General features: G+C 37.6%; 1 protein-coding gene across 3 annotated transcripts; it reads right to left on the bottom strand.

Annotated features, from left to right (window-relative positions):
- Nucleotides 1-14941: 14941 nt before the first annotated feature.
- LOC145593502 (phospholipid-transporting ATPase 2-like) lies at nucleotides 14942-45106 on the bottom strand. 3 transcript variants are annotated; one of them, XM_081649755.1, is made up of 26 exons: nucleotides 44955-45106; nucleotides 44452-44582; nucleotides 40514-40727; nucleotides 37737-37853; nucleotides 36830-36922; nucleotides 36563-36737; nucleotides 30999-31165; nucleotides 30773-30877; nucleotides 29519-29616; nucleotides 29298-29440; nucleotides 28358-28454; nucleotides 28115-28224; nucleotides 27863-28027; nucleotides 26735-26889; nucleotides 26567-26647; nucleotides 24631-24751; nucleotides 21852-21958; nucleotides 20670-20801; nucleotides 20148-20301; nucleotides 18284-18401; nucleotides 18021-18194; nucleotides 16741-16792; nucleotides 16282-16409; nucleotides 15775-15925; nucleotides 15368-15656; nucleotides 14942-15135 (listed from the first exon to the last, which is right to left on the bottom strand). In XM_081649755.1, exons 2-26 carry the CDS (start codon nucleotides 44577-44579, stop codon nucleotides 15131-15133), a joined length of 3279 nt encoding a protein of 1092 aa, XP_081505881.1. In that variant the 5' UTR covers nucleotides 44580-44582; nucleotides 44955-45106; the 3' UTR covers nucleotides 14942-15130. The 3 variants fall into 3 exon arrangements, 2 of the variants coding, with proteins under 2 accessions (XP_081505881.1, XP_081505880.1); XM_081649754.1 differs by lacking the exon at nucleotides 14942-15135 and having other exon boundaries at nucleotides 15146-15656; XR_014102750.1 differs by lacking the exons at nucleotides 14942-15135; nucleotides 15368-15656 and having other exon boundaries at nucleotides 15786-15925; nucleotides 16282-16425.
- Nucleotides 45107-72089: the final 26983 nt, after the last annotated feature.

Genomic DNA, 72089 nt, shown 5'->3' on the forward strand with positions numbered 1-72089 from the left:
CTAAAGACCGTGTTAACAAGCCTCTGAAATGTAGCAGGGGCGTTCTTGAGGCCGAATGGCATGACTTTGTAACAGTACAACACCTGCTCGGTCACAAACGCTGTCTTTTCTTGATCTTCTTCCCACAAAGGAATTTGATGGAATCCGGAGTATGCGTCCATAAAACTCATTAGGGCGTGTCCGGCCGTAGAGTCAACCAAACGGTCAATCTTAGGCAAGGGGAAGCTATCCTTAGGACACGCCTTGTTCAAGTCCGTGTAGTCCCGCACATTCTCCAAGTCCCATTCGGCTTTTTCACAAGAACTACATTGGCCACCCAATCTGGGTAGAAGCATTGCCGAATGAAACCGGCGTCCAGCAGCTTTTTCACCTTTACTGCGGCCGCCTGATTCCTCTCTTCTCCGGGATTCCTCTTTTTCTGGCGGACAGGCTTTATCAAAGGATTCACGGCCAACCTGTGCACGGCCAGGTCAGGACTTATCCCTGGCATTTCACCAACTTCAAATGCAAACACATCTTTGAATTCTCTTAACAGCTGAACTAACTCATCCCCAAGCAATCCAAAAGCTATAGTGCCAACACTAACTGTCCGTTCTGGGTGGTTGGAGTCAAGCACTATATCCTGGTGGCTGCCGGCCGGCTGGGGCCTCAACTCATCTGGCCGGCCGACAGTCATTAATTGCTAGGCTTCCTCTGCCCTGGCCGCCTTACGCTTCTGGCCGACCTGGTATGCTGGGAGTGAGGTTCCTTCTTCCTTTGGCTCGGACAGTTTTGGGCCGCGCGCTGTTGGCTTCACGGCCAGCTAATTACATTCCTTAGCCATTTTCTGACTTCCTTGAATTGTTCCAATTTTTCCGTTCGACCTTTCAAACTTCAACAACATTAAGTGGGGCACTATGACCGCCTTGGCTGCATTCATAGTGGGGCGGCCAAGGATGACGTTGTACCCGGTCATCTCTTTAACAACAAGGAAGCGGACGACCATGTCTCTCCCCTCTCCCTTCTGCCCGAAACGGATTGGAAGATCAATCCGTCCGACAGGATGAATGATATTCCCCCCAAATCCTACCAAGGGGTGAGTGATGTCCTGAAGAGCATCTTCTGGGAAGCTTAAATTCCTTAGGGCAGACAGGCTGATGATGTCGGCCGAACTGCCCGTATCAATCAATATTGGTCCCACCTTCAAATTTGCTATCTTCATGACAAAGACCATGGGATCATTGTGCAAAGCCTTGACCTCTCCACCGTCAGCCTCACTTATGATCACTCCAGGAAATGGCTCGGCCTTAACGGCGTCCGTTTGCATCACATTTGACAAATTTCGAGCGTCTTGCTTGATTCCTTTCATGGTAGGGCCGCCTGAAGCAAAGCCTCCTGATATCACGGCCACAAAACCTGAATCAGTGCTATTCCCATCATCCTCCTTGTCATTTTTCTTATCACTATGTTGCTTTTTCTCGGACGTGTTATCTGTCCGTTTGTAGGTGAACTTGGACTTGGTCACATAGGGTTTCAGCAGACCCTTGTCAGCCAACTTATCCAACAGCCTATTCAGATTGATACAATCGTTCGTGTCATGACCTACATCCTTGTGGTAATGACAATACTTGTTCTTGAAACTGTACTAGGCCGAGCCTCTCAAAGGCTGAGGCTTCTCAAATTCAAACTTGTCTTTTATCTCCATCAAAATGAAGTAGCCATCCTTGTTGAACTCATACTGAGGCTCGTACGTCTTGCTTTTCTTTGACTTGGGTTGCTTGTCATCAGCTACCCAGATTTCTTTTCTTTTGCTTCCTTCTCTCTTTCGACCGGCCGAGTCTTGCTGAGAAGATTGCTTCTTCTCAGCCCCCTTGGCCGGCTGTTCTGATTTGGTGAGCGAACAAAAGTCCGCGGCCTCAATATAGGCTTCGGCTTCCCGCAATACACCTGCGTATGACCGAACCTTTTTCCTTACCAAATCAAACTTAAAACCATTATGCCTTAATCCCCAGAGAAATTCTTAGTATGCCATTTCATCCGGAAGATTATGAATTTGGGCTTTTTCTTGGTTAAATCTTTGGACGTACGAGCGTAGTCCTTCATTCTTTCCTTGGACAATTGTTGCCAAGTTGAGACTTGTCTTTCTTGGTGGGATGTTGTATGAGAAATTTCCCACAAACAACAAACTGAGGGTAGTAAAACATCTTATGCATCCGGCTGGAAGGCTGTTAAACCAATCTGGGCCACCCCCTTAAGAGTGGCCGGGAAGCATCTGCACCATGTAGCATCATCTACACTTTGCAAGTACATCAAATTCCTGTACGAGGTAATATGCTCCTCTGGGTTGCCCGTACCATCATAGGCACCCACTAGTACACTCTTCACTTTTGCTGGTTGAGGGGACGTTAGTATGTCTTGCGAAAACGGAGGCGGCTTATCTCCCAAATTCAACAAACGCATCTGCCAATCGATGGGCTGAGGCTGCGCGGACGTTCCAGCAGGTAGGGAGCCTGGCCGAACACCTGGCCATACGGCCCATATTGCCCAAAGACTTGGGGAGTTGGCTGTATCAGCCCATTGAGCACTTGAGGGGGCTTCTATTGTGGTGGCTCAACTGGTCTGGGAGTAATGGTATGGGCGGCTTGACTTCTGCTGGAGACAGCCGTGTTGGTGTATTGAGAGAAAGATTGGTTGGAGACTTCATCCGGCATGGTTGGGGTAGAGGCCGTGTCAGAGTATGCAGCCCTCTCCCTTTGCTTGTGCCGAATGTAATCCCTTGCGTCCTTGAAACGCTGTGACGGCTCAGTCTCAACTCTTTTCGGCTCTCTGCCCCTCCCCCCAGCCGACTGTGTTTTCGTCAACAGACTAGAGAGCTTGGTCCGTGGGACTCGGGGAGACCTTCCATGCGGACGACGGAATGGGGTGTTACCAGCATCAGTTGCATTGGTCTTGTTGTTTGTTTTCTTGGAAGTACCTCCTCCCCCCTTTTGCTGGTTAGAGGCCAACTCTTTGCGAAGCTTAGTCAGCTCGGCCATTAGGGTAGCTGGGGTAACAGGAGGTTGTTCGGCCTCTTGAAATGAGGCAGTCAAAGGATTGCTTGAATGTATGGTTGTACGTAAGTCTTCTACATATCCGTCCTCGCCTGGACGAGGACCAGTATTAGGTGTCTAATCATCTATTGCCTTAACGGACGAGTATCCCCACAGACGGCGCCAAATGTTTCGAGATTTTTTGTGAACTCCTCGGATACTGGTCGCGTTCTCCTGACAATGAGACTTGGACACCTGCAAAACAACGAATATTTTGTTTATCGGAATATTCGCCTCCGACGATCAAGTTAGTGATCGGAAATAGGAAAAGCTAGAGAGAGAAAGTAGAGAGAAGTTGGAGCTCTTTAATGCTTTATTCTTATGTTATGTCACAATCCACCCCTCCCATCATAAATGATTGGGGTATTTATAGGGGTGGGAACATGTGCCCCTCTAGGGTTTATACTCTAGAATTTCGTGACGTGATTGGCTGCGCAATCAGGGGTCGCCACGTGTCATGGGGGACGCCGTTTTACGGCATTCAAGGTTTTCTCGGGATTTGGGCCTGATGTAATCAAGGCCTTTTTCTCTTTCTGATGTTGTATTGTGTATTAAAGGCAGCTGACACGTGTCACCCTGTCGGGAGGACACGTGTCACCCTCTCATAGGGCCACGTGTCGCCTTCTTATTGGGCCACGTGTCACTATGAGATTTGGCCACGCACTTGGGGTATTTTTACCCTAAACATTTATCATATCTTTTGATCCAGAAGTTGAAATAAGTCATATACTATAATCAATCCTAATAGCTTTAGGAATGATAAGTAATAATAGGCCCTCCTCTAGATCATTGGGCCGCATGTAAGAACCAAATTGGGCCCAGTTTAGTATTTTGGCCATAACTTCCTCATTATTCATCAGAATTGGGCTTATAATATATGGTTGGAAAGGTCTTTTCGTGCCCAATCCAACTACACTATTATTGGACCCCTGTAATGGACCAAACCAAACTGAATTGACAATTTTCATAAAATAGAGTTGGTTTCGAAAACAGAAAGAAAGATGTTAATTAAAAATAACTGCAACACTAGACTTTTCACACTATCACTTTATTCGATTATCATTTGACGAGAAAGGTATTCATCACTGGGTTTGGTTTCGGGGAGACAGAATTGGGTGTCTACACAAATCGTATCTCAAATTGGGAAGAAACATATAGAGAAAATTAGGTGATAACAGTAGATTAATTACAAACTAAACAAAACCCTAAAAGCCAAACTAAAAAATTAAGAGCGTACCTGAGGATAGAGAGCTAAGAAGGCGCTTCAATGGAAGATTCAGAGTGCCCACTCCAATCAAGAGGAGAGATGGAGCATACCATAGAGGAGGAAAAAAGCAACTCAATGGTGGAAGAAAATGAATGGAAGAGAGTAAAATCAAGGAAAGAAAGAAAAAGGAAAAAAAAAAAGGGGGGGGCAAAAGAGACTTCTAGCAAAAGACAAAACTAAACTAGGTGAATTGGCAATTCAACAAAGGGGGCAGAGGGAAAATGTAGTATTTCGCTATTCATAAGGAATAGTAAATTTGCTACAGTCCGAGTGCTTAGGAGTTTTATATAGGTTATAGATTCTTTTTTTTTATTGGGTTGGATTAATACTTTAGTGTATGCCCTTATTTATTAAAATCATGCTTTCAATATTTCACCTTGGAGTCCGCAATCCTCTAGTTTGATGCGATTAATTTGGAACAGATGAAGTATAACTTTGAATTAGTGATTGCAATTTTTTATTTTTGGGTTGAGTACTCTAACTGCAACTTTTGAAACTTGAGTATTTTTTTGAATAGCAAAGAAACTGGAGTACCTTAACTGCAACTTTTGCCAAACTTCAGTACATTATTTTTGTTTTTACTCTTATTATAAGTAAAAAGCTAAGAGAGAAAATAGTGTTGGGATCACACTTTGACTATACCTTTAAAAGCATATAAAATACCATTAGAATTTTTATTAAAGTGCTACTGAAAGCATGTATAGTACTATTGAATATACAATAAATTATTTGACCACTTAATAATGAACACACTATAATTGTACCACTGGAAGCTTTTAAATATCACTGAGAGTGTATTTAGTACCACTAAAAGAGTGTATTTTATCACTCAATGATACCACGTAAAATTTTGCGCAATTTAAAGTTAAATGATTGCATAACCCCTGGTTATGTATATTTAAATGCCTTAGAAACCTCCCTTTGAAATACCTCTAAGAGACATCCAGCTGCTAAGCAATAGTCTCGGGTTTAATATACTCCTACCAACCATTTGTGTTAGATTTTATTTAGCAAGAAAATTTAGTCCCACTTATTGGAATTTATTTTTATTTCCTAGTCTAAAGAGTTACTATATATGTAAGTAGTAATAGATTTATTTGTCAATGAAATGTTTGGGGGCTTCAAAAGACAATTTTAGAGGTTTATAGCATGTCAATCCTCTCTTCGTTTTAGAAGGGATCAATTGTATCCACAATTAAGGGTATCCAATCACTTGAATCAGTGATTCAATTTGTGTTGTTAAGCATTGATGGTGGTGGGGCAAGTGATCATGGGTGGGGCTATATTAATATTTTTTAAAAAAAATTTTATGAAATAAAAAAATCTCTTCGATTAATTTTATTTTTATATTTTTTCAACCAATTACATGGTGACACATGCCACATTAACTTGTTATAAATCTTATAACAGGTAGAGTGACTAGTTGGAACTATTTTTAGCAAATTACTCCAAAGTCCGATTTATTTAAAAATAATACAAAATTAGGATTATTTTGAACGAACGGGCAAAAGTTGAGTAATACCAATTTTTCCTAAAGAATAAAAAACTTCCTTCCCCTTCCACTCCCCTTCACCTTCCCCTTCCTCTTCCTTGGTAGTGTAGACACCAAATTTTGATCCTACCTTTTTAATTATCACTAATAATTATTTTTTATTACTATAATTATTGTTTTTTGCAAATAATAATTATTGTTAGAATCCAACCTCTTAGTTATGTATTCTCCTTTATTTTCTTTGTATTTTCCCTTATGTATTGTTTCTTAAGTCTTTCTTTTTATTTTCTAGGCTCTAGGGAGAATTATTGTGTTACTGTCATTTCAACGTTCACTTGTATTTCTCTAGTAATACTATATAAAGCTCTTTAGGGAGCGAATGGTTATTGAATCTAAGCTCCCTACCCTGTTGCTATTGCTTTAAGACTTGTGTGTTGTTTAAGCCTTTATAGATATTGTGCTTGCCTTGTATTAAAGCATCCCCACCAAACCAAGAGACCCAAGATACACTTTCATCTCGTCGGTTCCGCTTGTGCCCGCTTCGAAGTATCGGCCGTCACAAGCCCCGACTCCGCACTCGTTGTCATCGTGTGCCCTTTTAAGACACCTTTGGTTCGTGTTGATGTGTGCTCACGAACCTCCCTTAAGATAGGCTTGCGTCCTTGTCGTCAATAGACAAGCGCGCGCCGCACGATCCAGTGTCAAAACACTCGGACCGTGACACCCTTCCACTCCCCTTCACCTTCCCCTTCCTCTTCCTTGGTAGTGTAGACACCAAATTTTGATCCTACCTTTTTAATTATCACTAATAATTATTTTTTATTACTATAATTATTGTTTTTTGCAAATCATAATTATTATTTTGCTAATTATTTTTATAAACTTAATGACGTTTGTTTTATTACATAAAACGAAGGAAACGAGTAATAATAATGATTTTTTTATTAATAATTTCCAAAATACATGTTACAATTTGTACTTCTAAATTACTAAATTACAAAATATTGAAGTACAGCTCACACCACATGCATTATTACCCTGCTCCACCGAAGTGATTTTCGGGTTTTTACTTGTGGATTAACAAGTAAATTAATATGGCCATTAAATTAGGAGGACCACTAGCCCCACAATGTACATGAAATACACCCTTATCATCCTCATGTCTTCCTCAAATGTAATGACAGGCTGATCTTCTTGGTTTTCTTGAAACATGGTGGTTGAGTTTAATGGTGGTTTTTGTTTGATTTTTTCGGGTAAGGAGGAAGATGGAAGAAGATAAGAATTAAGTGGTGAGTGGAGATTTTGGATAAGGGTAATTTCTTTTTATAGTAAAAAGTAAGTATTTTAGACCGTATTTTTGTACGTATATGTATAATAATCGTATAGTATAAAGTACAATATTTTTGTCTCGCTATGGGAATATGTCATTTTCCTTATAAACAAGTATCGTTTAACCCTTTAGAGTATGGTAAGTATATTAATATGTTCACTTAGACCGTTAGAGTACTTTTTATTTTATCTAGTATTTTTTTTTGTGATTTGCGCGCTACCCTATTATATGACCAATTTACCTAAGCTATAAAGTTCATTACTCTAAAGACTCATGTCCAACCAATATAGGGAAATGACAAACATTCCCACATCTAAATGAGTACTACATGTTGTAGTCCCAAAGGGACCTCCTTAAATGAACACTTTTTACCATTATGAGGTATGAGCTAAGATAATACTACCTTTTTATTTTTTATTTTCCCTCAATTTATATTGGATCCGATTAATTTCAATTCGGGCCAATTGTACCAACATTTATCTAGCATGATAGATATATAGACGTGAGCGATTTGCGAGACAGTGGGAATTTGATGGTTAGAATGTTACGCGTATAGAAATAATACGGTTTGTATTTCGGTGAGTACATACAGTGGAGCATTTATCTTGATTTCAGTTAGGATTTACTGTATTGGCAGCGCATTTTGCGGATCACCATACCAATGCATGGTTTTAATCACTACGTGATATATATGAGTGGAGACATGCATTTTGGAACTTATTTATTTTGTCTTTTTCTTCCTTTTCAATCACTCATCATTCATCATTTGTACGTTAATTGCTCAGTGTCGTTTTTTTTTTTATCTTTTATATTTCTGTATAACTTGCTTATTTCAGTCTAGTTTGTGTGTTCCTTTGTCAATTTTTGATGTACAATCGTCAATAGTGAATTAACGTTACCTTTTTTTTTTATCCCCCGCGGTTAATGTGGTATCCAATAAATTTCAATTTGGATCAATTGTATCAATATTTATCCGACGCTAATTGGGACAACAAGATTTCATACGCGTCATGTATTGTATTTTACTATTCGAAACACTATTTGACACTATGCAAACACTATTTGGCACTATTCCAAATAGTAATTTCTGTTATGAAATTTACTTTGCCGACATATATTTGGCTTCCGTTTTATTTGTTTTCCTGTTGTTTTGATCTAGTTTCGTATCTTTTGTCTTTGTTTTTTACGACCATGATAAATATAAATTTGTGGTTTAGTAGAGTAAAGTAAGATAGGAGTTCACTTTTTTTTAAAGGTCATTCGGTTGAGGGAATATATTTTACTCTTGACCACCTTAAATTTATGTTGTATTACTTAGTATTGTATGATGTATTTTCACGTTGACCATGTCAATCTTATGGTTTTATATGATCCACTTTTTTTAGTAAGGGTTATTATTTGAAATGCTCGTATGTATAAGGTTTTGTCGTATGTTCATATGTTCTTGGGTAAATTTATATGTACTATCTAATAAGGGTAGGGGTTATTTCTCTTTTACTTTTTTACTAACTCTGAGATATTTTGTCCAACCCTTTTAGTATTGTAACCTAATTTCTTTGTGTATCTTTTAGAGCTGACATCTCAGAGCTAACTTTTTATAAGTGTTGTTTTAACACCTTGGTGAGTATAATAGTGACTAGTTAAATTTAGGCACTCTTTTATTATATACCATGTGAGTATTATTTTTTTTTTTTTTATTATGTGAATATTAGAGTTGATTTTAGGAAAATTTCACATTTGCTACCCCTTTAATTTTTTATTTTATATTACTACCACCTAAATCAGAGTTTTTTAAAAATCACTACCACTTGACATATACCGTTATTATTTCCGTTGCCACCACCCAACCACCGTCCAGCCACCACTCAACCACCGTCCAGCCACCACTCCTTCCCACCCACCACTTCTTCTCACCCACCAGCTGTCAATCCACCGCCGTTGTTCAACATCAAACCACCGCAACCACCACTCACCGTCCAGCCAACCATCCGTAACTCCCTTCCCGTGACTCCGACCAAACCAGCCACCAGCGAACCCCTTTCTTGCTGCCGACCAGCCACCACAACGAACCCCCCTTCCCTTTCCCCGTTCTCGCAGCAGCCCCGACCCCGCGACTCCAACCACCCACCCACCCTGTCAGCGCCGGCGTCGCGTTCCCAGCCCCCTCAAAAACCCCATCTCAGCCCCCTCTCTCCCCTCGATCCCAGCCCCTCTCCCCTCCCCTCGAAAACCCAATCCGAGCCCTGGCCTCGTCCCCCGTTCCCTTTTCCGGCCTCGTCGACGTTGCTTTATCAGCCACAAATCGCAATTCCCTGCCACCTAAAACCACCCTAAGCGAAACCCTAAAACTCGTTTAGGGTGGTTTCGGGCAGGGAAATAAGGTTTAGGGTTGTCGGTTTTGGGTGGGGAAGGGGAGGGGTTCGATTCCGATGCCGGCCGCTGGCAGGGGGAGGGGGGAGGGGGGAGGGTGGCTGACGGGGAGGGCAAGGGTTTTTTGGGTGGCTGGTTTTTATTTTTTGTTTTTTTATTATTTTTTTAAATTTTTTAATTTATTTTATTTTTTTTAATAAACTTAACGAAAATCCTAACGGATTCCGTTAAGTGGTAGTGATTGTAACAGTTAGTGTGTTTGTGTGGTAGTAGTATAAAATAAAAAATTAAAGGGGTAGCAAATGTGAAAACAGGTGCTTTCCCTGGTAGCAAATGTGAAATTTTCCTTGATTTTATTACGGTTTTCTTTATTTTATTAGTTTAAGCGTTGCAAAACAGATTAGCAAGTTTGTTACATGTAAAACAAGAGAATTTAATATCAAGATTCTCATTATTACCAAGATCTTGATATTTACCAAAGTAATCCTTGAATTTTAACTTATTTACTTTTTTTATTTACAAATTAACCCCTTTATTTTCCTATAAATACCCCCCTAATTCTCAAGTTTTAACCACACCAAAAATTCTTACAACTCTTCTCTCTAAAAACTCTCCTCTAATCTTTGTTTTAGTTAAAATCTCTCTAAATTAGCTTTATTATTAAGTTATTAGCTTATTAAAAAGCATCTTATAATTAAGTTGCTATTTTTATTTAAGTATTGTTATTATCTTTAATTCCTATAAAAAAAAAACACAAAAATATTTCAAGTTCAAGTATTGTTATTATTATCCTTGTTAAAAATATTAGTTTAATTGCTTAAGTATTCCTATTCTATCTTAAAACCCCAAAAAAAAAGTTTATTTCTTAAGTTTAGCTTTAATTTTCAAGTTTATTTTCTCTAATCAAAAATTAAAAAAAAAAAGAGTTCATTAGCTTCATTTTGCCTTAGTTTCTTTAATATATCAAAACTCCAAAAAAATTACTTAGACTCTTTAATTTCATTTTAACTAAGGAGTGATCATATTTTCATCCTTGTTAAACCAAAGAGGTTATCCAAAAATTGCTACATCTAACTCAAGGTATTATCTTCAATCTTCTCTTAATTTCCTTAATTATTATTATTATGCCAACTAATATGTTTGTTTCATGTGATGTTACCAATAGGGGTAATGATGATATTAGGTGCTAAATTAGCCCTAAATCTTTCATTACTCTACATTAGAAAGCCAAGCCTATTGGTGAGGTGATAGGTTATAAAAAGGGGGGTAATTGCATCTTGCATTGCATCTCTTTCTAATGCATTTTTTTAAATATGGAAGGTTAATACATTCATGTGTCTGCCTAAAGCATATTTTTAGAATGATTTATTTCTTAAAGTGAGCTTAAATACCTAATGAATTAAGAGTTTATGTAAAGGATGTTCAAGAGTAGTGAGTTACTTACCATGTCCCAAAGATGGCCTATTAAAGAACCTTTACGACCAGAATCAGTTCCAGTTCTTTAGCTCAAGTGATAGAACTTTTCAAGAGCTTTCCAACCATATCTCACAATAATTTTTCGATTTTTCTATGATTTTTAATGATTTTTTTAGTTTAAACTATCAAAAAGATGAAATATGCACGTTTTTCTCTTAATTGCTTTTTAAAATTTTTATTAATGGTGGTATGAAACCTATATTACACTATATTATATATATACTTCTTAACTTATGAAGTTTTAATGAAAATGTATTTAATCTTATTTTAAAAATGATTTTAGTTTTAACAAGCCTTAATTTTAAGTGTTATTTTAAGAAACTTTAATCTTATTTTAAAGATGTCTTCAGAAATAAGAGTCTTTAATTCTAAATGTTGTTGTTTTAAAATCTTTAATCTTACTATAAGATGACTTTTGAAATAAATGATGTCTTAAGGATTTTAATTTTCTTTTAAGACTTTAGAAATAAAAGTTTTAACAAATTTTATTTTTCTTTTATAATTTTGTGAACCTTCTTATTTCAAACCCTTTTGTGAACAAGAATGAATCATAGCTTTGATTGTTTGTTTTTAATAAGTATTAATAGTTAATATGGGGTTATGGCCTCATTTCCAAACATGAGGTTAAGATTAATTATTTAGCCATATAAGGTTGTAACAATTATCCATCTCCATGAAAATAAGCTTACATCCCATTATAATTACCCGATGGATTAATTGACAATCGGATATGATTAAATAGTTTATTGTTCCCTTTTATTTGGAAGTAAGGCATTGACAGGTGTCGTGTTTTACTTGGTCAATTCCATTAAGCCTAAACACATAACCCTTAAAACCTTACAAAAATTAACCTTGAGTGAATTTAAACCCAAAGTGAGATTATGTAGTGAACTATTACAGTTTCGCTCCAAAAAATACCTTGACCCACTAAAAAGTCGTCAATCGGGACGCATTTGTTGAATTGTCTTGTTCAAAAGACATTTTTGGTGATCACTAATCGGAGTGATTTTCCTCAACCAAGGTGGTTCATTTTACTTTTATGAGTGAATCCGTTAGAGATCACTAAAATCCCACTTACAAAAATGACGTTTATGTCAACTACCTATATTAAAAACCCAATGGAATTGGTTATTTAAAACATGGCATCTGTCCGAACTATGAAGGTTTTGATCTGTGAGTGAATTCAAAACCTCACTATGATCGGTACGTAGTTCAACTTTGGTGCTCAAACCTACCTTGTATTAATTATTATTTTTTTGTGGTTGATATGTCTTAAAACTCGATTTTTTTTAACAACGTAATAGTAAGAGCCCGTTCCTTTGAACGGAAGAGAAGACGAGTTCCAGACATTCGATTCTCTTAACCTAAACCCCGAACCCTGTGCCTTTTTTTTATGGAGTTAGCAGTTGATTTTATTTATTTATTTAATTTTATTTCTTAAAATTGACTGTTTTAAAATCCGTCCTTATTCGGATAAAAATAAGGTGGCGACTCTAATTTTTGTTTATAAGTCTTATCAGACACCTAAGTGGAACCTTTATAGACTACTCTTTGTCCACTAAAAACCAGGTACCACAGGTAGCCTGCCTTCTCCAACACCCTTTGTTTATTTGTCCAATCAACACACCACCAATAACAATGCTCAAGCAACTACCCTTGCTCCCACGTCTGACCACAATAGTTCACAAGCACCAAGCACCATCTCATTGCCCCAACAACTCTCATGACCACCATTCAAATAAACCATCAACACCAGCACTGCCTTGGTTTCCTTCTACTCGGTCCATCTCCCATTTTAAGCTACAACCTACTTCGTATAACTAGTTTGTGATGATCTCCATCTACACAAGCGACACCACATCACTATACTATACAAAAAATGAGATTATAAAATATTGATCTTTACTAATTATTTGCAAATTAAATTCTTAATTGCAAATTCTACACTCATAAATTTTAACCCAAAATCATGCAAACTTACAAATCATTATTAAATATAAAAATAATCCTAATTACTATCAATATTGAGAATTAATTTTGTACAAAGAAAATACTAATCAATATTTTACCAAGTGTGATATTACCCAAGTCCCAAAATAAACGTTGATTTCACCTTGCTATCCCCCAAAATTGCTAAACAAAGTAAGCATTAGCAATGGCAGTCATCTCCCTCTGTTTTTTAGTTTTTGACCGGGTACCCGCCGTTTGTGCTCACCCCTAGTTATTACTAATAAGATAAGTTTTTTACGGGTACTAATATAATAAGTTAATAATAACAATAGTAGATGGGTTATTTCTAAAATAATCCTTATATTAATGATATTATCTAAAAACAACTTTTTTTTTTAATTTTTTTTTGCAGTGAGAAGTTGAGAACAAAGAAAAGAGAAAACAAACAACTTAGGGTCCGTTTGGCATCGCTGTGGTTTTCTGTTTTTTGGTTTTTTTTTTTTTTTTTTTTAAAAGTATATTACAAATGTTACACAATGGATCAAAAAATATTTAGACTTATTAAAATCATAATAATTTTGAAAACTGACAGCAAAAAATTGAAAACACCTTTTTCTTGTTTCCTGTTTTTGGTTTTTAGTTTTAAAAAAAAACAGGAAACTGAAAACCAAAAATGATGCCAAACAAGCCCTTAAAAAGCAAGACCAAAAAAGAAACTCCCGAACACAAGCCTTCCCAGCCAACCAATGCGCTGGAGATACCCATTGCCTGGGAACTTTTTGAATCCTGTAGGCCTCAATAATAGCCAAAAGAGCCTGAAAATCCCGAATTAACCAGCAAAGAGAAATGTCGTCACGTTGTTTCCGGACCAACGTCATACAAAGAAGTTCGCAATCAGAGAAAATAAGGATCCTACAAAAACCCCTTGTGTTATGTCGTAACCCCCAGTAACAAGCCTGTACCTCGGAATGGAGAGCTGAGGAGGAGAAAGAAGCACAGGCACCCCCTCCTCGCACTACAGGCGAATCACAATCTCGAAAAATCCAACCTGCACCAGCCGACTTGTCCAAGGACGACCAGGCCCCATCATAAATTAAACAGATATCAAAACCTGAAGCAATCTCTCCACAAAGAGTGGCCACCACACCTGAACTAGGCATCCTAGGCCGAAGATCCCTCGAGAAAGGATGGTTATGGAAATTCTGAGCTTGTTAACCCCGCATAAACCACTAAGAAGCAAGAAGTAGAACATCATCCGGCGAGACTGCCTGATGCCGAAACCTGATATTATTACGCAAAAGCCAAATAGCCCATAAAATAGCAGAAAAATGCACCAAGTTTTCCCAATCCTTAGCCACCCTTAACAGTGAAAAGATCGAGGAAAACCATTGAGGATAAAGGCAGGCGAAGAAGACCCTGGCTATTAAACCGAAAAGAACTACTAACCCATAAAGAGACAACAAAGTCGCAATCTCTGAACAAATGGTCCACCGTCTCCAGCTCCCTATGGCAAAAGAAGCAAACAGGATCAACAGATAGGCCACGAACAATCAGAGCTGCCACCACCGGAAGACCAGACTGAATAATTTTCCAGCCAAAGATCTTCCATTTAGAAAGGAGAGGGAGCTCTCAGAATTTCGCTCACCAGGAAGAGGGAATAGACCCCCCCATAAGACGCCTAGAAGTCAGGATGAGCAAGACGGCATAAGCAGACTTTGTAGAAAAGGAGCCGTCTTTAGTAGGGTCACGAAGAGAACAAGAAATTTGAAGGTTAAATTAGTTTTAATGAATTGTACTCTTTTCTTGGCTTTTGCTTGTAGAATTTAGGGTAGGTTGATGACGATGGAGGATGGTTGGAGAAGAGGCTCTATTTTTCCTAGAGAGATAAGCTCTCTATTAAGAGAGAGAAAGTTCAAGTCGATTTTGGGAGAAGTTGATAAGCTCTCTTCTGATTGAATTTATGCAATGAGAAGCATGACAAAGTTACATGTCCACAAGAATAACAGAGCACGTATTACACATTATGAATTTTTTATTCAAATTTTTATTGTAATTACATTTTGATTTTGTTTTATCCCAATTAATGCAAAGTTTGATCAATAACCACCACAGCGTAGAATCCATGCGATGAGTGAAAACCACCCCGCAAGTAGTAGAGATAAGCATCCTTGCGAATGTCACTCTGAAAATAGAATGTCATTACAAGGTTAAACTCAAAATTGTCACCCCATCCCCAAAAAATGTGCATAAACCCCTTTTTTTCCCCTCTGTACACATATACTAACATTCTATATTTAGCCTAAATGATGATATTACAAACAATACAAGGGCTATGTATGATAAGCTATACACTCTCATCATGTTGCAGAATCAATTTGTCTTACAATTTCTCGAGTAGTTAGAAGATAACCTGCCTTGTGTCTGGAAAAACTCAAATGGTGTCCCCGGGCCAAATGACCTTCTGGTGGAATTTGGCGAGCCAGGCAACAGAGGCTCAAACACTGGAGTCCTCTTCGGGTGAGCTACAGACATGGGTATAGCTTCGTTCTCAATTAGCCTAGGCTGTGGTTCAATATTACCTAGAGATAAGATGGGGCCACCCAAGCGCTCAGCTTGCTGTAATAGGTTGATCTTACTTGGTCTATATGTGAAGCGGAAGTATTTTAGAGCTAGTATGGGACCCATTCCTGCAACAACAATAAGCTGAAACAAACACACAGCTTTCTGTCAGTCAAACAAAAAACCAGAAGAAGAAGAAAGCAGCAGGCAAGGAAAGGTATCTATAGGGAGTCTAACAGATATCCATCGAGTAGAGACTTACAAACATAGTAATCCAGTACGATGGTTGCTTACACAACCGGAACATGATTGTGTGCATTCCTGAAGATGGAATAGTGCTGACAATGAGATTGATGATGTAGAAGGCAATCAAATTTCCCCATATTGCAAGGTGCTGTAATATCGTAAAAGAACTAAACCACGGAAACAAGAAGATAAGTTTGACAGGATAAACTAACATGAAATAATAATACTGTAGATCAAACATCAAACCAATCAAGGTACATAACTGGGCCAAAGTGTGAACCACCCCAACCTCTCTTTTTGAAATATTTAGCTCCCGAGTTGCAATTTAATAACCGCATTTAATGATGAAAGGTTTTTAGAGACCCACATTGGGTCCCAAGAGAGTTGTCTTTAACTGGAGGGAGGGGGTTGGGGAGAAAGAAAAATCTACATCTTTCATTGAAATTCCTCGCCAGCATATTACTTTCTTCAACCAGCATATTCTAAATCTAGCAATCGAAAACAAGTATTGTTTAGGGCTTACTTTGTTTCCAGTGCTACAACAAAAGCTTGCAGCCAAATGCATCCAGACAGCGCAACCATAGCTACCTGCTCCGTTTCACTTTTTTCACCAGCATATGCATTTAAACTGATAATAAATACAACAATAGCCTGCATATTGCATCAACTTGGCCAGTTAAAGACAAGCAACAAGATGAATATATAGGAAATCAGCACAATGGATTAATGCAACTTAAATACATTGGTCCCTGATGGATAACCAGTACCAAATGCAATCAGGAATTTACAATGTGTGATGAGACTTTCCTAAGGTGGCAGATAGAGATGATCAAACTAGTGAAAATTGTCTCAAGGGGGTAGAAATGCCTGAAGAAATTAATTGTTATGCTCAAAATTTGTGCACTAACCAAGGACTTTCATTTTGTCACTGTTCTCAATAAATTACAATACTACAGACGCAAATGAGGATTAATATACGTACATGGAAAAGAGACCGTCCAAACCACCCAGCAAAGGTACTTGGATTCAGAACCCTGTTACAAAGGAGCAACTATGAGACACACAGTACACTCAGCTGATTATATATTAAATGCTAAATCAGAAATATTTTTGTTTTCATCCAATTTATCCCAATAAGAGTTATAATCAAAAGAATCATCTTAAAGTTATATATATATATATATATATATATATATATATATATATATATATATATATATATATATATATATATATATATAGGGGTGGGATCCAGTGAGAATAGACCCATATGTGAGAATTTGTATTTATATGAGAACTGATCTTAAATTTAGAACATGTGAGTACAAATTTAGAACATAAGAGAAAAAATTTAGAACATGTGACTCAAATTAAAATTTAGAACATATGAGTAATAATTTAGAACATCAATGTGAGTAATATGTTTAGAACATCTTATTTAAGAATTAGAACAAGTGACTAAATATTTAGTAAATTTGCTTTATGAAATTTTAAACATGAATAAAATTTAGATCATCTGATTTAAGATTAGGAACATGTGAATAAAAATTTAGAATAAATTGATATAGAATATAGAACATGTGAGTAAAAAATTTAGAATATACGAGTAAAAAATAGAACATACGCTTTAAATCTGGAACATATAACTAAAAATCTTAGAACACACGTTTTAAAATTTAGAACATACAAGTTAAAATTTTGGAACAAGTTTTTAAAATTTATAATATCAAACTTAACTAATTTATGGTTTAGAACATGTGAGTACTAAATTAGAACATTTGATTTAATTTAGAACACCTGAGGAAAAGTTTAGAACATCATATTTAAAATTTAGATCATAAGAGTTAAAATTTAGAACATAAAGAGTGTTCTCACATAAGAAAAATTCTCACATAAGATAAATTCTCACAAGAGCCTCCCCCTATATATATATATATATATATATATATATCAATGCTGAGCAAATTCATGGAATTATTGAGAAATATAGATTTAATCTGTCTCACCCAGTCTGAAATAAAAAATTCTAAATTCTACGAGAATGTATCACAAGTTTTTTACCAAACATATCTTGATCAGTCTTCTACCCATTATTCTGCAAAATTACATGATTTCACTAGGTTTTTAAACTACTCTTTCCATCATCTCTGAAGACATCAAACTAAACATGCATTTAACAAGGCAGCAAACCAACAAATTAATTGAATTTTTTTTTCCCTTTAGTGAATCATATATATCAAGCTCCAAGAGAAAAGTACAGACCTTCCAGCTTGACAGTAATATAAGATCTGGGGATGCTGCATAACTGTCCTCTCATTTAGATCTTTGTCAAGGACACTAACTAGAACAGGAACACTTGTGTAGAAAACGTTATAAGCCATTAAACTGACAGAATTGAAAAGGCTAGTTCCAGATATGCCTGAAACAAAAGAGTAACTGAATGTCCCAGAAGAGTTAGGTATATTGTATTAATGAAGCCAAATAAAAGAAAAGTACGAAGATTAAGAGCTTTAAAAGTGCCGTACAATATTTGTATGAAGCAGATAATTAGGGACTTGTAAAAGGAGTATTGGGAAAGAAATGCAGTGCGGTTATATGAATAGCGTCCATGCACAAGAATCAATCTCTTCAAGAATTGGAATCCTGCAATTGAGAAATTCTTGTGAGACACATTAACATAATAATTTAGACCAAAGACAAGCCTCAAAAACACTTCTAACGTATTGAATAGGCTTCCAAGATCCACGTCAAAATATTTCTCTAAGGAACATTTAATAAACAGTTTTATATTCTTAATAAGAAATATTTTATGCAATATTCAATAAGGAAATGAAAAAGGAAAACTACAGAGTACAAAAGGTTGCTCCTCTTCCATATATTAGCTTGAAAATGAATTATCATATGTAATATTTATAAATTCTATAAAGTCAAAAGATGTTCAATCATCTTCAGCTAGAGAAATGATCCTGCAACTTACAATCAACAATCAGGATTTTTGAACGTGTGGCAATATGGTAGTTGCCTAAAATCAAGACCCAAATATGGTCAACCGACTGAGTTGATAAAATATAAAAACAAAAAGATATACGAGGTGCCTTTCGGATAAATCTGAGTCTGAAAACTTTTTTATGGACAAAATCCGGACACAACTCTAAAACTTCCACCAAAAAAAAGAAAATTATACCATTCATATATTTATAGGAAACTACCGATAGATCAAGACCATGTCTATATACCTTGTTTTTTCTCATTCTGTCTAATCCATTTTCTTTACGTACTACTCCCTCCATTCTGGAATAACTGACTATTCACGTGAAATTATGAAACTTTAAATTAATACTCATTTAGCAACAATTTATGGTAATTTTTTTTTTTTTGTTTTATTTTAATTATATACTAAGTATAATTTAATAAAAAGCTATAGTCAAAGTTAGTATATGAATGGTGTAAAAAGTCAAACTGTGTCATGAGGAACCGAGGTAGTATCGAGAATTCTAAACAATATTTGATTTAATGCCAAGAATCACTTGATACTTCTCGCACAGCAGTTCATAAATACCTCGAGCACACTTAAAGATGCATGTCTATCCATTATGTGTAACAAAAGGCTAAATTGGGCACCTGATGCAACTAAGCTGCCATAGATCGGGATCTAAGAGTCCTAGGAAAGTTTGCTTTGAAAATTGCTAACGATTGAGGGAAAGGAAATAAGAAGATAAGCTTACTAACTTCTATCCGATCACATTAACAGATAATTTCTAAAAGGAAAAGATAGGCTTCCCTACTTCAACAAGAGAAATAATTTAAGATATCTCAACTAAATTTATATTGGCGGTATCTTAATTCCATTTCATGCAAACAAATACTTCCTTTGTATTTTAATACTTGTTATGCTTCCCTTAAATGGAAATATCACAATATTTGCAACACAATATAATTGGAAAGTTTTTTATGCTGAAAGTTGTACCATCACCCTTATTTAAAGCTCATGGCCCAACCTTATTTTAAGTGTATTAAATCATGTGAGACCCACTTTTCTTAAATACCGTGAAAAGTGTGTTGCAAATGTTAAAAAGAGAGGAAGCATTTTTTTCAGACTAAACAAGCAGAAGCAGTTGCTTTAACTGATAATTTTGATTTCCTTCATAAGATTTACAAAATAAACACATGGGGGGAAAAAAAAAAAAAAAAAAAAAAGAAGTCTGAGAAGATTTTAGTTTCTCTAATCAATGTTAACTTTTCTTACTTAGAATTCAATGATTGGTAATAAGATAATTAAATTGACACAGCAACAAGAAAGCAACGAAAGTGCTTGACTGAAAACCGGACCACAATTAACTATATGAGATGAGGAGTAAATTTAACAAAAAAAATCTAAAAAATACGTACTCCCAATGCTATAATCAGCTGCCCTTGCAGCCTGTAATCCTTCCCTTCCACTGATTCCAACACCAATATCAGCTTGCTGTATCATCCTTACATCATTGCCACCATCACCAATAGCCAATGTTTTATAGTCACATGACTTTAAGAGCTGTACAAGCTGCAATCCAGGGTCGAAAAAAATAGTCACGATGCATTCACGAACACTCATACGTCCATGTAACAACATTTTTTAGATAACAATTAATCTTCCAGCACAAGTATGTTAGCATAAATAGGTAAAATTCTGTGGGCTTCAGGGATACAGAATTCTATCAGTTTTGGGGTACCCATCCACCATTTGCAAAAAGCGCCTAGCCATGTTTTCAATTGTTTATGGGCAATAAAACATAGACTAGTCCATCCAACTTCTTTTGTAACTATACTTAGGTTAGATTAAAAAAAAAACAATGGATGAAAGTGCATTGGGTAAGAGAATATGATGTTATCATGTAGAGACCATTAATAGAAAGTCACAACAAACTGCACCTGTGCTTTCTGTGATGGAGTCACACGGCAACATATGGCAGTTCTTGACAGTATTGCTAATTCAGAGAACTCTTTTTTGCTATGCTTCAGTGCAATTTCAAGTGCCCAGCCATCTATTACAAAGGCCACATCCTGCATTTAAAGGAAAAAAAAAATGAAAAGAAAAATATTGATAGAAGAACATAAAATGATATGAAACAACCATGAGAAGACATCTATTGCTCTCCGTCTCCCCTTCTCGCCATATTTTCTACGAATAAATCATAAACAGATGACAAATGGTGGAAAAGCTAGATATATGCAACTATGACTGTATGCAAAGCATTTTCAGCCTTTCAGCTGCATTGCATATATAGTTTATAAACTAAAAGCTCTCCCCGTCACAAATAAAGCATGCTTCTAATTTCACTTTCAAATACAAGTGAGTCTATGTTTAGCCACATAGAATAAAAACTAGTGCTTCAATATCAAAGTGAAAGTACAAGCATATGCATTTTCAATTAGCACCTATAGTTTTTTTCCCTTTAAGATGAAACACTTATAATTTTACATCGCACACAATATCAATCACATTCTTGGTGATTTCTTTGTTAGATTTGTCTTCATTCATACTTTCCAAATATATTTTTTCTAGTTGTTTTTTTTTTTTTTTTTTTTTTTTTTTTTTTTTACAATTTCACTTCTTGGTATTTAAAAATATAAACGTTTGAATATGCATTTGACAAGCATGAAACAAGAGATGTTTCATCTAAAAATTTGGAGGAAGTAAAGCATGTCATTAACAACGAAATTCCCATTATCCTAAAAAATTGCAATAGATAATTTTATATTCGACAAATCCATGTCATAATTGTCGAGTGTCACAAAGTCAGCGAACCCATCCATATATCAACTTATTTCACTGTCACCTATTTTTTTTTACATGAACTTCAAAGTAGGTTAAGAAACAAGTGAAAGATTGTAGATGAATTTATTCAAATAACCAATTCATAATAAGTATATTCGTTTAAACCAGCTACTATACACACTTTGAAGATCATATACTTGAGTTATTGATCAGAGGAGCCAGCTTCTAAAAAATGAATGGATTATTAACAGTTCACACAAACAGAATATAGAGCAACAAACACAGTGGAGAGTCCTATCATCAGACCAAAACCACAATAATTGATATAACAGTACCTTTGGCTCAGCAGTTGTTATTCTCATTGTACGCAGGACCCTTTCCAAGTTTCTGCGAACTTCATCTGCAGTTTTCCCATCAATCAACAGGAGCTGACCTTTTGGTTCTGTCCAATGTTCAGAAAAAGTTATAACCCTTATTATTGAGATGATAGACATAAACGCATAATACAATTACCTCAGTATCTTTAGATAGGAAAAGAAAGCAAAGCAAGTGAATTCCACATATATTACATGGAAATTAGGTCATGTATTCAACAAATGCTGAGCTAAGTATCCAAAACTTCAGATGAATAAAATCAGAACAGAGCACTCGGATAATGTGGAAGAGTGGGAGTTAGTTATCACCTTGCTTACTTTTTTTCTCTTTTGTCTTTTTTGAGGTACTAGGGTAGTCTACGCGCGCGAAGCGCAAAGGGCTAGCTCTTGCAGAGAAGTTATATTTGGCGTGTATTTACACCTTTAGTTTGGGTAGTAGACCTAGTAGTTTTGATACGTACTATTTGGTATATGTGCCTATGTGGTGGCTTTGTAGAAGTAAAAGAAAGCTACCAAAATCTTATATGACAATTAATTTTTAAAACCTCAAAAGTTTAATAGTGTTAGTTCAAAATTACTATTAAATAATATTTAATTGATTTGCATCCCTTCATAACTTAAGTGATAATTGTTAGTTTAGAACTCTTAATTGATTTGCATGTTTCAATAATACCTAGTGTGTTTTTCTTCAAATGATTTTTTTGGGAGCTTTGGTCATACGAAGTAATAATATGTAATGTTTTTTGCAGCTAAATTCTTAAATCTTAATAATGTAAGTTCTTTAGTGTTTTACGACCATTTAATAACTATATTTATATCTAATACTAAAGCAATAACCACTTAGTTATATTTTCCTCTTAAATTCTCTCCATAATTAATACCAGTTTTTTTTTTCTATCATCGATTTCCCTTGATTTTAGGATTTTTAAGTTCTTTATACCTCTTGATAACATCTGCTCAAATTTCACTATTTAATATGAATCCCATTCAAATTCCATAACGTTGTTTATGTGCCATCACACAATAGGTGCAATTAAAGAACGATAAGATTGTATATAAAAAGAGCAACCACGAAGGAGTAAAAATAACCCGTCTCTTGGTAACAAACAGGTTAACTGTACATACAAATTTATTTATTTTTAAATAATAATAATGGCATATGAAGTATAAAGCATCAGAATTTTTTTTATTAAAAAAAATGCATTACAAGTTTTTAGTCAAAAAAAACTTAGAATTATTTGATAATATGTTTAATGAAAAAAACATAAAATATATAGATGAGAGTAAACATATTAATGAGGGTAAAAAAAGTAAATACACAATTTTGTACACATTTTTATTCAAATTCCATAACGTTAGTTGTTTATGTGTCATCAAAAAATGTACATTTCAAAAGCTAATAACCTTAACAATAGTTGCTATTAAAAGACGACAAGATTGCAAATAAAAAGAGCAACTATAAAGGAGTAAAAATAAATAGTCTCTTCGTAAATACAATTTTTTTAAAATAATAATATTAACATAAGTATAAAGCATTAGAATATTTTAATAAAAATAAAATAAAATAAAATTAAAAAAAAAAAGCATTACAAAATTATTTTTTTTAAAAAAAACTTTGAATTAATTGATGATATGTTTAATGAAAAAAAACATTAAATATATAAATGAGAGTAAACATATTAATAAGGGTAAAAAAGTAAATACACATTTTTATACACATTTTTGTACATATTTTTGAGGGTATAGTTGGTAGCAATCTATTCCTAAGAGTTATCTTCTACTTTTTATAAGGTAGGGATAGTGTGCAATCATCTAAATCTTCGATTTACAAGTGATCCTAAAGAGAGGGATTAGGTGAACTCACTATCTTATTGACCATCCTTGATTTTGATGGCCCTGACAGTGCTTATATATATTTGGAAATTGAAATAGTAGATTGAATAAAGCATAAGGATAAAGTAACCTCACAAAGTAAACGGATTTACATATAACCCCAATTCCTCTCTATACCAGATTGAGTAATATTTGAAATCTCCAACTACCTTGGATCACACAGAGTAAATCATTGCGAAGTGGTACCAAAGAACTGTATTACCCTTTGCGGCTCTCTCTAAATAAAAACAACGGCCATATATGCTACGAGCCAAGGCATATCCAAAAAGAGACATTTTCTTAAATTTGGTCACAGCCCTAAGCGGACATGACTAACCAAACCTCTCTTATATTCCTTTTTTATTCACTTTTACTCAACCAATCCCCACTATTTTAATATTTTTATTCACCATCCAATACATGTGTGCATAAGGCAGATAGAGCGTTTATATGGGCACGCAAGGAGTAGAAAGTATCTAGCACATGGGAAAGGATGCATTCGTAAAAACCTACAGTTTTTGTACCACACATATGAGATTCTTATTAGCATGAAGCCCTTTAAACATGAACCATTCATAAAAGTTATTGTTGCCAGAATAAGATATTACAAACAGAGATTCAGGAAAAGAGTAGGCTCTCTATCCAATGAATCATTTGAATTAATGTATAATAAACAAATGAGATATATTTGCTGATGTTCTAGTACATTAAAGCAGAGGAGGCATCTGCTATATTAGACATTGAAATGTGTGACACTTCTGAGATTTGAGGTTTTATGTTTTTTCCAGATTGGTTTTCATCTCTGGGGCTTTACCCAGTGTATATACCAAGATAAAAAGAAAACAGCAATCAACACAAATTAAAGTACCTGGGGATACAAAATTGCAAGAAAGAGCAATTTGAATAGCAGTTCCCTGCTTGTCTCCAGTTAACATCCAAAAGTTTATTCCAGCTTTTCTGAGAGTCTCAATGGTTTCTGGTACCCCATTCTGCACAACACAGAAGCATACCAATAAAAAGAAGTTCCAATGCAGGTTTTGTGAATGTTGTCTATTTTTTCTCAAACAAACAAATCCACAAAGAGACGAAGAATGCACCTCGTGTTAAGCATTTACTTTCAAATCCACAAAGAGACGAAGAATGCACCTCGTGTTAAACAAACAAATCCATTTTTTTATTATTTTTTAATATTTCTATTTTTTAAAAACTAACGAATAATGATTAAGGATTTAATTATGTAAAAAAAAAAAAAAAAAAAAAAAATCTTTTCAACTTTTATCCTAATATGTAACCGATAAATTATCATATTTACAATTTTTTTTAAAAGATATCATATTTACAATTTATTCATATTTTTAAATTCAATTGTCATTTAACAAACAACCACAAACAAAATGCAAAACAACAATAAATAAAGTCGCATTATGAATTACCTTACAAGAAAATTATACTTTTGTAATAGGCAAAAACACTTTTATTAAATAATTATGTGTCTATTTTGTCTAAAATTATTAAATAGTAAAATAAATCAAATACAAAAATATCTTTTCTTGAGATTTACATATGAAAAACTACGGGCTTTCATCTAGTATATATATATAAGGGGGAGTTTTTTCTCGAGATTTTAGAGCACCACGTAGGATTAATATTTTTAAAACGCTACAATAGGATTATACCACCTAAGATTAGTTAACGTGACATGTAGGATTATAAATTATAGTTATAACCAATAAATAATTCAAATGCCACATAAGCAAAATTGACAAATGAGATTTTAAAGGTTGCATTAATTAAATACAAAATATTATCTTATCTAATATTTTAAACAAAAATATTACGAAGAAAATGATATACTACGTACAACTAATACAATAACAAATGTAATCACATAAATATGAAAAATATTTTTTTTAAAAATACAAATGACCCGTGCATCGTACGGGCTTCATCTAGTAATCAAACTAAATTAAACTAAGCATTTCCGCCCAAACTAATTCATTCAATTCTCTTCGTCAACTTCTGCCATCCATTCACCAAATCCATCAAAACATTCATCATTTTCATCTTTCACCATCTTTCTCTCTCCTCAATTACATCTGCTCACACTCTTTTAGATCTTTCATCATCTTGTCGAAAAATCAAACCCACTTCGCTGCCGACTCCGATAACCTTACTCCGGCGCAATTGACTACCCGTCATGACTTCACTTCCGACTAATTTCACCTCGAGTACATGGTACTGTTAATTTCGAGGAATTTAGATCTAAAATGAAGAAAGTGCTTGTGCGTGGTCCGTTATTTTTGGCTAGATCTTTCATTTTTGTTGGGGATTTTTTCGAAGTGTTGTACAATGGTACCATTGGTGGTGAGGATCGGATTCTGGGTTGTTAGGGTTGTTGTCAATGTGTTTTTCTCGCAGAGGGTGGGGTGATATCGTGAGTTTGGGACGATTTTTTGGGGTGGTAATGGTGGTTTTAGGAGTGTATATAGTGGTTTAGTGGTAGTGAAGGTGGGTCTCAGTGGAGGCAGGCAGTGTGGGTGGGTTTCAGTGGTGGTACGTCGGTGGTGGGGTGGGTGAGAAGGTGGTTGTTTAGTTAAATGTAGCTTGGGTAAATTAGTCTTCCTCACTTTCTCTCTCCTACACTTAATTACACTTGAAGAAGAAGTAGGAAACGAAGGTAGTACATGAATGTAATGAATGTAAAAACAACAGCAATAAACACACCATAAGTTTGCAATCAAAATTTAAGTTTTTCCACGCCGAAATTAGAAAACAATTTAACGTCTTCATAATAGGGTACTTACTTGTAAACGGTCTTCTATTGCAGTCACAGCAAGAATTTCAAGGTCATGTTCTATTAATTGACACACTTCGGCTATCCGCCACTGCAAATCAATGTATATTATATTCAAGTAAACCAAGATATTGTAATATAACCATAGTAGCTAGATAATGGTGAGATGTAGTGTTACCTCCCTATCAACTAAAGTACTACTAGCCTCCTTATACATCAAAGACCATTCACGATATTCATCCTCCTTGAGCTCACGACATGCCAAACATAAAGTCCGTAATCCCAGTTGAGCATAATGTTCAACTGCTTCGGTAAATGTCCGTATATGTTGACCTAGTTTCAGAAAGCTAACAATCAATAAAGTGGCAAAAAGAATATCACGTCTATAATAAAACAGCAAAGAAATCCCGTGTTGATCCTGTGAAGGCAGATCTCTTGACTACAGAACCAAAGCCCACACTTGCAAGCATGATGCACATCATGATCAGAAATAAATATTGCATATCAAAATAGGTCAAAGAAAAAATGGCATTAAGTTGGGTGACACTATGAAGAAGAATTTTGAGAGTTTTTGAGACAAAATAACTCACTTCAACACCAGGGAAATTTGATGTTTTTAACAGGTGGCAATTACACCACACTATAAGCTATTATCAATTATTTCGTGTACAGGCATGAGAGATACTGAAGTTGAGAAGAAAAAACATTGTTCAAATATTTATAAAATAATATTGAGAGAGAGATAAGAAACCATGTATTTGTCCTTACATAAACTCCCTTTCTTGGTCTGGTTACCAAATTAATCTAATTTAAGACTAGGTCAAAACTTTAGATCATCAAACTCGTTGTAGTAAATGTCTACTATACTGTTTCATAATCCACACAATTTTCCATGTCAGCCATCTCAAAAATAAAAATAAAAAAGAAAAGAAAATAACACCATTGAAAAAAACACTGCATAACTGCATTCATAAACGCACCAAACATCACTCAATATCGCACCTTTAAAAAAAGCGTTATGTGAACCACCTCTACAACTTTGACACGCTATATTAATTGTCCCTCTCAAAGGATATGATATTCTATAGCATGATGATCTCCAATAAAAAGAACAAGAACTCCACCCCCCCCCCCCCCCCCCCTCTCTGTTTTTGCCACTAAAAATATAATAATATATAGAGTAAATAAAATGTATTAAAAGAAGAGGACCTAATATTAAACCCACTGAGGCGGGATCTTGGATGGTCCAAATGGGAGCAGCCTTACCCCTAATACTCAAAATAAAAAACGAAGGAAGGTCTTTTACCAGTATTTGCACAAGGAAAAATTGCTTCATCAGCTCCTTTCGACAATAGCATAATCTTCCCATTCTGATAATCTCTCACGACAACTGACATTCTCTTCCTATCAGAGGTGAACTCAAGTACGTCCAGTAGTTCATATTGTATCAAAGATCCATTGCAATTTATCTCTGGAAAAAGAATTTAAATTATAAAACTGACAGATATATAAACACCTGACATGTACTTATATAGATAAGACAGAAACAAAAAGATACCAAGAATATTTGCAGCCTTATTGATTAGAACCATATGCAATTGAGCAGCAGCATGAACTAGGGCCTCTTCATCCTGAGATTGTGACTTATACACAACATCTCCCCTTTTACTGAAGATTGAGATAGATAGAAATGGACAACACAGAACTTTACCATAAGATTGAACGCAAACCTCAGCAGTACAAATCATACAAAAGAAAAGAGCCTAATTAAAGTGCAATTCAATTCAAATATAAAGGTCACCTCTTAGTTGGTATAACTGTATTACATATTGCCATAACAGTTAGAGATCTGATGATATCTGAAGAGCCACTGGAAACAGCATCAAGAAGTGCAGCATCTGTACAATATATGTAAAAAATTAAGAGCCGGCTATAACTTAGGCCAGATCCATTATCCTTTACGTGCACAAAATTAAAACACTGCTAGGACAATCAGGCAATCAGTGACCAGTTTAACCACAGTATATGTTACTCTACCAACCTTAAGAATGTGGATTCTGCGGCCTAGACTCAACTCCAAGTACTAAAGAGCTTAATTAGCCCTCCAGTGATCCTCATATAATAAAGCTAAAGACTCCAACCTAATAATACTAGACTACCAATATTACCCTTCCTTATGTTAGTCTCTTACATCCACTTACGGTTTTTCAAAGATATGAAATTGCTTCATCATTTCCCACAACAAGCCTCTTGCTTAAAAAACAAACATATTCTCTTAGTTGGAGTCACTCATCTTAAGAAACCTATATACTCCCTTTTGTTCCAAATTAGTTGACTGTATTCCTTTTTGGGAAGTTCCTTTTTGGTTGAAATGTTTCTATTTTAGGTAGGTTTTAAAAAGTTCAATTCCTATTTCATAATTTCGAACCTTTTAAAAGTTGATAAGCAATTGTCAGAAGAGATTTTTTTTTCATTTATAAGACTTAAAGAAAGTAAACAGACCTGGTGACTGTAGAAATTAGTAATAAAAATCTCAAACACACCATTCATCATTTATTTATTGATTATCCCAGGAAAGCCAGTTTCAGATTTTAACAAGGAATACTCTAAACAGATATATTTTGACAACACCTATATAATATCTGTGTATGCCACTACGAAATTTGAAGACCTAATGCAAAACAAATGAAACTCAAACAGCAAATTACAGATAGTATCACAAATCCTTGCCAAAAACAAACCTTTCAAGGCATCCCCATTTTCACTCCCATAAAAAACTCCACCAATGCAGCACTTCTTGAAGACCATTTTGTTCTCGGTTAAGGTACCAGTTTTATCAGTCAAAATATATTCAACTTGTCCCAAGTCTTCACTAATTGCTGTACTGCAAAAGAAAAATACAATAATATCCTTCCACATTCATCGTGTATTGGACTTATAGAAGCAAAGAATCATATCTTACTTTGCTGCATGAGAAGGGACACCTGTTTCTTGGTCAAACATTTCAAGATCCCAGTCAATAAACTTTGCATATAAACTCTTTACTAGATCAAGAGATACCTGTCAAAATCAAAGTATACAAACTTCACATATAAGACACACTGCACATAATTATACATAGATGATTACTATATTTTTTTCAACACCAGTATACATGTTCATCAGTCCAAAGCCAGTATACCAGTGCGCCTAACTCAAAGGCAGAATACATGCTCATCTAACTCAAATTAGAGTACATATCAAAGTTTTGTACGTTTTCAGATACAGACATATCTACATGACCAAAACTTCTGTTATTAGTATGCCATTTTTTATGGTTATATCTGTCAATAAGCAGGTTTCTCATGGTATCTTCATATGATCCTAACCACTACTTCAGTTACAGATCTAAATCTTCAAAATAAACCAAGGACAGTTAACAGTACCAGATACTCATTTTATATGGCCCAGTTTTTCTCGATGCCCACTTAAAAAGTAACAATAAATAGGAAGAGAATGGCATAGTCTAGGACTTAAACATAATCAAAAACCCACCTAACCATTAAAAAAAAAACACTTTCAACTGAAAAGGCAGGCAGTTTTTAAAATGTGAACCAGGCAATAACCCCAGCCACTTAAAAATAAACTTGTACATTGAATGCATCTGTGCAAAGGCTTATTCCTATAAAGTGATACAGAAAATAAACTAGATAGATACCAACAGGATGTCACATTGTCAAGCATAAACAGAGGAAAGATAAAGATTGAAAAATTCATTCAATCAACCTATCGTGAAAATATTTATCTACGTAAGCAAAAAATGCCAAGTGTCACTCAGAACTTAATACTACTTGACAACAGCTACACCAAAACTTTAAAAAAAGGAACCATGACATGCTAACAGCGAAGGACAAAAAACAACAACAAGAATGAAATGGTTTATAATATCACAAGGAGAAGCAGTATAGAAGGAAACAAAGAGGAAAGCTCAATTAGGAGCAGAGAGCTCCAAGCAATCCCCGAACAGAACACGCCAACATGATCCATAAAAGGAGACACGGGAAAGAGCCAAAGGAAGGGGATGATAAGTCGGAAAAATAAGGAAAAAAACGCCTGAAAGGATAAGTGAAACAAAAAAAGACGCACGCAGACAATTGAAAAGGGTATTAAAGAAACATGCTAACTCACAAAAGCAAGTTCGTTCAAACTTACATGGGAGGTAAAATAAGCTGCCTACCTTTATTGAAATGGGAATCATTATGGAACACAGCAGCTCAAACCGTAAAGGGATAATCAGCAGTTCATACCATGGGCTCTCCTTCGGATATAAAACGTACCATTGCTGCCAGAGCAAGGAGAAGGAAGGAGAATTATTAGTCAAGCATTAATTTTTACAACATGTTTCTAACTTATATAGACAAACACAAACAGCAAATTAACTTCTACAACATTTGCAAGCAGACCTTTCGTGCTTCAGAATCCTTCCAGACATTTCCAGCTACACCAAGAACAGTCACAACCACTATCTGGAAAACAAATATTGCCCCAGTTAACTTGTCAATCATGGCATCAACAGCAGTTAACTTGGGCTCAGGGATCCCCCGGCTCATTCCAAGCTTGGTTTCATTGCCTGGATGTTGAAAATAGGGAAATTGTCAAGTAAAAATATACAACAGCTTCACCGAATCTTTTCAAAATCTCAAGCCGTCACTAGAAACATTAAACCAAATATTTGAAATCCAATAACAACTTTCCTATTTCTTCACATGAACTCAAGTGGCAAAGAATCCAGATAATCAACATTACCAAATGGCCATATGCTTGATATTGATCTATTATAGTTCACATATTGTTCATGTGATATCAACCAAAGATTAAGCAGCAACTGTTCATGTGACTTTTAGAATAATAATCAATTACCCTATAATGGTTGAAGTTTACAAAAGACACCCAAGTCTCAAAATTGGTTTTAAATTGTATACACAAACTTATAAAATTCTTGTTCTTGTCACTAGGGGTGTAAATGAGACTAACAAGATCGAAAACTATTAAAGCTCACCTAGAAATTTTCACGAGTTGGGCAAAACTAAGCTTGGCTTGAAAACCTTGTGAGTAGGCTCAAATGTTTCTTTACTTTTATCTAATATTGAACTTTACTTCCTCCATTATTTTTACTTGATGACTTGCCAATGCATAAATTTAATCATTTTTATCTTCAATTCTTTATTCTAAGTAAAAATTAAAACAACAAAATAATATGATAGGATTTTTTGAGATAATTCAAACAAGATCTCACATGACTGTTTTTCTTATGTATTAATCACAAAAGGAAGTCAAAGGTGCATGTGTGAATAGTGTAAAAGTCAAAATAGGTCAAGTAAAAACTAACGGAAAAAAGTATACAATAAAATGTAACTGAAACCTTTAGTAAAAAGTAACATAATATTGGTGGGAAGATCAACAAGTTAGCCCGGAGAAAGATTTAGAATATAAGTTATAATTTTTTACTACCTCCGGTCCAAATTACTCGCAACTTTGGAGTATTATTTGTGAGATATAAAATATTCCAAAATTGCGAGTAATTTGGACCGGAGGTAGTATATCAAGTTGAGTTTTATGATAATATAAACTTAAAAGATAAAGCATGACAAAGTTTGAGAATAAGTTCAAATAAAAGTTTAACGAGCTTTTCCAAGATGTAATAATCATGCATAAAACATTTAAGAAGACATGGCAGTCAGGAAGCAGAGTTCGATATGGGTACAGATCTGAGAGCCAGATACTATAATTCCAAAAATAAGCTACATAGGGACTCTCATATTGAAAACAAGTACGGTACACAGCATTTAACATATATACTTTATAATATGTTTTATTTATTGTTTTAGAAACTTTTAACTAATGGAGAACTTGAAAGTGAATAATGTCTTCTTAATTATAATTTCAGTAAGAAAAATAAAATGAAGAAATATGAGTATACTCTATTAAAGTAATAACCATAACCCCCCATCCCGCGCGCGCAGACTCATTCTCTCTGTCCTCTTCTCTCCTCAGCCCACCCACCCTGCAATCTCCAACCACTTGAGGTTATCAGAAAAGTGTGTGAACAAGGCCATTAGGATTCCCTCACCAGAGCGACCAAAAGCCCTAACATTTTACAGTTTCTTCCCCAACGATTGATGAGTCAAATTTATAGAGTTTCCGCAACTCAAAAGTCAAAAATTGAGGTAACCAAGTCAGAGGTATATAAGCCGGATCCGACCCAGATTTCGTACCCATGTCAAGGTCATGTCATGTCAATACGGGTACATAATGAAATACAAAGAATCTAGGTAACATGGCTTGTCTCTTTTAGAGCTATCAAAATGCATAAGGTTCCTCGGGGAAAAAGTTTCACTTAAATCAAAGAATGGGAAAAAAGTTTAAGTACACATGCTACATATGAAAACGCACTTTTCAAAAAACATTGAACTTAATTTGGACAAAAAAGTTTTTTTTTTTTTGGTACTTCTACACAACTAGCTTTTTTGATATTAAACCGCCTCTTCTCTAAAGAGCAAGAAACAGAAATCATGAAGTGCTAAAATCAGCCATAAGATAATAAGTTCCTACAAAAAGAATATGTATTACTAGATTACACATACAAATAGGAAAAGAAGTAAAACATGATAAAGAGTATTAGTATAGCAATTGTTGAAAACTTGAAATATAAGTTAAATTCTTATTGTACAATATCCAGGAGATAAGGATAAAGAGTACAAAATAGTAACAACGGGGAAGAAGTTAAGAGCAATTATCCCTTATGTCTAACAAAAAACAAAAATTTTTTTTAAAAAAAAAAAAATAAATTAAAAAAAAAAAACAAAACAAAACAAAACAAAACAAAACAAAAAAAAACTCAGGTCCTTGCTTATCAAAATCACCACTACCGTTTTTCCTCATCCCCACTCAAGATATAGAGTTACCCTAGTCTGTTATCCCTTATTTTATACTTCCTCTGTTTCTTTATAGTTGCAACACACATTTTATTACGATATTTAAGAAAAGTGGGCCTCACATGTTATAATACACTTATAATGGGGTTAAAAGTTTGTTCGGAGTATAATCAAGTGGGCCATATGCTTTAATTAAAGGTGATAGTACAATTTTCACCATAAAAACCTTCCTTTTATTGTATGTTGCAACTAAACATGGGCACGGGCCGTGCCGGCACGCGGGCGGCACGGGCCCGGCACGACTCCGACACGGCCCGGCCCGGCACGGGTGGTGGCACGACACGGCACAGCGGCCCACCTGTGGGCCGTGGGCCGTGCCGTGAACAATTTTTTGGATTTTGGCACGGGCACGGCAGGCGGCACGTGGGCCGGCACGCTGGCACGACCCGCCGGCACGGCACGTGGCACGGCCAGGCACGGCCCGGCACGGCATGGCACGACCCAGGCAAGGCCCGGCACGGCACGGCACAACTTGCACAACTTTTTGCAGAACACCGATCACAACATGTTTATCGTGGATATCTTCCATCCATGGAGGAAAAATGGCGTAAATATTACACCGATATTCCTATGATTTATATTTTTGCTTATATTTTAGATCCTAGACAAAAATATGATGGCACCTTTTTATTAATTGATATTTATTATAGTAACATGAATTTTGAAGATGATGTTGAAACTTTTAAAAATAAGATGACTGATGAGTTTTTTTTTCTTTATATAGAGTTTATGAAAGTAAATATGGAACCGTGTCTCGATTTGCCCCTTCTCAAACATCCAAAAATGTAAGTAAACGGGCCAAAGGTTTATTTGCACAAGCTGCTAACATGATGTCCAAGTTTTCAGGTACGGAATCATCATCAAGTAAGAGAACACAAAGCGATGTTTCGGAGTTGCAAATGTACTTAAGTTACGACTTCATGAAAGGCATGGACGATGAAGAGAAGTTTGGCCTCGACATCCTCGATTGGTCGTGGAAATCACAAGCCGTGAAACATCCAATTTTGTCGGCAATCGCTCGTGATATTTTTGCTATCCAAGTCTCCTCCGTTGCCTCCGAAAGAGCTTTTAGTGCGTCGGGACGAGTTTTAGACGATAGAAGAACAAGACTAAAACCCGAAACACTTGAAATGTGTGTTTGCTTCAAGGATTGGTTGGATGCCGAAACTCGTTCTCAAGATCGTACTTATGCACAAAACGACGACGATGAAGGAACGTCGACTTCTTTTAGTTCTCATACTTCTCAATCAACTCAATTGGCGGATGAACTTGAACCTCTAGGAGACGAAGACGAAGACGAAGACGAAGACGAAGACGAAGACGAAGACGAAGACGAAGGCGAAGACGAAGACGACCAATAATAATTACATGATTACATATTTACATTATACACTATTGTATTCTTTTTGTATTATCGAACTTCATATTCCGTATAATAAATGAAGTTATTCAATATTCATACACTATTGTACGATTTTTAATTATCATCGCTTATTTTGTATTATTGAATTATCGTACATTCGTACCGGCTACCGTCATATAATAAAATAAGTTATTCTTCAATTTTTTGTGTTTTCGGATTATCACACTCGTATTTTTTTTATTATATGCATTGTTGTTTTTTTGCTAAATTAATAAAATTGTATTTATTTGTTTAAATAAACATAAACATAATTATCAATTAGATAAATAATTTATATAACCTAAATTAAAATAAAGTTGTTCAAAAAATGAAAACAAAATATATTACCATTAACATAAACATAAATTAATCACATATATTAAGTTGTACTAAAAAAAATATATATCGTTTAATTCGTTTTTTTTTTTCATTTATTAAAAAAAAAAAAAGAAGGGTGGCACGGTTTGGCCCGCAGCCCGGCACGGCACGGCCCGCAAGGCACGTGGGCCGTGCCGTGCCGTGGGCTGGGGTGTGCCAATTTCAGGCACGGCACGACACGGCCCGCCGCGGAGCCGGCACGGCCCCCACCCCGCACGGCCCGTGCCCATGTTTAGTTGCAACTATTGTGACAATTCCATTTTAGGGAACTATTGCAACTATAAAGAAACGGAGGAAGTACATATAAAAATTATAAAAAAATAAAATAAAATAAAATAAAATAAAGGGAACTCTTGGCTCCTCTGACTATCAAATATATAACTCCCTTTCTTCCTCATCCCCACTCAAGATTAAGAATCACCTAGTCAACTTAGAGATACTAGTGGTTCTACAGTATAACATTTTTTCCCCTCTCTCCTAGCTAGATTTTATCGTGTTCATTAAGTCAAAAACCTACTACTTGGCATAATGCCTGATTCTATCTGTAGTTCTGTAGTCTGTACTGCCTTGTGCCAGCAAGAATGCACTGTACTGGGAGCGGCTTGAGGCGAAAAAGGGCAACACATCTGACTCTCAAAGTGCCGTAGACCCCCTTGAGCCTAGACATGCTTTTGAAACTCTTTTTTTCTATTATATGAAAATACCATCAGCAAACCTACCATGTCACCCATGCAGTATAGGCAATTGCTAAATCCATCACACACAGACACAATCAATTATAAAAGTTTTTGTCCACAAATCAAGGTGCGGCTCCATATAAAGCACTTGACTCTACATATACAACAGCATCAAGAAACACATCTGATAAACAAGCTTTCCTCAAAAACACCTTTTCATATTGATAGAGCAATTGAAAGAAAAGGGGGCAAATGATAAAGAAGGTAATAAAAGACGTAAGCGAATATCTCAAAACACATAATTTTTCTATGTTCTGAAGAGCAAAACTTTAAGAAACAAATAAATCTCAATGAGACAGAATAACTGCTTTTGTGCATGTACCAGGTGGTATAGACTATAGAGCACAACATCAGACAAAGAAATTCTTCGTTTTACCCAACAGCCCAGATAAGTTTGCATCAACATAGACAAGGATTGCTTGTTGGCAAAGAATACACAAATAGTTTTATGCAAGAAAGTGTAGATAATCAAATCATCTTCTGTTTGTTGAGATAACATAGGACTGAGGACTGACCAGTGTAGACCGCAACTCCACAAGCCCATTCTGTATTCCTCAGATAGCATGACTGAAGAATTGTGTTATCAATTGTTAAAGGGCATAAATCATTGTCAATGAATGGAGGAAATAATCTGAGATTTGCATCAAATCTCATAATATCCTTATCCGGATTAGGGCACTCAATGACCCCCTGCCAATGGTAGAAAAAGAATTACATTAATCATGATGTGATTTCCCATCTAAAAGTTAAAAGGCATAGCTACACTAAATAGGAGATCATGCCTTTATTTTTTGTAGTAGTTCAAAGTCTATGCCCATGCATGCTGAGGGAATGACTCTTCTCTTCAGATCAGTTTCTCCATCCAATGCAGCAGTCTGTAATTTTGTTGAGTCAAGGAAAAGACAATGTAGTTACAAACTTACAATATCAAAGCTATCCTGATTCCTGACCTTATTGATAGATCTGAACATGATATAACACAAGCACTATGATTACTTCTCTTATACATGGATGGCACTCCTTATACAACAATTTAAAGATAGCATTTCAAAGTAAATGGGGCTGACTGACAATTATCGACTTATCGGCAACGACAGTAAGTACAAGAAACAGCTTCAGATTCAATTCACTTTATTTATGTTTAGGTATGCGATCCCAAGAGGTCATTGATAATTTTGGAAGTCCCTTAAGGATTACCACATGTATCAGACTAATTCATTTTTTTATTATAAAATTTGATGTGTGCAATCCCTTTGACACCCAAGGATGTTTTTGTAGTTTTATGCACATTACTTTTTACTCAATCTCTGAACTATTAGTTTCAGGTAGACCTTCAGAATAGTTTTTAAGTTGTCAAAGGGAGTAAAAAAATTGGACTGTAACAAGTCTGAAACAAAGTGAATTTATATTATGTCAATCACTATTCTGAAGACAATCTTTAGTGCAATATATTGCAAAATTGATTCACTATTTGGATTTGCTTAATGTTACAACTCGGTTCATTTTACAAAGACAAGCTTCTTTCATAATCAGCATCACACATTGATTTATTCTTATTCATTAAAAACAAAAAAAAAATAAAAAAATAAAAAAATAAAATAAAATAAAATAGTCACAATAATAATTGTAATAAACTAATAATGTAATTCAGACAAACAACTTGAGTGTGTGAATAGATCAACAAATCACCTCCACGTAACATGTTCCTTGCGGATCAGAAGAACCAAGCAAAACAAGATCACATGGAACTTCATCATTTTCACGAAGCCACACGAGATTGCCCACATGAATATCTTGAGATTGAATCTGAAAAAAAAAAAAAAAAAAAAAAAAAAAAAAAAAAAATCAAACATTAAATGCAATATATCAAACTATATATTAAAGGAAATCTTAACATGTTTGTAGACTTAGTCACAGTAACTTATAAGTTGTTTCTCATCAATCATAAATGCCTTTTCGCATACCCAATTATCCTTCTATCCATCCTGTTTTCCATAAAATTATAGCTGTTTTGCACTCTTCTAAGGCTCAAGTCAAAAACAGCTTAAAGTTCATAGTCTCATATTTCATCTCTAATGGTTGCTAGAAAGAAGATTTCTTCAACTTAAGGTCTGTTAGTATAACAAGCTGAAATTGTGAAATCATTAAGCTGCTCAAATTGGTGACCAGTTCAAAATGTAGCTGTAAATTAAAAAGGTGACAGCTCAAATACTTTTGGTGAACTGGGAAAGAATAGCCAAAAGCTGAAATATATTTGAAACAATCACTAACAGCAAAGATTGGGTGAAGTTAACAGATGTTGAAAAGCCACCTCATTTAATGAGAATCCAGCTAAAAAGAGGGAAACTGACTTGAAATCGCAAGTCAGCTGAAATTATAATCTAGCAGAACAGAAATGCTTACCAAATAATACATAAAGTTAAAAAGAAAAAATGTCGGGTGAAATACTTGCTAAATATGCTACATGAAATTGGTAGTTAGCTATAGCCTATAAGATTCATAGGAATGCCACATGAGTATGAGCGCATAGAAATGCTAATACAACACATGCTCCCTTAAAGTAACTAAAGAAACTCCCAACCCCAGCAAATCCTATCATTTCTCTCCAGCCAAACTAGTGAACTACCCCTTGCGTTTTCCAAACTTCATGAGCTAATTATGTACGGGATTGGCACTAAGGGAGTGTTTGGTGTGTGGAAATTAGAGATGAGGTTGGGAAGCTTGGTCCCATTTGTAACAAATCCAGGAATGGAAACATAAGAGGGAGGGGAGAGGGATTGGGAACAGAAACTCCTAGTTCCCATGAAAATAAAACCTAGGGGGACTAGTAATATTGAATGAGAATCGAGAGGGGAGTTGAAATGATTGAATTGTCATACAAGAACAGCAAGAGGGAGAAATGTTGGAAAAGGTATGCAATCTTGTTATTTATCTCCATAATCAATATCTAATCCTCATCCCACTCTCTAATCCCCAAATTCTCATTCCCACATACCAAACACCGCTTGAAGAGTAAACCGGGTTATCCAATATAAACCCCCACTAAAGCATATCCCCCACTAAAGCAAGTAGTCTTCTTACACTTGAAATGTTACATGATTACTATGTCTATATTCATGTAAGAATGTTGGATGTAGTTTCTTCTAGCGCTTAGGTTGCATTACCTAATACTCTAATAGGTTTTAAATCCAGAACCACTAGGCTCCTAGCATAATTAGAGCATGCTGCAAAAAATGTTCCTTAGTTGATCTAGTTGTCAGCCTCATTGTCCTTTTTTCCCTTGTAAAGCTAGAGAAAAAATCTGTATTTGTAAAAGAGTATACAATTGAGATAGAATTAAGTATGATACTAAAATTCCATACATCTGAACAAAATATTTTAGACAAAGCTCCAAAAGCATGGGTAAATGAGGCTAGAAAAAATCTTAATCCCACAAAAGACTGGTCCGATTGATTCCTGACTAGCCACAACAACCAAAACATAGTAATGGAATCCCAGCCCATAAGTAAGCCTCCCGTGATGTCATATAAACACAGATAGAGAAGTACAAGTTTCCACGGACTGTAGCTAGGAGTCTGAAACAACCCACACTTCAACATTTCAGGTCAATTCCAACTAGAAAGTAGCTTTTGCAATGTAAAATAAAGGACTAATCGTAGCCCTTAGGCACATAAATTAATGAACGACACTTCATTTGATCATTAAAAAAGCACTATAAAATTCATAGTAAATTTCTTTAACATCAATCTCCAAGGTAATATTTATCTTTACTTGCTACGGAACATTAGGCTTCCAAAACCTACAGGTGAAAGGTGAGGATGAGGACTTCTCCGTAGAAATTTTTATGTTGCATCTACTATACTCACCTACCTAGAAAATATTGATAGTGAAACAGAACATATCTCAGTCTAGGTCATTTTTTATTAATTGTATATTCAGAAATTTTAGAGGAATAATATTGACATCCCCTTCCCCAAAAGCAAGGAAAAAGCGATGATGCAAGAGTGTTTAACCATGGGTTCAAAGAGATAATGCAAGTGAAGAAAAAGAAGAAGCTCCCACAAAGCACATTCCCAGTTCCCAAAAATAATTATGACCAAAATTCCACACCTTAATTGTAATAAAGTTAAAAAAAAAAAAAAAAAAGAAACGTAATCAAAGATACAAAAATTCAAGGCCAAAGTCGGAAGAGTGAACGCCTGCAACATCAGCACAATCAATCCTCTAAATCTAATAAAATTCTTTTACAATTATAAAGACTTAGAAACCTGAATTAAACCCAATTGTCAATTTTAGCTATATAATTCTAAATGCCTGCAACCTAGTTTCAGCAAAACAATTAATATGATAGGTAAACATTTACTTGATTCCACTTTCTGTCTGCTAGTGGCTTTTAGCCAGATATACTGGAAAATCTCTAGAGAGGAAAATAGCTATGCAAATATATGTAGAGATGAAATTCATACATGCTTTCTAATGCCATTCCTAACAACCCACACTTCTTTCTCATTTGCATTCTTGTCAGAAAGAAAACGATTGTAATCATCCCATGCTTCTTTTGTTGCTGATACTGCAAATATAAATATAAGTGGACCCCAGGTACTGGCAGGATTAACAGGGGTAATGAGTGGCCATAACTGTAGACAAGCAATCAACAGAAAGTACTGGTTCATAAATCGGCTGCAACAAAAAGAAGATACAATCATGTCAGCAAACAACCAAAACCTAAGATGGCCAGTTTCATGTTTAAGTAAATATGAACACCTTATATTCACAATGGATTTAAAGGTGCATATTAATGTATACAACTGAGAAATTAAACAGATTAAATGAGCTAAAGCATAATTAAAAGAGCTAAAAATAATAAATTATGTCAACTCATAGTAATGTATGTTTTGTTTACTGAGGCACATAAGAAGATGTCCACATAGGCAGGGATTTTTATAATGAATTTATTAAAATTTTGGTAATTACTAAAAGATAGCTATCTGTGTGCACAGTTTTGACATAGCTCACATATACTGATATACGCAAAACTCTTTAAGATTTTATTATTCAAAGAAAGTTAAATGCTTGAGCTAAGCTGTGAAGGTGAAGGGTATTAAACCCAAAACTTTTTCATGGGAATAAATCCATATGCATTAAAAATCACAGAGACCCACCAATTAGCTCAATAAATAATGGGGACATGTGCTTTGTTCATATTAAAAACAAATAATAATAAATAAAGAGAGATAACAGCCATCTGCTACCATTACCAATAAATTAGATAGGTACCGTGCTTGGGTTTGTAAGTGCTCCAACTCTTTACAACATTTCTTGGCAGAATGAGCATTTCCCCTACTGTCTGTAATTCTTCCACTAAATCCCTTCTAATTTTCCAAAATTTCTCAAGCCTAAGTTTCATATTGATGTATGGTGGCAATACATAGATCTCAGATGCCAATCATAATGGTTGTAGATAGTATAGAGCTCCAAATACTTTCTTGCAGAGTGGTAGGTGTATTTGAGATACAGACTCACCATGCCTATAGATACTTTCTCACAGTTGTAGATTATTTCAAAAGAACTTGATTTTCTCAGCATGATAATAGCACTCCAAGTTCAAGTGAAATGGTAGGAAAGTTGTAAGTAATAGGAATGTCATTATTCAAATTAAAACTGAAATCCAATCTAATCCAAACCGAATTATCAATTTGGATCACGCCACTTTGAATGTCCTTTAACTTTTCACATGCCAGGTACTTTCTTCGACACTATCCCCTTTTGTTAGAATAGTCACACCAGTTTAAATTTTGAACTACCAGTTAATATCAGTAACCACATACTCCATGGGTTAAAAATATGTTTTCAATTGTGCTCGTGAGAATTTCTATAACAAGTTTGTTCCCTAAGCGAGATAAATCAAACATTTATCTTGCAAAGAATTTCAATAATAAGTTATTGTGATGTTATAAATTGTTATTTGATATAAAGTTGATGTGAGTAGAAATAATGGTATCAAAAAGGTGAAAGTGATACTTCCTCTGTTTCTTTATAGTTGCAACACTTCCCTAAAATGGAAATGTCACCATAGTTGCAACACACCATAAAAGGAAGGTATTTATGGTAAAAATTGCACTATTACCTTTAATTAAAACACATAGGCCAGTTGATTATACTCCGAACAACCTTTTTACCCTATTTAAGTGTATTATAATATGTGAGGTCCACTTTTCTTAACTAACGTGAATACGTGATAAAGTGCGTTTTGCAACTATAAAGAAACGAAGGAAGTAGAAGATATGGGTATATATTTTAATGAATGTGAGAGACAATAGGACCTAAACTTTTTGGTAATGGAAAGAAAGATGTATTACAATAATAGTGTGGTCTTTCCCAATTAGGAAATACTCAAACTTATCTAGAATGAATGAAAAAGAATAAGTGTTTGAAATATTCTATGATGGAAAGAGTATTACTTTTGGGGCAAATTCTTTTCCAAAAACAAAATCCAAGGTGTTACAAGAATAATAATATTAAATTTTGTACAGACAATTTTTAATAGATTCAAACTAGTGTGTACCCTGGGCGCGGGTTGCTAGTTTGTGTACTTCTTTAATTTAATAATTATGTTCAACTATTTGTATAGTTAGTGTGGTTCGGATGTTGCCTCGGATGTCACTTTTTTATTACGTCATACGTATTTATATTCTAATCTTGTGAAAAATAAATGAATTATATTACCTCTAATTAACTTGATAAATGAAAGGAATACATAATATTATGTGAAAAGTTAAAACGTTAATAAAAGTTGATTGAGATGGTAAATGTATCTCTTGTATGTATCAAAGGTTATAGGTTCGAATCTTGTTCGGAGCATATTTTATTTTGCTAAATAAAGTGGCTTACGTGGCGCATATAGTCATATTGTGACATGGCATACATACTGTGAAGAGTGCCATGTGACACCGTTCCTTTAAAAGGAACGCTTTTTAATACTCCCTCCGTCCCCAAATGATGGTCCCTTATGGGCAAAAATCACGGGAATTAAGAAACTTAAATAAAAGTAGTAAAATTACATTGAAAAGATAAATTTACATTGGGTATGTAAAATAGTAGAGAGATAAAGTAATAAAATTACATTGAAAAACAAAATTTACATGGGAAAGTTAAATTTGCACAAATATTGTTGTAATTGGAGGAAATTTTGATAAAAAAAAATTGATATTAATGGTACTTGAAAAAAGCAAATGGGACTATCAATTTGGGACTAAAAATAAGTCATAAGGGACTATCATTTGGGGACGGAGGGAGTATATAGTATAGACATCAAAATGAAAGCCATAGCAACCAATATATATTCAACACCTCTAATCATTCATACTAACCATTTTAGCCTTAGTATTAAAGCCTAAAGCTTAAAAAAAAGCTATATACGACATATTATGTTATTTGGACTTGGGGCACCCATATCCGACACGGGTATGTGTCCCAGTGTCCAAGCGTCCAACTCGGCTATTTTGTGAAAAAGTTCCATGATTTGAAATAAAAGTGAAGTGTCCGGTCCGAGTGTCCATAGTCCGACATGGTACGTGAGGTGAAATGAAGAGTCCGAGTAACATAGACGACATATAGGGCCAATATACTATTCTCAAAGATAGAAAACAAAGTGTCCTGAGACGGCAAGGTTGATGGTTGATCACATCTATATTGGTATTGGGCAATATGAGCATGCTCATTTTGGGTTTCACTTTATGTTATCCTTATACATCTAAGGAAACAAAGGTAGTCATTCAAAGCATATTGCAAACTAAGCATAAAAATAAACAACTTATCCATTAATACAATAAAATTTTGTAATTCTCCTCTCAAATACTTCATAATAGAAGATCATTAAATCAATTTTACACTTTCACTTGTCATTTCTTAAATGTTCGTGCAACAACCAGACCGCCTAATCCATAAGTCTAGTATATATTATACATATAATTCAGTTCTGCTTCGAAGTGTAGTGCTGGACGCCTGGACACACTCATGCTACTGTTGTTAACGCGTGGCAGAGTTTTTTATGACTCGTGAATTTGCTAGTTTTACTTACAATCAAAATAGTTCCTTGTAATAAATCTAATTATAGTATACATAGCAATGTGACATTATCATATTAATAGCACATAGCATCAGATAACCAACAACAAATGAGGCCAAGAAAGAGAGAAGTCTATTGAAATGCATGTTAAAATAAAAAAACGAAATGTAAGCACTTGCAAAATTACAGTCAATAATATTGGCAACAGAATATCAGGCAAAGAGAGTTGATGATAAAGTCAACTTTAATAACTACTTAAGCACATCATTGAGAATGCAAGAACACAACAAGCTTCAAAATACAAAACCCCAACAAATTAGGAAAAAAACACATCACCTGAATTGTTCCAATAAGTTCTTTGGGAGGAAGTTGAGCAATGTGTATTTGCGATTCGATACACGATTATCACAGTAAAGTTCATGAACAGATTCATCGTCATTGATATAAACATAGCGCTTCATCATGTTCTGTAATCATAAATTCATAAAAACCACATCAATAGCCCTACCCAAGCTAATGCAGCCAAAGTTCATAGTTCAACCCTAACGTTTAAGAGTTCTGCAATCACATTAGCAACCAAATTTGATCCAATTATCAAATCAAGCTCGAAAAATCACTTAATTTTAGGGAGAAATGGCATATTTGATTCAATTATCAAAATCAGGCTCATAATTCTCTTCTCTAACAACATAATCGCTCGTTAATTATCAGAAGCAATAGTTCAAGAATTCGAACCCTGAATTTACTATGATGACAATTAAATTAAATTAGTTTAGATCAAAGATTAACCCTAAATTGTGAAATTGAAATGGTGATTACATAAAGAAACAACTACTTACCGCAGAAGCTGCTTCAATGGAGGATAGAAGTATTAGAAGGCGCTTCAATGGAGAGCGTGGAGCGCGCTTCAATGGGAAACTGAGGGAGAGAGAGAGAGACAGAGATGGAGGAAGACAGGTACGTTCCACAGTCTTTTTTTTTTTTTTTTTTTTTTTTTGTATTTATTTATCCATTAAAGTAGCTTGTACACCGTTTAATTATGTATTTCTCGTCAATTAAATACTGCTAAAAGCGAATCTAAAGACACACTTGTCAATATATTGTTAAATAATTTCCCGCCAAAAGTACCTTCTAAAAAAATTATTGTTATGTAAGAAAAAAATAAATTATATCTAAATTATAACATAATTTGTTTTATATAAAATATAAATCTTTTCCTATAAGATTAAACTATCCATATTATAAATTTATAATTATTACATGTATTTTAAATATTTTCTCTTACATGCTTTTATTTTTAATATACTTTATAATTTTTAATACTCAAGTCATTATATCAAAAAATTTATAATAAAATTGTCAAAAATATTTAACAACCGTGCATTGCACGGGATTTAACCTAGTATTCTACTAATTATTTGTAACCGGATATTAATACTCGTATAGGAATGTCCATTATTCGAATTAAAATCTAAATTTAATTAAATCCAAATAGAGTTATTAATTCAGATTAGATTCAAAAAATTAATCGGATCGACCAACCCTCCTTGTGTCATATTGGCATAAATCATTTGCTTGGTTGCATTTGAACAAGGGTTCAAGGGTTGGTGAAGAAGGAAAGAAGAATTGAACAAAAAAAAAATTAATCGGATCGAATCTAATTAATATATAAATGCAGGTTTTCGGATTGAATCAGATTGATCATTTTTGGATTATCTAAAACACAAAGTTTAAAAAAAGCGGGTTGGCAATAATTTATTAATGGCGATTGGTGATGGTTGAGGCATAGTCTAAACGTGCGAAAGTTTTAAGTTTTCTACTTTTTCACTCCTCCTAGCTGGGTTTCTATCCTCTTTTTCTGCTCTTCTTCTCTCTCCTCTGCTCTTCTTTATCTCTCTTTTCTCTCTCCTTTATTCTTCAATGTCGTTCTCTTTTCGATTTAATCTTGATTTTTAACATAATTTTCCTATTTTGATCAATAATTCATCTTCTACAGCCAATTTCGAGGTATGTATGTTTATCTATTTTTGTATTTTTGGTTATTTTAAGGTATGTTCATCTAATTTCTATTTTAATTTTAGTTTGGGAAATTCTCAATGGTAGCATCATACTTTTGACTTTTTTCATTGGTAGCCAAAGTTTTTTTCGATTATCAATGGTAGCCCTAAACTTATAAAATTTCTCAAACGTAGACTTAATGACAATTTTCCGTCAAAGTTCTGTTAATTTAACTTTTATTAACTATTGGTTTTTTTTACCAATTCACTTTCCTATTTTATATCCCTTTCTCTCTCTTCCCTTCCCCTCCCCTCTTCTCTCTCATCCACTTCATTTGCAGAAGATACAATGTCAGCCCAGCAAGCCAAAAAGCATTTCCCCAACCATTTTCATTCCTCAAAATCTTAATCCATGGCAAATCTTTGTCATGTTCATCTATAACCGTTTCCCAACCATCTTCATTCCTCATGAAAACCCACATTTTTCCCAAAAAGAAAAGAAAATGGGTTGGCCCCTTAATCTATAATCGAAATATTGGACCCCTGAAACCACCACTATTCGCTGAATTTTGACTACTTCAGAGATCGTCCTATTGTCTTGGGCCATGACCTTGATGAATCGCATAATCGCGTCCCTGTCTGCAAGAAGTGGGCAAAGCATCGATTATAATGTAGTATAAAATTTCCACCGGATACGCCACCAAAATCTCACCCCCTTGTCATCTATGTGAATTTATTCAACTGTTTGTTTTCATTGTAGTCATATTAAATAGGAAAATTTGTTAATTACTACCTTAAAAAAGGGGTCTTTGTAAATTACTACCCACAAAAAAAAAAAAGTTGTTAATTACTACCTTAAAACTGGTTAATTCTTTAGATTGCTACCCTTTTCCCTAATTAGGTGATTTAATCTCTTAATGACATCATTATCCGACTAATTTCTAATTATTTGCATTTAACGCATGATTAATTAAATAAACCCTAATACCACCTATAAACCACCACTGCACCACCTCTGTTTCGGGGTTTTTTGTGATTCCCTCGGATACTGGTCACGCTCTGCTGGCAATGAGACTCGGACACCTGCAAAATAACGAATATTCCGGTGTACGGAATATTCGCCTCCGACGCTCAAGTTAGTGAACGGAAACGGAAAAGGCTAGAGAGAGAAAGTAGAGAGAAGTTGGAGCTTTTTAATGCTCTATATTTATGTTATGTCGCAAATTTCCTCTCCCATCATAAATGATTGGGGTATTTATAGGGGTGAGAACATGTACCCCTCTAGGGTTTATACCCTAGAATTTCGTGACATGATTGGCTGCGCAATCAAAAGTCGCCACGTGTCGTAGGGGGCGCCGTTTTACGGCTTTCAAGGTTTTCTCGGGATTTGGGCCTGAGGTCATCAGGGCCCTTTTCTCTTTCTGATTTCAGCATTGGGGCATTTAGAGATAGCTGACATGTGTCACTATGACAAGTGGACACGTGTCACATTCTCATAGGGCCACGTGTCACCTGTTTATTGGGCCACGTGTCACTATGAGATTGGGCCACGTACCTGGGTATTTTTACCCTAAACATTTGCCCCTCAGAGGGGGTGGCTCGTACACTTACTGGCCGCCTCCTCTGATCTTGCACTCTGGACGTCCTGGTACTCTGGGAGGAGTTGATCTCCTAACTGACCAGAACGGCCACTTTAGTGGGACTGGACGTTCTGGTACTCTGGGAGGAGCTTATCTCCTAACTGACCAGAACGGCCACTTTAATGGGACTGGACGTTCTGGTACTATGGGAGGAGCTTATCTCCTAACTGACCAGAACGGCCACTTTAATGGGACTGGACGTTCTGGTACTCTGGGAGGAGTTGATCTCCTAACTGACCAGAACGACCACTTTAATGGGACTGGACGTTCTGGTACTCTGGGAGGAGTTGATCTCCTAACTGACCAGAACGGCCACTTTAATGGGACTGGACGTTCTGGTACTCTGGGAGGAGTTGATCTCCTAACTGACCAGAACGGCCACTTTAATGGGACTGGACGTTCTGGTACTCTGGGAGGAGTTGATCTCCTAACTGACCAGAACGGCCACTTTAATGGGACTGGACGTTCTGGTATTCTGGGAGGAGCTTATCTCCTAACTGACCAGAACGGCCACTTTAATGGGACTGGACGTTCTGGTACTCTGGGAGGAGCTTATCTCCTAACCACCCAGAACGGCCACTTTAATGGGACTGGACGTTCTGGTACTCTGGGAGGAGCTTATCTCCTAACCACCCAGAACGGCCACATATCTTCTTTGGGGTAATCTGGGCTTCCATGATTTCAGATGTACTTCCTGGCTTTCTAATCATGCTTTGTACGTCTGAGAACTGGGCGGACGCTTTTCCTCTTAGATTTTCTCAATTTTTGGAGACTAAGTGCTGAAGGTGTTAATTGTTCATCTGGTCTCTTTCACAAGTTAACAGAACCCTAACGTCGTCCTGGCCCTTTCTTCGAGTAATTTCCCAAGAAATTACCGTTTGAGTGTTTAGGCGGGAAAGACGGTTTTACCATTTTGCCCTCATGAATTCACTCTATAAATATGGGAGGTGAATTCTCATTTTCACACTTTACCCAATTGTGAATTCTAGAGAGAGGTCAGAGCGTTCTAGTGAGAGAAAGTTATTTTTCCCTTAATCTTCAAGAGCGCCGCCGTGAGTTTGAGTTTTCCGGGCATTTTTGAGCTTTCCGGTCAATCTTCAAGAACTTCACCACCACCTTCAGAACTTTCAGAACGTACAGAGGTAGGCCGTCTACATTTTCTCTTTTACTCGTTTTCTTTTTCTTTTACTTCAATTCTGGATCCATACTCGGCTTCGTCCGACTCTTCTCATGAGGCCGGCCGTTCGCCTGGGACTGAGGAATCTAGAGTGGACGGAGAAGAGTTGTCTCCTCCCTGGAGTGAGTCTATGTCTGATGCGTACATACTCACCCCCACTTATTCTTCTCTGTCCCAACAGGCAATGGCGAGAACCATGCGTACGCGTGAGCTTAACGCGGCCAGGAACCCAGACGGAAGTCTGGTTCATCCTAGGGTCCCTTATGACCCTAGTGATCCAAGTACAATGGTGGAGACTGACTCCACCGCCCAAACAACGACCGCCTCCACTGGCTCTCATCACTTGGCCGTGGAGGTCACTTCTTCCTTCGAGGAACGCCTTAGAGCTGAAGGCGCCTCGTCCGCACCCGCTCCGGAACTTAGGTTCCCTCAATTTGCCAATTCAGTCATGGATGGGGCTGAACTGGTAGCCTGTATGGACAACCCTTCCAATCCTGGGGCGGACGCTTCTGGTTCGTCCGTCCCTTCTTCTCAACCTCGGCCTCAACTGGGTGGGGCGGACAGACCCTTAACAGGAATCTCAATCCGTGAACCGTCCGCTCTGCCTATTCGCAACGCCCCTCCTTCGGGAAATGGGGCGGACGCTGCCAAGGATAAAGGCAAGCGTCCAATGGTCGAGGAGGACGTTCCTTCTTCAATGGGCGTTCCAAGCTCAAGGGGCCGAAGCTCGGCCGAGGCAGCAGATTTGGACAGAGTGCTGTCTTCAGAGTTTGGGAGTGCCCCTTCTCACCAAGTGGAAGAGGAGGAAGTGGAAAAAGAGGCCGTGGGTGAGACGGCCAAGGGCGAGGAGGCGGCCGAAGAGACCGTCGCCAACATTGATAACTTTAGGGACCCGTACGCCTGTACGGTTGGGGAGACAGCCCTAAAGTTTTTAAAGAAGGATTTTGAGAAGTATAAGGAGTCCCTCCATTTGGGGGAGGGATTCGAAATTCAAGTCCCCAGGAAGGCCATTGCTGTGGCTATCTGGGATGAGGAGAAGCCGCGCAAACGAGCGTTTTGCGTTTACCGGGCCGCCTTTGATGTGGGGCTCCGCTTCCCTCTTCACCCATTCGTCCGGACTGTCCTGGACGAGTATGACATCGGCCTCTTCCAACTGACGCCAAACAGTTGGTTGAACATCTTTGGGTACTTAGTGACGTGCATCGCTAAGAAATTTACACCAGACTTTGCGGTCTTTTGTGAGATGCACTCACTCACTCGGCTGGAAAAGGAGGTGGATGGTTGGCTTATCTTGAGTGCAACCAGGGATTACATGGTCGTGGTCGACCGTGTCAGTAAGTGGAGGGACTGGAAGCACCGTTTCTACCGTATCAAAACTCAGGACGCGGAGTTCAACCTCCGCATGAACAGGTGTCGTCCAGAGCCTATTCAACTCGGACGCGGAGACCTCAAGCCTGACAAGCCGCCCATCCACCCAAGCCACGAACACCAGCTCGAGTACTTCAAAGTTAATCGAGTCAGGCGGGGCAACAAAACTGAACGGGTTCCTAGCCATTGGGTTCCACTTGCCAATTGGCTTAGGGACCCTATCTTCATGTCTGCGTACGGCCTGTACCAGAACATGCCCCAAGGTGGGCACCTAGATATATAAACTTTTCTGTACGCACATAGAATTCTTCAGAAAAATATTCTAACACTTTTGCTTTCTGTTTTTGCAGCGGAGGCGTACGCTATGCTTGACTCGGCCCAAAAAGCGGAGGTTGAGATGTCCGAGGTGGACTTGGCCAGATACAAGGCTCGCTTCAAGATGTACGAGCAACTCAAAGAGGTAAACACTTAGCTTATTTTTTGAATTTCTCATTTCTTAATGCGTCCGTTCTGCTATATTGGAAGGAGCCTACTTCCTGAGTTTTCACGGACGCTTTATGTCCGTTCATGCATGCTGGCAAGGAGCTCCTTTCCCAAATCGCACGGACGCCATCAAATTGTTCTAACTTGGTGTTTTTGCAGACCTCCTCTTCCACCCCGAAGGCCAGGCGGAAGCAGCCGGCCACGTCCACTCCTGATGCGAACGCATCCAAGAGGAGAAAGACGGTTGCTTCCAAGACGTCTTCTCAAGCAGCGGCCATGGAAAAGTCGCAGACTGCTACAACGCAGTCTAAAGGAGAACAACCCCGGCTGACACAAAGCGGGGCCTCCAATCCCACGGAACCTGTTGATGGTCAGGTCCGTGAGGAGTCCGTCCCTTCGGACGGTGGGGATAGGTTAACCCCGGAGCAAATGACCGGTCGCTGGATCGGGACGGTGCTGGTCAACCCGCCGTCCAACGACGCTGAAGGGAGCCGTCCGGAGGAGGAGGAAGCTCCTTTACCGCCTCCTCCCGCCAATCTTTCTCCTCCAACCTTCTCCACTGGTTAGCCATCTTTTTCTCACTTTTTATAAGTCTGTTGTAAAATTCAGCTAACTTTTCTTACACGGTCGTCCGCAGATATATCAGAGGAGATGCAGTTGAAGGTACCCGGCCAGTCACTGACCGGCGCGGACAGGAAGGCCATGCGCGAGGCCATGGTTCGCGCGGTCCCACAAGCGCAGCGTGATAAGCTGCGGGGGATCAACGAAGGCTTCCTCGGCCCCATGCTGAACTGCAGCGCCGAGGTATACTTCTATCTCCCTATGTTTTTGCTTTCCAACACTTAGCCAACTTTTCCATATTTTTGACTAAGTTTCTTCCTTCTGTCCGCAGCTCTTCCTCCGTTTGAACGCCTTCCTAGATTGGAAGGACAAGGAGAACGAACGGTTGAAGAACGCTTGGATTGAAATCAGGAAAGCCGAGGATGCTGTAACTGGGACGGCCGCCGTCCAGAGGGTACACTTTGAGACCCAAATAACCGCGCTGTCCGACAAAGCGGCGCGGCAAACAGAGGACCTGGTCAAACTGGGCCAGGCACTCGAACAGGAGTCCTTGGCCAGGGAGGCCATGAGGGTTGAGAGGGACGAGGCCGTCCTGGAAAAGGAAAAATGGCGGTTGGGCTTCGAGGCGTCCGAGGCCCTGAAGAGCGAACTGAAGATGGCACAAGCCAACCTTAAGTCTGCGCTAGATGAGGCGGACGCGCTGAAGGCCGAGGTGGAAACCCTAAAGAAGTCCCTTGCGGACTATGAGGAGCAACTTAAAACTCCTCGGCCGATCAGCGTTGAAGAAGTTATCCGCATCGAGCAAAATGCAGAAGACAGGCTTAAGGCATACTTCTATGATGCCTTCAACTTGATGGTGGACGAAGGTGAAGCCGCCTATTACGAGGAACGCTTCAAGAAGCGGCTTCAGTACGTCTGCCTGAAAGAAGAGGCAAGGAAGGCCGGCATGCCTCCTCCAGACCTAGTAGTTACTTCCCCTGAGTCTGGAGGGGAAGGGGATGAGGAGGAGGAGGAGGCGGCCGAAAAGGATGCCCCGGCCAAGGACGCGAAAACAGCGAAAACAGCGGAGGAGCCTGCCACAGATAATACGGCTAAGTAGAGCTCAGGTCCTCCAGCAGCCGTCTGTTCAGCTTTCCTTTTCCTTTCAGCTTACTATGTACTTAGTTTATTTTGTACTATTTTTTTTTTTTTTTTTTTTTTTGAGGCCGCCTGTATAAGCGGTTATGTAAACATTTCGGCCGCCTTTGTGCGGTCTTATTAATGAAAGTTTTGTCCGCCTTTTGGCGGCTCTTACTTCTGTTTCATACTTAGCAATTTTTTGCAAATTTTATGCTTTTTGCAAGTTTTCCGTACGTCTCAGTATTATGCCTTTTCGTACGTTCCTAGGGGTATGCCCCTTTATTCGGTGTTCGCCTAGTCCATTTTCTAAGTGGTTTGATTAACTTGGTAGTTTTTATGCCTTAAAAGGGCATGACGGCTAGCAGGTTAATCAAATCATAGTAATGATTGCCCTTGGGCTAGGTGAAGCACCGAATTAATTTAATTGGCCGTTCGGCTATCATTGTACGAGTAGTCCGTTGAATCTATCGCTCGGACGTACCCTAGAAATCCTAAGTATTATCTCAACTTAGAGATTCCTTGATTGGCCGGGCTAGACGCCTAGGTATGCCCTTGCCCTATTTGTAAAGGACACTTGTTCTCTACACAAGTTCGGGATACCTTGCCTCAATCGTCCGCCTAGATTTGGGCGGACGCATCGATCTCTGAATTAAATCAGTTTTTTTTTTTTTTGTGTGTGGCCGAGTTGCTATATTGGGAGCAACCTTGCTTCCTTTTTGATTCGGCCATTCAAAAAGAATGATAGGCCGCGTTACTATATTGGAAGCAACTCAGTGAAACATTTCATTCGGCCATTAATCATAAAAACAACAAATAACTCAACAATGCCTGACTTCATTAATTTTTGTCAAAAGTACATTGTTGTGGCCGTACGACTTTAATTACAAGGCTCGGTCAGTAGACCTAGCTGTATAAACAGCTTTTTGGCTAAGTACTTAAAGAAATTAAGCTCAAACATGATACTTTTTCAAGTTATCAGTGTTCCATGTCCGTGGGATCTGACGGCCATCAATTGCCTCAAGGCGATATGTGCCGTCTCGGACTTCTTCCCTGATTCTGTACGGTCCCTCCCAGTTTGGAGTCAACTTGCCGTCCTCATTGGCACGGCCAACAACTTCCATTTTTCTCAATACTAGATCCCCCATCTTGAGCGGCCGCTTAGACACTCGGCGGTTATATGCCCTTGTCATCCTTAAGCGATAAATTTCATGCCTAAGCGCCGCATTGCCCCTAGCTTCCGGAAGGAAATCTAGGGCGGTCTTCATGGCCTCCCAATTGGCCGATTCATCATAAAGCATTACCCGCAAAGTGGGCTCGTACATTTCAATTGGGAGTACGGCCTCAGCTCCATAGACCAAAAAGAATGGAGTCTCCCCTGTAGAACTCTTTGCTGTTGTCCGTATGGACCATAGCACATTGACCAGCTCGTCTGCCCATAGGCCGCCTGCTTTTTCAAGCTTGCGCTTGATCCCATTTGCAATCAACTTGTTATAGGCCTCAACTTGACCATTGGCTTGTGGTCGGCCGACCGAGGCAAAGCAATGGGTAATGCCTTGGTCTCCCAGCCATTCTTTGAGTTGACGCGTCTCAAACTGGGGTCCATTGTCGAACACCATTGACTGAGGCACCCCATACCGAGTGATTATGCTTTTCCAAATGAAGGCTGACACATCCGTCCATTTAATGCCCCGGACGGCCTCAGCTTCAACCCATTTGGTGAAGTAGTCTACTGCCACCAATACATACCGTCTCTGGCCGGATGCAGGAGTATACGGTCCCAAAATGTCCATGCCCCATTTGGCAAAGGGAAGTGGACTACTGATGGCTGATAGACTATTTGCTGGACGATGAATAAGGGTTGAAAATCTCTGGCACTTGTCACATTTTTTCACCATTTTCATGGCGTCCGACTTTAGGCTCGGCCAGTAATATCCCAACTGTGTCGCCTTTTCAGCTAAGGCTCGGCCTCCAATATGCGAACCACAATGCCCCTGATGAAGGTCATCCAACACATCATGCCCTCTTTCGGGAGTTATACATTTAAGGTAAGGCTTCACAAAGGCTCTTTTGAATAGCTCTCCGTCCTTCATCTCAAACCAGGCCGCCTTTCTCTTCAATAGCCAACTCTCTTTCGGATTGTCCGGAAGTATTCCATCCCTTAAGTAGGAAATAACTCCGTCCATCCAGGTTGAACTTCTATCTATTATATGAACGGGCTCGGCATCAATGCTCCTTTTTTCCTTTACTTCCCAAAACACTGATCTTGGAGTATCACATGATGCCGAGGAAGCCAATTTGGAGAGGGCGTCCGCTTGATGATTCTCTGAACGGGGAACTTGCTTGAGGGAGAAAAGCTCTAGGCCTTCGGCCTCATTCTTAACTAGCTGCATGTACTTCATCATGGCCGGCTCCCTGGCCTCAAAGCCACCATTGACCTGATGGACTATTAGCCGGGAGTCCGAGCATACTTCAATTTTGGTTGCCCCGGCCGCTTTACACATCCTTAGGCCGGCCAACAATGCTTCGTACTCAGCTTCATTGTTTGACGCTTGGAACTGAAACCTCAACGCGTACTCATACTTGTCTCCCTCAGGAGATTGACATATAATACCAGCGCCACACCCGGTCGCTGTTGCACTACCATCTACAAACACTTTCCAAACTTGGTCCCCGGCCGGCTGAAGATCAGGCCGTGTCATTTCAGCCAAAAAATCCGCAAAGGCTTGCCCCTTGATTGCCTTCCTTGGTTCAAACACAAGGTCAAAACCTCTGAGCTCTAAGGCCCACTTGAGCATGCGGCCACTTGCCTCCAAAGTTGAGAACGGCTTCTTCAAGGGTTGGTCCGTGTAGACCACAATTGAATGTGCTAAAAAGTATGGCCGCAGCTTCTTTGATGCCATGTACAAGGCCAGGCCAAATTTTTCAATTGGGGGGTACTTCAGCTCAGCATTGTGAAGTACGTGACTGATAAAATACACCGGGACCTGATGGCCGTCCCTTTCAGCAAGAAGGACGGCACTCAGAGAGTGTTCGGAGATGGCAAGATAGATATATAACTTTTCATTCTTGAGCGGACTGACGAGGCGAGGCAATGTATGCAAGTGATTTTTCAACTGTACGAATGCTTCCTCGGCCTCCTCTGTCCACTCGAACAGGGCTTTCTTCTTAATGGTTTGAAAAAAGTAACGGCACTTATCCCCTGATCTTGACAAAAATCTTCCAAGGGCTGCTAAACAGCCGGTCAGTCTTTGTACTTCCTTGATTGTTCTTGGAGACTTCATGTCAAGGACGGCTTGAATTTTTTCAGGGTTGGCCTCGATTCCACGTTGATCAATCAAAAATCCGAGAAACTTGCCGGACTCAACACCAAATACACACTTCTTTGGATTCAACATCATCTTATGCCGCCTGAGTTCGGCGAACGTCTCTCGTAGATCCTTGAGATGGTCGGCCGGCTCTTTTGACTTGACAATCATGTCATCAATATATGCCTCCATGTTCCGGCCGAGCTGATCTCTAAAGACCGTATTAACAAGCCTCTGAAATGTAGCAGGAGCATTCTTGAGGCCGAATGGCATAACCTTGTAACAGTACAACCCCTGCTCGGTCACAAACGCTGTTTTCTCTTGATCTTCTTCCCACAAAGGAATTTGATGGAATCCGGAGTATGCGTCCATGAAGCTCATAAGGGCGTGTCCGGCTGTAGAGTCAACCAAGCGGTCGATCTTAGGCAAGGGGAAACTATCCTTAGGACACGCCTTGTTCAAGTCCGTGTAATCCACGCACATCCTCCAAGTCCCATTCGGCTTTTTCACAAGAACTACATTGGCCACCCAATCTGGGTAAAAGCATTGCCGAATGAAACCGGCGTCCAGCAGCTTTTTTACCTCTGCTGCGGCCGCCTGATTCCTCTCTTCCCCGTGATTTCTCTTCTTCTGGCGGACAGGCTTTATCAAAGGATTCACGGCCAACTTGTGCACGGCCAGGTCAGGACTTATTCCTGGCATTTCACCAACTTCAAATGCAAACACATCTTTGAATTCTCTTAACAGCCGCACTAACTCATCCCCAAGCAATTCCAAGGCTATAGTGCCGACACTAACTGTCCGTTCTGGGTGGTTGGAGTCAAGCACTATATCCTGGTGGCTGCCGGCCGGCTGGGGCCTCAACTCATCTGGCCGGCCGACAGTCATTAGTTGCTAGGCTTCCTCTGTCCTGGTCGCCTTACGCTTCTGGCCGACCTGGTATGCTGGGAGTGAGGTTCCTTCCTCCTTTACCTCGGACAACTTTGGGCCGCGTGCGGTTGGCTTCACGGCCAGCTGATTACATTCCTTGGCCATTTTCTGACTTCCTTGAATTGTTCCGATTTTTCCGTCTGACCTTTCAAACTTTAGCAACATCAAGTGGGGCACTATGACCGCCTTGGCTGCATTGAGAGTAGGGCGGCCAAGGATTACATTGTACCCAGTCAACTCTTTTACCACAAGGAAACGGACGACCATGTCTCTTCCTTCCCCCTTCTGCCCGAAACGGATGGGAAGGTCAATCCGTCCGACGGGATGAATGATATTCCCCCCAAATCCTACTAAGGGATGAGCTATATCTTGGAGAGCATCTTCTGGGAAGCTTAAATTCCTCAAGGCAGAGAGACTTATGATATCGGCCGAACTTCCCGTATCAATCAATATCCGTCCCACCTTCAAATTTGCTATTTTCATTACAAAGACCATGGGATCATTGTGCAAAGCTCTGACCTCGCCACGGTCAGCTTCACTTATGATCACTTCAGGAAATGGCTCGGCTTTAACAACGTCCATTTGCATCACATTTGACAGGTTTCGAGCGTCCTGCTTGATTCCTTTCATGGTAGGGCCGCCTGAGGCAAAGCCTCCTGATATGACGGCCACAAAACCTGAATCAGTGCTATTCCCATCATCTTCCTTGTCATTCTTCTTTTCGCTTTGTTGCTTTTTCTCGGACGTGTTGTCTGTCCGCTTGAAGGTGAATTTGGACTTGGTCACATAGGGTTTCAGCAGACCCTTGTCGGCCAGCTTATCCAACAGTCTCTTCAAATTGATACACTCATTCGTGTCATGACCCACATCCTTGTGGTAATGACAATACTTGTTTTTGTTTCTGTACTGAGCTGAGCCTCTCAAAGGCTGAGGCTTCTCAAACTCAAACTTGTCTTTTATCTCCATCAAAATAGAGTACCCATCCTTGTTGAACTCATGCTGAGGCTCGTATGTCTTGGTTTTCTTTGGCTTGGGTTGCTGGTCATCAGCTACCCAGATTTCTTTTCTTTTGTTTCTTTCTTTCTTTCGGCCGGCCGAGTCTTGCCGAGAAGATTGTTTCTTCTCAGCCCCCTTGGCCGGCTGTTCTGATTTGGTGAGCGAACAAAAATCCGCGGCCTCAATATAGGCTTCGGCTTCCCGCAATACACCTGCGTATGACCGAATCTTTTTCCTTACCAAATCAAACTTAAAACCATTATGCCTTAATCCCCGGAGAAATTCTGAGTAAGCCATTTCATCCGGAAGATTATGAATTTGGGCTTTTTCTTGGTTAAACCTTTGGACGTACGAGCGTAGTCCTTCATTCTTTTCTTGGACAATTGTAGCCAAGTTGAGACTTGTCTTTCTTGGTGGGATGTTGTATGAGAAGTTTCCCACAAACAACAAACTGAGGGTGGTAAAGCAATTGATGCATCCGGCTGGGAGGCTGTTAAACCAATCCTGAGCTACCCCTTTGAGAGTGGCCGGAAAGCATCTACACCATGTAGCATCATCTACACTTTGCAAGTACATCAGATTCCTGTACGAGGTAACATGCTCTTCTGGGTTGCCCGTACCATCATAGGCACCCACTAGTACACTCTTCACTTTTGCTGGTTGAGGAGACGCTAATATGTCTTGCGAAAACGGAGGCGGCTTATCTCCCAAATTCAACAAACGCATCTGCCAATCAATGGGCTGAGGCTGAACGGACGTTCCAGCCAGGTAGGGAGTCTGGCCGAACATCTGACCATACGGCCCATTTTGCCCAAAAACTTGGGGAGTTGGTTGCATCCACCCATTGAGTACCTGAGGGGGCTGATATGGCAACGGCTGAATTGGTCGGGGAGTAATAGTATGACTCTTGCTAGAAGCAGCCGTGTTGGTGTATTGGGAGAAAGATTGGTTGGAGACTCCCTCCGGCATGGTTGGGGTAGAGGCCGTGTCAGAGTATGCGGCCCTCTCCCTTTGTTTGTGCCGAATGTAGTCCCTTGCATCCTTAAAACGCTAGGACGGTTCAGCCTCTACTCTTTTTGGCTGTCTGCCCTTCCCCCCAGCCGACTATGTTTTCGCCAGCAGGTCAGAGAAATTGGTCCGAGGGACTCGGGGAGACCTTCCGTGCGGACGACGGAATGGGGTATTACCAGCATCGGTTGCATTGGTCTTGTTGTTGGCTTTCTTAGAGGTGCTTCCTCCCCCTTTTTGCTGGACAGCCGCTAACTCCTTGCGGAGCTTAGCCAGCTCGGCCATTAAAGCAGCTGGGGAAGGTTGTTCGGCCTCTTCAAATGAGGCAGTCAAAGGATTGCTTGAGTGTATGGTAGTACATATGTCCTCTACATATCCATCCTCGCCTGGACGTGGTCCAGGATTAAGTGCCTGACCATCTATTGCCATAACGGACGAGTATCCCCACAGACGGCGCCAAATGTTTCGGGGTTTTTTGTGATTCCCTCGGATACTGGTCACGCTCTGCTGGCAATGAGACTCGGACACCTGCAAAATAACAAATATTCCGGTGTACGGAATATTCGCCTCCGACGCTCAAGTTAGTGAACGGAAACGGAAAAGGCTAGAGAGAGAAAGTAGAGAGAAGTTGGAGCTTTTTAATGCTCTATATTTATGTTATGTCGCAAATTTCCTCTCCCATCATAAATGATTGGGGTATTTATAGGGGTGAGAACATGTACCCCTCTAGGGTTTATACCCTAGAATTTCGTGACATGATTGGCTGCGCAATCAAAAGTCGCCACGTGTCGTAGGGGGCGCCGTTTTACGGCTTTCAAGGTTTTCTCGGGATTTGGGCCTGAGGTCATCAGGGCCCTTTTCTCTTTCTGATTTCAGCATTGGGGCATTTAGAGATGGCTGACATGTGTCACTATGACAAGTGGACACGTGTCACATTCTCATAGGGCCACGTGTCACCTGTTTATTGGGCCACGTGTCACTATGAGATTGGGCCACGTACCTGGGGTATTTTACCCTAAACAACCTCCGACAGCCCCCTTACCCCATCCCAACCATCTCCGGCAGCCCCCTTACCCCATCTCCACCATCTCCGGCAGCCTACCCCCGCCCCGGCATCCACCTCACCTCTAAACCACCCATTGCACCACCTTTAAACCCCCAACAATCCCTCCCACCCTCGAAATATCCCTCATCCCCACCCGCCGGCGACCCTAACCCCGTCCCCTTTGCCAGAGAACCCTATTAGGCTCTCCCTAAGCCTCCTCCACCCCTTTCCCCCCCTTAATCACCACCCTAAAGTTCCTAAATTAAAATCCTAAAGCCCTAAAATTGAAACCCTAGGGTGGTGATTAGGGGAAAAAGGGATAAAGGCAGATTGGGGATGGTCGAGCAAGGTTTTCCGGCTAGGGGTAGGGGTTCAGGGCTGCCGCGGGTGGAGAGGGGGGTATTTTTGGGTAGATGGTGATTTCAGGGTGGGGACCGAGAAAGGGGTGTTGTCATGGTGGAGAGTTAGAGGAGGTAGGCTCGGTGGTGGGTGGAGGGTGGCCGGAGGTGGTGCAATGGTGGTGTGGAGGTGGTTCTAGGGTTTAATTAATTAATCATGCCTTAAAAGTAACTAATTACAAATTAGGCGGATAATGATATCATTAATAGATTAAATCACCTAATTAGGGGCTGATTACGGAAAAGGGTAGCAATCTATAGAATTAATTAGTTTTAGGGTAGTAATTAACAACTTTTTTTTTGTGGGTAGTAATTCACAAAGGCCCCTTTTTTGAGGTAGTAATTAACAAATTTTCCTATTAAATACATTTAGCTTTCAATTTTCAAAATTGGGGTAAAGAATTAAAGAGCTCCTCACCAAATTGGGTGTGAAAACCAACATTTTTTGTCAAAATGTTCCAGAAATTTTCATTTCATGAAATTATTTCTCAAGAAAAAATATATAGAAATGAGGTGTTTTAATGAAGGCCGGACAGAGAAAATGAAGGTTTAATTTGTTAATGGTGAAAAGGTTTATCCTTGAGAAAAGAGGAGGAAGTAAGAGAGAGGAATAGTTAACCATAGTTAAGTATGGTTAGATTTAATAGAATTTTAACCAAATATCATCATTAAGGGCTACCAATGATAATTGAAAAAATAATTGGCTACTGTAGACACCTAAAAATGTCTCCCCAAAACCAAACCCGATGATGAATAACCTTTCACCGCCATTATTGGTCGGGTTGAGTATGTAATCTTTAGAGTGCTTAATTCCATGTTCAATCTCAATACATTTCATAAACCAACCCAATTCCTAACCCATTTCACCAAACCATAATCTATTTTCCTCATTTCGTGTCTTTAAACCCAAAATAATTCATTTCGTGTCCATTAAAATCATTCATTTCGTGTCCTTTTTATAAAAACGTTTAGACCAGTATATTTTGGTCCATAATCTGGGTCCAATGATTATATTTGGATGGGGCTTCAAAAGAGCTTTCCAACGATATATTATAAGCCCAATCCGAGTTCTAACGAATAAGTTATGGCCAAAATACTAAACTGAGTCTAAATCGAACCTAAGTCCACTTTACCTACGACCCAATGATCATGTGGAGGGTCCAAAGGCTTAAATCCCATTCCTTAACTAATTAGGATTAATTGGAAGCTTCTATAAGCTTCTATAAGCTTCTAAAAGATCCTAATTATCCTTTTTGAAAAGATAAGATTAAAGAGTTTGAAATAGAATAAAACTCCTTTAGTAATTCGATTCGAATTGAAAGACGTTCAAAGATTGTCAGATATTATTTTCTTACTTCATAGTTTTTATCTAATTCTTATATGGTTAGATAGCTCTTGAAATTATCTTTCCAATGATATATTATAATATTAATTCCGAGCTATAACAAAAAAGATATAAAAGAAATACGAAACTCTATCCAAAACTGACACCGTCCCACTATTTCGGCCATATCTTTAATTCTACAAAATATTTTAATCTGATTCCAACTGTATTAGAAATTAGACTTCAACAGCTTTCCAATGATATCTTATTCATCTTATTCCTATTTCTGGATCAAAAGATATGATAAAAACAAAAACCGCAAAAACTGTTGTCTATCGCAAGAGTTTTATCCGACTCGAATTCTTATCTTTTCTTGATTCGACCCCCTCTTTTTTCCCTATAAATAGAGGTCATATCTCCCCTTTTTTAATCATCAACAAGCTTGATCACCTAATCATTCTCTCTTCCTCTCTTTTCCACCAAAAAAAATCATTCTCTTCTCTTTCTCTTATATTCTAAGCCTCAAACCTATATTCTTAAATCCTATTCTTCCCTTAAGCACTCCAAGGAGTTCATACTTGACCCAAAGTTCTATACTTAAACCAAGGCGTGAAAGGTAGAATTAACTGAAGGTTTGGACCAAATCAACTCTACTTTTTAGTTAATTTAATTTCCATTTGATTTATTTTATTGAAGTTACTAACAGTTTATTCATGATGTAGCAATTCAAGGAAACGTGGAAAGTGAGTAATTAATCACTTAATTACTCTTATTTTTATTCTTGTTGCTATTATCATGATTAGGGTTATTATTTGATTTGACTGACGCTAATATTGTTGAAATTGCTTCCAATATTAATGTTGATTCTATTATTATTTATGATCACCAAATTGCATGTTAAAGGGAATATGTAATTGAAAATCACGATTAATAAGATAATTTGGACAACCGGTTTAGGTTCCTTTTTAATCTTGTTATTAAATCAAAGTGATCACCAATATTTTAGAATTATGTGTTGCATTAATATTAAACCAATTTAGCATAATAATAGTTTGGAGCAAATTGAATATTTTATTTGCATGCCTTTGAGATCGCAGGAATTACTTTTCACTATAAGAATCGAGTAGAGGCCAATACGGGTGAATGTGACTCCATGACTCACTTCGTACCATCATCCCCGATCCTCCTTTCGTGATTCTGAACCATATGGAGTTAGTAATCTCATGGATTATGAATGGGGTGTAACCTTCACGGGTCAATCGTTGTTGCCTTCGTTGTCCCTTAATCGTGGTTGCCTTTTATGATCCGTGAACGGTTTACAAGTTCCTTAAAAACTTGTTGGCGGCTCCCTACTTTCCTTGTCCCTAATCGAATATGTCAATTCCCACTTCCTATGAGTGCCAAGCATATTCACAACATGCTTTTACGTAAGCGCACTTCAAACGACGCCTACAGCTACCAATGAGAAAAGTCAATAGTATAGTGCTACCATTGAGAATTTCCCTTTTAGTTTTAATTTTGATTATAAATATATAATGGAAAATGTTAAGCTTCCAAAAAATGAGACAATTGCTCCTCCTACTTGTTCAATCGAAAAAATTGAAGGTATATTTTTTGAATTTTGTGACCTTTTTTGTCTATTTTTGTTGTTTTCTATGTTTTTATGTGTTAATGTGTTGTAATAAGTGATTTAATAAGTAGTTGTTTTTATGAGTTATTGCTGATTTTTATTTGTTATTTAATCGGTTAGGTGTATATTGATGATTTATTGCATTATTATAATCGATTTAAGAGGTATTGATAATTATTTTTCTATATATTTTTAATTATATGTGTTAAGTTTTAAATTTCTTGTTTGTGATCTACTTTTTTATTGTTTCGATGTAATGTTGTAAAAATTGTATGGTTTTATTAGTATACTTCGTATGTGTTTGTGGCATTATAATAAGTCTTATGTGACTGACAGGGTAAAGTCGTATCACCTAATCAAAAGTATTACCTAAATCCTCTAACTAAAGTAGATAGGGAAGTAGGGTCGAATCCACAGGGAAACTGGTCTTTCTACTCCTAATTAATTAATATAATCTAAATTATTAAAGTAACCAATTTGTTGTTTATAATGTGAAATTATACTACAAAGATTAAGTTTAGGGAGAAAGTCGATAATAAGAAGGCCTAGGGTCATAGGTTCACCAATAATTAATATTCCGGGATAAAACATAACAATCAACATTTAACATTGCACAAATAACATGATTAACAGGCTCTCGCAATTTATTAACCAACATAGATCTAACAGGCTCTCGCAATTTACTAGATCTAAGTTCCTATTGAAAATAACCTTTAATATCAAATTAACATATGATCGATTCATCAATTCAATATTGCTAAACATTCACAATCAAATTACATCTGCTCGATTCATAACCCAATTGCAAAGAATTAAAACAATTCAATAAGAAATTATCATGCAATATCAATAATCAATAATAACAAATTATCCCTTCATAATTATGGATCCCCATAAACCCTAGAATTAAACTACTCAGACATAATTAAAACTAAACAAAACATAATAATTAAACAAGACATGAAGAAATTGAATGAATAAAATACTGAGATTAATTAAGAAAGAAATCGTACCAAGACGGCGGAATTACAATAGAGTTAAGGAACAAGAGAGAATAAGTCTAGAGAGAGAAAGTCTAAGTAGTGAGACAAAGAATTAAAATCTAGAGTAAGAGAAGTGAAAAAGAAGTATCTATTCTTGCCTAATAATAACACATTAATACTAAGCAAGCTTCTTCGCTAAACAAAAACTGATCGGAAATTAAACAAGTCCTTAAGCCTACTCGCGCCCGGTCGGGCAGTGGCTCGCCCGACCGGGCCCGCCTCTTTTCCCTCAAATGTCTTCTCGCGCCCGGCCAGGCACGTCTCCGGGCGCGGGCTTCCTCAAACACTGATCCGCCCCGCCTGGCCGGGCGCGCCTCCGGGCGAAGCCTTGTGGCTTGGGCAAGGCTTTTGGGCCTCTGAACTCCTACCTTTGGGCCTCCGAACTTGGCCCAAGTGCCATCAAACTGAGCCCTTAGTCACCGGTCGATACCTCCGATCGGTCTTGGGCTATCGAACGTGGTCGCGGTCTTCTAACACTTGTAGATGCTCCTCAAAAACCCGGGAAAATGCTCCAAGTACGCAAATTCCTACAAAACTCAAGCAAAACTACCAAAGCACTAGAAAACACAAATTAGTAATAAAAGTGGCTCATAGGAGCCAAAAACACTACTAATTACGAACAAGGGACGGGGATAAATATATATATAAAATGAACACATCAGTGTCCGATTTCTTCTCTGTGGTCTAATCTTACTTGCAGCAAAGTTGAAGGCAGCTTGTTATTATATGTTTAGTGCTCTGACTATTCTAAAAAGTTATTATGATACTTTTGGTTGTCATTTTACTTTTTGCTTGTTTCTTTAAGCTCTAGGGAAATATGCTGATGATGGGAAATGCATGAGGCAAATAAGCCAAAAGAAATGTTTATTTTTCAACTGTGAGTAGAAGTTGCAAACGATATGTGCTCATATTCCCCTGAGTGAATGCTTGTCGTTGATATAATGATGATTATCTCTCTTTGTTTTTCTCTCTTGCCCTCTCTGTGTGCATACTAGCTTCTTGTTCTCAAATATATGATTACAAAATGTTTTGTGTGAGACTGGGCTGACGTGAGACCGGGCTCATAATCAATAAGGCGCGGGCCTGATAAACCCGACCAAAGCCCGTGCGCCATTTTATAAAATGTCTGAATTTTTTCGTTTTCATCATTTTCCTCAAATTTCGAGCGCCGTCATTTACTCAAAATTTTGAACGCCTTCATTTCGTAGAATTTCAACGACTTAATTTCCTCAAATTTCAGATGTAACACCCTAGAAATTCCTTTCCTTTAATAATTCACTTTACCCTTTTAAAATACGTTTTAGGAATATCTAAGACATTACCGCCACCTTGAAAACGGCTAAGGAAACTATAAAAGATACACAGCGGAAGACTTGAAAGCCAAAACTTATTTAAATAACACAATTTAAAAACCAAACTAACGAAAGTAAAGTTGAAAATCAACAAAACCAAAGTCAAATAAAATCCACTACAACTTGGAACCACTTAGGGCCCTTATTCAAAACCGATCAACCAAATATTTGTGTTAGTCCATCAGGAAATAAAATAAAACATCCAATGCATAAAATACTGCACATCCTAATGGAAACTAGCCCGATTCTCTCTTTACTCATGCCCCATCATGAACATGCCTCAATACCTGAAAAGAGTATCTCTACTTGCCCCCACTACTCTCCATTAAAATGGATCATCGTAGGGCCAAGATAAAGACATAGCCAGACAAAAACAATACACACAATCAGCAAAGCTGAGTACATAAGCGTAATTAAACACGTACACCAACATGCAATCTCCTATCATTACACATGCTTACCTCATTGCACCTGTTTACAAGCACACACAACAATCAACGAGACACTTTAACTAATACAGAAAAACTATACATTGAAAATTATCTAATTAATTGACAACAGATTAACCAATCAATCAATCAACCTACAAATCAATTAATTGGCAATAGAGTAACAAAATTATTGCAGATGACATCATTGATGGGCTTCCTTCATATTCCATTCTGCAAAATCACAAAGTTCCAATTAAACATAGCATGCATAGAAATCAAGCATTTTATCTACTAAGGTAGCTAATCAAGAAGTATGGTGACCTACAGCCATGTAAAGTACACTGCAAATTTCATAAATTACAGGAGGTGAAGAAACATACATTATCCATGAAGACATACATAGTTCCATCTTTGTATGTGAATTGCTTTGTTTCCTTGGATACATTTGCTTCAGGAATCTGTCAATTTAAATTTTATGTTCAACCAATTAGGAAAAATATTTTTTTTAAAAAAAGTAGAAAAATAAATTGTTTACTGTTAACAATACTAATGCACAAAAACTAAATTAAAATCATCATAATAACATTAATTAAAATCATTACAAATCCAAAGAAAAATTACAAAAGATTGACGAACGAACAAAGCGGTATACCTGATATTCGTGGATGTTGAGACGGCTAAGATTTTCCATCAAAAACATAGCAACATCCACGAAATGCAAGCTATGGTCTTCACGGCAGCTATATGCTCAGTCAGTTGCAGAACTGGCTGCTGAGAATGCTGGTTCCATACCAATAGCTGATATTTTTTTCATGAAATTTGCAAATAAATCACCTTTCAGAATATCTTTGATCGTTAAACCACTTACTATAATTGAATACTATCTAATTACCTGATTGTCATTGCCTCCTGATGCAAGCTCCCTATCGTCATGAGACCATTTTAACCCACACACCTAAAGAATGACATATAACAATATTCTTAATGATCACAAACCAAAAAATTGATCAAATTAAGCAGCAACAATAAAAGATTAGTACTCTGCATTCCAGTAAGAAAGACAAAACATTGCCTTTACCTCAGATTTATGTCCAACAAGCTTGCTAACATAGTCATTCGAGATCCAAAGGTCGTGTTGAAGTATGTTCCTGTCTCTACTACCGGAGGCAAGTATACGGGAACTCCATGCCAAAACACCAACCTCTTGTTTGATGACCACTCAAAGTTCTTACCTTTTTGCATTGAGTTCCATCCCATATTCCATACCTAAATCAAACCAACCATTGTAACACGTTGATGTCTACATTAATACTTTCATGAAATGAATAAAGAACAATTCTAGCACAAACTGCTGCCACCGATCTGAACCAGATTGGGGAGACAAAGAGAGCAAATGAACAAATTAAAAATCCCAAAAATTATTAGTAATAAAACTAAGAAAATATAATTCAAACTAAAAAGCAATTTAAGAGCACTATTCACAATAATAATAAGTACTTTAATTAGTTAGCTCATAATGAACACAAAAAACTCAATAGCTCAAAGCCTGAGACCCCGACTTCATCATCGATGCTTTGTTGGTTTGGTCACCAAAATTTCGATTAAATGTCAAACCCACAAATCATCAACTAATATAAATGTTATCTAAAATAGTAAAACCCACAATAATTCTCCTAACAATTCATGAAATAATTGTCTAATAAATTGTTGAAATAAGACCAGCTTTCCCGACTTGACTAACTAAAATTGGCTCAATTTATACAATAATTAAGCAATAAAAATTGTTCCTTACAATAATTTAGCCAATTAATTGATTTGCAGGTTGATTGATTGATTGGTTACTTTATTGTCAATTAATTAGATAATTTTCAATGTATAGTTTTTTTGTATTTTTTTTTTCTTAAGATTTTCATTTTTATTGAATTTTTTAATATGTGATTAGATGGAATGTGGAAAAACATTCAACATACAATAAATTTGTCTAATTTCAAAGAGTTGCGTTTTATTTAATGTAATCAATTCACTAAATTTGTTATATACAAGTATCGTAAGCACAATTTGTCCAAAAAAAAAAGAAAAAGTATAGTAAGCACGCAATGCTTTGCAATTACTTTGTTAGGGTTACACGAGTTATTCAATCATGGGTTACTTGAATTACTCGGTTAGGGGTTATTTGAGGGGTTGGGACAAGGGCTACTCGAGGGATTCACTCAATCAAGGGTTACTCGAGGGGTTCGAAGGGGTTACTCGAGGGGTTCGAAGGGGTTACTCGAGGGGTATACTCGATTAAGGGTTACTTGAGGGGTTATTCGGCCAGGGGTTGGTTACTTGAGGGGTTACTCAAGTTACTCGGTCAAGGATTACTCGAAGGGTTCTTAATCAAGGATTACTCGGTCATGGGTTACTCGAGTTACTCGATTAGGGGATCTTTAAGGTATTCAATTAGAGGTTTGTTGAGTAATTTAGAAATATTTGAAAACCCTAATTCTTCTATTTTCGTTTGATTGACAGAATTTGTAGCGGTTGAGTTTATAAATTTGATCATCAAGTCAAAGAGTTCTTTCAAGCTTCAACATTTTCTTGGTAATTCCTACATGTCTTTTACCGTTAATTTGATCAATTTATAGTAGATTGTTCTTTATCCTTTGATTTTCAGTATCGTATGTATGTTTGATTTTTCATTCTTGTTGCGTGTACTACGCACTTTGCTGTCAAGAATTTTAACAAGTCTCTCTTCATAGGTTAAACTTTGATCTATCTCGATGGTTTCGGGTTGTAGCACATGGGATTTATCAGGGATGTACCTTCTCAATTGGGACACATGGAATACGTCATGTACTTTACTAAGCTCCATAGGTAAGGCTAACATATAAGCTACTTTGCCTACTCTTTGCAATATTTCATATGGACCGATGTATTTTGGACTGAGCTTTCCTTTCTTCCCAAATCTCATCACTCCTTTCATTGGTGACACCTTTAGTAATACTTTATCGCCGATTTCAAATTCTTCTTCTCTCCGCTTTAAGTCTGCATAACTCTTTTGGCGATCTTGAGCTGCTTGGATTTTAGCTTGAATTTCCTTTACTTGCTTGACTGTGTCTTCAATCATTTGAGGCCCAAGAATCATAGTTTCACTAATGTCGTTCCAACAAATTGGGCTACGACACTTTCTCCCATACAAGGCCTCAAATGGAGCCATTCCAATACTCGCATGATAACTATTATTATAAGAGAATTCAATTAAATCCAAGCTATCCTCCCATCCTCCCTGGAAGTCTATAACGCAAGCTCTCAACATATCTTCCAAGGTTTGAATGGTTCTTTCAGTTTGCCCATCTGTGGCAGGGTGAAATGTTGTACTCATTTTGAGTGTTGTACCAAAGTTTTCTTGCACACTTTTCCAAAATTTTGAGAGAAACCTGGAGTCTCTGTCAGATACGATATCTTTTGGAACCCCATGTAATCTCACAACATGTTTGATGTAAGCTTTCGCAAGTTGTTCCATTTTCCAAGTTTCTTTCATTGGTATAAACACTGCTGATTTTGTTAGTCTATCCACCACTACCCATATGGTGTCATTGCCGCTCTTGGATTTAGGAAGGCAGGTCACAAAGTCTATTGAAATGCAATCCCACTTCCATCCTGGGATTTCTAATGACTGTACAGTCCCTTGAGGCCTCTTGTGTTCTATTTTCACTTTCTGACAAGTCAAGCACTTTGCCACAAATTCGGCCACCTCATTTTTCATTCCAGGCCACCAAAACTTTTTCTTCAAATCCTTATATAACTTGTCTCCTCCCGGGTGTACTGAGTAAGGTGTATTGTGGCCTTCTTCCATCAACTTTCTCTTCACTTCCTCACATTTCTTTGGTACACACCATCGACCTTTATACCTCAAGCTCCCATCTTCGTGAACATTGAAGTCTGTAGCTTTTCCTTGTTTAATTTTCTCACGAATCCTATCCAACTTCACATCTCCCTCTTGGTTCTCTCGAATCTCGTCGAATATTGTTGGTTGGACACTCAGATTCGCAAGAATACCTGCTGGTACTCCCCATTCCACGACTTCTAAGTTCAATTTTGCCATTTCTCTACATAACTCATTAGCTATTACTAACGAGTTTAATCCATGACTAGTTTTATGACTTAGAGCATCCGCAACTACATTCGCTTTCCCTTCGTGGTATTGTATGTCTAGATCGTAATCCGTCGTATACTCTAGCTATCTCCTTTGACGAGAGTTCAAGTCCTTTTGAGTGAAAATGTACTTTAAGCTCTTATGGTCTGTGTAAATTCTACATTTCACTCCATACAAATAATGACGCCAAATTTTCAGTGCAAAAATGATGGCAGCTAATTCCAAGTCATGGCTTGGATAGTTTACCTCGTGTGTTTTTAGCTGCCTTGATGCGTATGCTATTACTTTCCCATTTTGTATAAGCACACACCCCAAACCATTCTTTGATGCATCACTATATACATCATACAGCCCGCTATCATCAGGAAGTGTAAGCACTGGTGCTGTAACTAGTTTATGTTTTAGAGTTGGAACGCCTCTTCACACTTCTCATCCCATTCAAACTTCTTGTCCTTCTTCATTAGAGTAGTCATAGGTTTAGCAATCTTGGAAAAATCTTTAACAAAACGCCTATAATACCCTGCTAAACCTAAGAAACTTCTCACATCAGATACTGTTTTGGGTGTAGGCCAACTCTTAACAGCCTCTATTTTGGCTGGGTCTATCTCTACTCCGTCCTTAGACACAAAGTGTCCTAGGAAGGCTACCTTTTCCAACCAAAACTCACACTTGGAGAACTTTGCATAAAGGTGGTTTTCTCTCAATGTTTGTAGAATTGCCCTTAGGTGTTCTGCATGCTTTTCCTTGTTCTTGGAGTATACCAAAATGTCAGCTATGAACACCACTACAAACTTATCCATAAATTGATGAAACACTCTATTCATCAAATCCATAAAGATTGCTGGAGCATTTGTCAATCCAAAAGGCATAACTGTGAACTCGTAGTGTCCATATCTTGTCCTAAATGTCGTTTTAGGGATGTCCTCTTCGGCAATTCTCAATTGGTGATACCCAGACCTCAAGTCAATTTTCGAGAACACTGTGGCACCCTTCAATTGGTCAAACTAGTCATCTATTCTTGGTAAAGGATACTTATTCTTTATTGTCACCTTATTTAATTCCCTGTAATCAATGCACAATCGCATGCTTCCATCCTTTTTCTTCACAAATAGAACTGGAGCTCCCCAAGGAGAGGCACTTGGTCTAATGTATCCCTTTTCCAGTAAGTCCTGCAACTGCTCCTTCAACTCACTCATTTCTGCAGGTGCCATTCGATATGGTGCCTTGGATATAGGGGTTGTTCCGGGAACTAAATCTATGGTAAAGTCGATTGCTCTCTTAGGTGGCATCCCTGGAATTTCCTCTGGAAATACGTCCAGGTATTCATTTACTACTGTTATGTCCTCTGGGTTCGTCCCTTGTTCATGGTCCATATTCCTGACACTGCAAAAATATACTGGATGCACCTTCTTCATGTATTTTGCTAACTTTAACACGGAAATTAATCTTGGGCACTTAGTTTTACCTTTCATCCAGTATGTCACCGATTCATTACTACTTGTGACCATCTTCACTTTTTGTGATCTACAACTAATCTCAGCATTATACCTACTCATCCAGTCCATACCCAGAATAAGATCAAAGTCACTCAGCCAAAACTCAATAAAGTCAGAAAGAAATATCTTCCCTTCTATTTCTAAAGGCACATTTCTAAAGGTTTTGGTACATTTCACTACCCCACCTATTTGAATGGTTATAGGTAAATCTACTGCTTCTACTGCTGTTAAGCAGTCCTTAAGTTTTGAAACAATACCTTTAGAAACAAAAGAAAAAGTTGCACCATAATCAAACAATACTTTAACAGGAATAGAGTTAATAGAAAAAGTACCGGTAATAACATCTTTCGTGGCCTCCGCCTCATGCCTACTCAACACATTCAGTTTCCCAGCAGCACCACCCTTATGTTGGTTATTGTTATTATTGGTGTTACTATTCTTCACCCCATTCTGTTGTACTCCCTTGCTCCCAGTAAAGTTGTTCTTGTTCCCTTGGAAATTCTTCTGGTTTCCTCCTGAGTTATAGTTGCTCT

The sequence above is a fragment of the Chenopodium album genome, chromosome 19 (genome assembly GCF_948465745.1).
Source record: "Chenopodium album chromosome 19, dcCheAlbu1.1, whole genome shotgun sequence".
In the NCBI taxonomy this organism is placed as follows: Eukaryota; Viridiplantae; Streptophyta; class Magnoliopsida; order Caryophyllales; family Amaranthaceae; genus Chenopodium; species Chenopodium album.

Excerpts from the sequence above, each read along its gene's own strand:
- LOC145593502 (XM_081649754.1), bottom strand. The coding sequence starts at position 44,579 with ATGATGAAGCGCTATGTTTATATCAATGACGATGAATCTGTTCATGAA. Across the intron at positions 40,728-44,451 it reads AACTTATTGGAACAATTCAG|CCGATTTATGAACCAGTACT; the intron begins GTGATGTGTTTT and ends TTTTTGTTGCAG. Across the intron at positions 28,455-29,297 it reads AAATGGGGATGCCTTGAAAG|ATGCTGCACTTCTTGATGCT; the intron begins GTTTGTTTTTGG and ends TATATTGTACAG.